The sequence below is a fragment of the Podarcis filfolensis genome (genome assembly GCF_964270895.1).
Source record: "Podarcis filfolensis genome assembly, chromosome: W".
NCBI classification, from domain to species: Eukaryota; Metazoa; Chordata; class Lepidosauria; order Squamata; family Lacertidae; genus Podarcis; species Podarcis filfolensis.
In genome coordinates, this window is record NC_139619.1 from 20216176 (window position 1) to 20288264 (window position 72089).

General features: G+C 44.6%; 1 protein-coding gene across 1 annotated transcript; it reads right to left on the bottom strand.

The window, feature by feature from the left end:
* Positions 1-17978: 17978 nt before the first annotated feature.
* LOC310753803 (endoplasmic reticulum chaperone BiP-like) lies at positions 17979-25844 on the bottom strand. The gene is given in 11 exon segments (XM_083595143.1): positions 17979-18392; positions 18396-18853; positions 19131-19298; positions 19479-19716; positions 20561-20686; positions 20690-20951; positions 21041-21153; positions 21715-21852; positions 22422-22653; positions 24437-24599; positions 25741-25844. Coding segments are annotated over 10 exon segments (1959 nt in total). The 5' UTR covers positions 24556-24599; positions 25741-25844; the 3' UTR covers positions 17979-18287.
* Between the last annotated feature and the right edge of the window lie 46245 nt (positions 25845-72089).

The window sequence follows — 72089 nt, forward strand, 5'->3', positions numbered from 1 at the left end:
ACCAAATGAGGGGAAAGCTGAATTTTTTAAGAAGTTGCATGAGGTACTTCTGGACTATATGGACTATAATATAATCCTGATGGGGGATATGAATGGAGTTGTATCTACAAATATGGACAAGGCACAAAAACAGGTAGTCACTAAAGATGGTAGACTACCAAAAACTTTCTTTGAAATGACTGACAATATGGACTTGATTGACATTTGGAGAACTAAGAACCCCCTGGAGAGAGAGGGAACCTTCTTTTCTGAAGCTAAGAGGACATGGACTAGAATTGACCAAATTTGGATTACTAGAGGAATGGCACCAAAGATAAAAAAAGTGGAAATCTGCCCTAAAACTTGCTCTGACCATAATGCCGTAAAGATGGAGATGAAGCAAATAACAACCGGCACCTTTAGATGGAGGATGAATGACGCCCTATTTAGAGATGAAGAAGTACACAGGAAGGCCCAAAAAACTCTGAAAGACTATTTCGAGATAAATATGTCAACAAATGTTGAAAAAAGAGTAATCTGGGATGCAAGTAAAGCTGTGATGAGAGGGTTTTTGATACAACAGAATGCAATAAAGAAGAGAAGTCGAAATGAGAAAAAAGATAAGAAAATAAAAAGAAGGGGAGAAAAAATTGAGAGCAAAGCCAAAGTCGCAGGAGATCTTGAGAGAAATAAAACTTTATCAAGTACAATATATGGAATTGATGAATCAGGAAATAGAATGGAAAATTAAACAATTGAGACAGAAGACATTTGAATCAGCGAACAAATGTGGGAAATTACTGGCTTGGCAACTGAAAAAAAGACAAAAATTAAATACCATCACAAATTTGGAAGTAGAAGGAAAAGATATACATAACCCAAATGAGATTAGAAATTGCTTCCAGAAGTACTTCAAACAACTATATGCACAAGGGCCACAGAATGAAATGGACATTGACTGTTTTTTGAAAACAAATGGATTACAAAAAATCTCACAAGAAAGTAAAATAATGCTGAATTGTAAAATATCAGACCAGGAGATAGAAGGTGCCATTCAAAATATGCAATTAGGCAAGTCTCCAGGACCGGATGGGCTGACTTCCAGATACTATAGATCTCTGAAAGAGTGGCTACTACAACCTTTGAAGGAAGTCTGTAATGAGATTTTGGAGGGGAAAAGGGCACCAGAATCGTGGAAAGAGGCTTATATTACACTAATACCGAAAACGGAAACTGAAAAGACTCAACTTAAGAACTACCGTCCGATATCCTTACTAAATGTGGATTACAAAATTTTTGCTGACATTTTGGCCAAGAGACTGAAAAAAGTACTGATGGAAGAGATTCATAAGGACCAAGCGGGCTTTCTCCCAGGAAGACATTTGTCTGACAACTTGAGGAACGTAATTGATATTTTGGAAAAACTAGAAGTGAACATAAACACTAAAGCAGTTCTGATATTTGTGGACGCGGAGAAAGCCTTTGACAATATTTCTTGGAGTTTTATGAAAAAGAACTTACAGGGTATGGGGGTAGGCCAAGGTTTTGAGAATGGTATTGGTGCAATATATTCTGAACAAAAGGCTAAACTAATTGTAAATAATGTGGTTACGGAACAATTTAAGATAGAGAAAGGGACACAACAGGGATGCCCAATTTCCCCACTGCTCTTCATTTCGGTCCTGGAGGTCCTGCTGAACATGATTAGAAGGGACCGGTTGGTTAAAGGTATACAGGTTGGAGCTAAACAGTATAAATTGAGAGCATTTGCAGATGATCTAGTTTTGACGTTACAGGAGCCAGAATCTAGTACCAAAAGAGTTTTAGAACTAATTCAAGAATTTGGCCAAGTGGCAGGATTTAAATTGAATAAGTCAAAAACTAAGGTTTTAGAGAAAAACTTAACACCGATTGAAAGAGGGAAGTTTCAGAATGAAACAGGTTTAACTATTGTGAAGAAAGTGAAATACCTGGGGATTAATATGACAGCAAAAAATGGGAACTTGTTCAAATCAAATCCATTTATTGTGAGGACCATGCCTGTGCACAAACACCAACACTACAATAGTTAAAAATATTAAAATTCATTACATACTATGCCAACAAAACCTTCTTCCCACAGAATAGAAAAGGAGGGAAAACGAGCATCGAGTTAAACAGACGATGAAGGGGTCTTTACATTGTCGTCCATAAATCTTTCCCTGGCTTTCATGGCCTTCATCACAAAAACCGCTACCACATGGGTAATGCGTGGGTTTGCATCAACTAACAAAAATTTTACTCTATCTTCAGGACTGGTTATAGAATTGGGTATAATTTGCAGCAATGCGTCTCTAAAGCCCGAGTAAATGGGGCAATAGAGGAGGTAATGTGTAAGATCCTCTTTAATTTTCATAAGGCAAGGACATAAACGGTGTTCTACTGGGGTTTTTGTGTATCTACCGGTCAAATAAGCAGTTGGCAATGTTTGGAACCGTGCCATAGTAAAAGCTCTCCGAAGGGTGGGATCAGTGATCTCCGCCAAGTAGTTGGCACAGATTTTGACTGCTTTTACTCGAGGGAACCAGTAGGAAAACCCAGAGTTTTTTTATCTTAGTGGAGTCCAAAAAGGCGTCTTTTTCAAAGATCCATTCCCGAACTTTATCAGGGCTCCACAATTTGAGAGTATTAAACTCAGGTAGGTTGTATCTAGATAAAATGTCTAGTAGATTTTTATGCCAAGTGGTATTATTTTGTAATGATACAAAGGCTTGTTTAGCCAATAAGGTGTTCGAGGCATCTATGAGGTTGGTGAAAAAACGCAGGAATCTTAAGTGGGCCCTGGCAGACACAGAGGGTAATCCTACTTCCACTCTTAGGAAAGCTGCCGGAGTGCTCTGAGGGAGGCCTAGAATTCTTCTGAGATAAAAATTTTGGGAGATTTCAAGCCGTTCTAACAGCTTCTGATTCCATCCCCAGAGTTCTACTCCGTATAACATCTGGGGAATCACTTTTCCAACAAAAGTTTTTAGTGCCGGGGTCACCAGTTGCCCTCCCCTTGAATAAAAAATGCTGAGCAGAGCACCAATTGTCCTACGTGCTAGAAGGGCTACAGTCTTGAAGTGGGCAAGCCAGCTAGATGTAGCTTGGAAAGTGATACCAAGATATTTAAAGAGAAGACATTGTTCAATTTTGTGTTCATCTAAAGACCATCTGAATGTGTGGCGAGCTCTAGTAAATACCACAATTTTTGTTTTATCATAATTTATCTTTAGAGAGTTTTGGGAACAATAAACTACGAGCCCCTCCAGCATGCTATGTAGGCCCCTTCGAGTGAGTGCCATGACCGCCATGTCATCAGCATATAGCAGTATATTCAGGTGTTTGCCTTCCAGGGCAGGAGCTGATGACTTATACTTTGCCATATGTTGAACAATGTCGTTTATATAGAAATTAAAGAGGAACGGCGCTAACAAACAGCCCTGTTTAACCCCTTTCCCCAGTGGCAGTGGGTCAGTATAGTTGCCTGACATCCCAGTTCTAATTTTAACTGTGATGTCTGTATGTAACTCTCTAAGTATTTTGAAAAGTCGTCCATCTATATCTGTGTCATATAATTTTTGCCATAATTTGTCCCTACAGATTGAGTCAAAAGCGGATGTAAGATCTACAAAAGCCACAAAAAGTTTGCTCTTATGTGTCTTTGTATACTTATCTATCATTATCTGTAATACCAAACAATGGCCTATTGTACTATGGCCCTTTCTAAACCCTGCCTGTTCCGGATTAAGCAAGTTAGAGTGGTCAGCCCAGTCAACCAATTTATTTAACAGGTGGCGAGTATAAAGTTTATACACAATGTCCAGGAGACTTATGGGGCGATAGTTTGAGGGGTCTTGGGGGTCGCCCTTCTTATAGATGGGGGCTACCAGGCTCAGTTTCCAATTTTCTGGGATTTTGCATGTTTCATTTATTACCGTAAAAAGTTGGGCCAAAAAAGCAGCCCACCACTGGGCATTTAGTTTAAGCACCTCAGGAGGAATCATATCTTCACTGGGAGCTTTGCCATTCTTGAGTGTTTTAATTAGCTGTAAACATTCTAATTCGGTAACAGGATCCCAGCCCATTAATAGATCGTTTTTAAGAGGAGGAAACTGGCTCGGTTTAGGGTTAGGGTTAGGGTTATATAGCCGGGGAAAATGTTGGTACCATAAGTTAGATGAAATACTGTTGGTTACAGTTATCCCTTTGGGTGAAATTCCCTGAGCAATTATTTCCCAGAACTTGTTTAAAGATAACTATGAAAAATGTTGGGCGGAAGTGAAAAAAGATTTAGAAATTTGGACAAATTTGAAGCTTTCCTTGCTGGGTCGAATTGCAGCTATAAAGATGAATGTATTGCCTAGAATGTTGTTTTTGTTTCAAACATTGCAGATCGTGGACAAGATGGATTGTTTCAAGAAGTGGCAGAAAGACATTTCTAATTTTGTCTGGCAGGGCAAGAAGCCAAGAATAAAATTTAAGATATTAACTGATGCAAAAGAAAGGGGTGGATTTGCCCTGCCAGACTTTAAACTTTATTATGAATCAGCAGCATTCTGTTGGTTGAAAGATTGGCTACTTCTTGAGAACACAGACATTTTCGATTTAGAAGGTTTTAACAATGTTTTTGGGTGGCATGCATATCTGTGGTATGACAAGGTTAAAGCTCATAAAGCATTTAAAAACCATATTGTCAGAAGAGCATTGTTTAATGTCTGGACAAGATATAAGGATTTACTTGAAAATAAAACCCTAAGGTGGTTATCACCGATGGAAGCGAAGGCTCAGAAAAAGCTCAATATGGAGGCCAAAATATTGGGAGATTTTGGAACAAGAAGGTGACAAATTGAAATTGCAGAGTTTTGAGAAACTAAAAGATAAAGTGCGAGACTGGCTTCATTATTTTCAGATAATGGAGGCTTATAATTTGGACAAGAAAATTGGCTTCCAGGTGGAAAAATCTAAACTAGAAACAGAACTGTTAGAACCCAAAACTAAGATACTATCAAGAATGTATAACTTGCTGTTGAAATGGAATACTCAGGATGAAACGGTTAAATCTGCTATGATTAAATGGGCACAAGATGTTGGACATAACATTATGTTTGCTGACTGGGAACAGTTGTGGACCACAGGTATGAAATTTACGGCATGTAATGCCTTAAGAGAAAATATTATGAAAATGATATATAGGTGGTACATGACCCCAGTCAAGCTTGCAAAAATTTACCATCTGCCCGATAATAAATGTTGGAAATGTAAAGAAAATGAAGGTACATTTTTTCACCTTTGGTGGACGTGCCCTAAGATTAAGGCTTTCTGGGAAATGATTTATAATGAATTGAAAAAGGTATTTAAATATACCTTTGTGAAGAAACCAGAGGCCTTTCTCTTGGGCATGGTCGGCCAATTGGTGTTAAAAAAGGATAGAACTTTCTTTATGTATGCTACAACAGCAGCAAGAATACTCATCGCAAAGTATTGGAAGACGCAAGATCTACCCACTCTGGAAGAATGGCAGGCGAAGTTGATTGACTTTATGGGACTGGCAGAATTGACTGGCAGAATCCGTGACCAGGGAGAAGAATCGGCAGAAGAAGAATGGAAGAAATTCAAAGACTATTTGCAAAAATACTGTAATATTAAGGAATATTGAGTGATGTTGGCTTGAAATTAAAGGGACTTCCGGTCGGCGCCAGCGCCTAATGGCCGCCTCCTGCTGAGCTCCGCTCAGGGAGGCTACTTCACGAGTTCGGGTCTGACCGCTACGGCGAAGCGGGGACCCCTAAAATCTCAGGCGCGGAAGCCTGAGAGCAAGGAGGCTCGGTGGGCACCTTACTGCAAAGGAGTCTTTTTAAAGGCTCCGGAGCGGCATCGGGGAGCGCGGTGCTGAGAGCTGCTACCCAGCCCGTGGAGTGAAGCCGCGTCGCCATTGACGGAGAGCGCCGATTCCTTCCTGACATTTGGAATTTAAATTGGACTACCGTGAGTAAGACTGAACAACAACTTTAAAAGGAAACAATTAGAAATTGGCTGAAAACGGAGAAGGCAAAAAATAAGGAAGTCTGCCTTCCTCGGACTGCATGTAATCAAAGCAACGAAACAGGAAGCTGCAATTTGACAGAAAGCAGCTTTAAAATTGACGGACTCAGACATCGGACTCAAATCCCCCCCCTTAGCAGGCAGGGGCAGGGGGGGGAAGATTTGTGATCTGTTTTACCTGCATGAAAGAAGCATAGAAGGGGAAAGTTCTGCCATTTTAAACCCTTGGGGAGGACTGCTTGGAAAGTGAGTCACCGGGACTGAGAACTGTCATCAGAGATTTGCTACAAAGTTGGTGCTTTGCCTTGGATAATAACTAAAGACCCTACTTGCTACAAGTTTGGCACTTTGGAAAGATACAATTTGATATTTTGGAAAATATTGGACAATTGGTTGCTACTTTTGTTTACCTCTGAAGGGAACTTTTGTTTCTTTGTATTTGGAACTTTGAGCTGCTCCCTCTAGAGGCTGCAGGAAAATAGCCATTATTTTTTACTGTAAGGAACAGGCTTGTGGAATTCCCCAGCTGAAAGTAATTCTCGTGGGAACGACCTTGGGATATGAGTGGCCCAACAGAGGAGAGATTAACAAGGGCTAAGAGCAAAGTTGAACAGAAAAGAAGAGGCTCAATTGTAAATCCAACTGCAGCTGCTTCAACTCCCTCCATGGATACAGTGACAATAACAAAGGCATTAGTCAAAATAAATGAAACTCTGGAAGTGCTCACAAAGCAGAGCACTGAAAATTCCAAACAGTTGAATGAATTATCAACAAAATTGGACTTGAATACAGAGACTATAAATAAATTAGTTCAAGAAAATGAGATAACTAGAAAGATCGCAGAGGAGGCCAAAACTTCGGCAGAGGAGGCAAAAATTTCTGCAGGAAACACACAGGAAAAGATAGTACCAGTCTGTAAAAAGCTGGAAGAACATGATGCGGCCCTGTCTTTATTGGAACTACAGAGGAAAAGTAGAAATTTGAGATTAAGATTGAATCCAGAAAATGAAAAGGACAATTTGATAGACTATCTTACAAAAGAATTTCTGGATTTTTGGCAGGACAGCTTGAAAGAGGAGGAATTCAAGATAACAACTGCTTTCAGACTGGGAAGGAGACAGAACAGAAAGAGCCCAAGAGATTGCCTGATAACTCTGAGATCTCAGGAGGAGAGAGACAAGATATTGAATTTACATTTTCAAATAGCCCTTGAGATTGAAGATTCTCGTGTGCAGATCTTTAAAGATATCCCTAAATATATTTTGGAAGTGAGGACCTATTACAAGGATTTGGTCACCCTATTGAGAAAGAACAACATACTATTCAGATGGGAGTTCCCACAAGGCCTGTCTTTCAATTACAAAGGAAAGAAAATTAAGATAAAAACAGTGCAAGATAAAGAACAGTTTCTGACAAGGAACGAGGAGGACCTTTCGAAGGAAACGGTGGAACCTACGGACCTAGAAGATTTACCAGACATTTCAAATCTATCCTTTGGGGCTAAAAAACCAACAGAAGAAGATTTGCTTGGAGCTGCTGGAGGGGTAACTAAATAAATAACAAGATGTCTCTGCAAATTCTAAGTTGGAATTGTAATGGTCTCAATCTTCCTAGAAAGAGACGAGAGGTTTTTCATATCTTAAAAAAAGAACAATTGGACTTGATTTGTTTACAAGAAACCCATGTGACTAGAGTACACCGAAAATTACTTATTAACAAAAGATTAGGACAAGAATTCATTTCATTGGACAAAGTGAAGAAAAGAGGAGTGGTGATTTATGCAAAGGAAAAGTTGGCCCCTAAATTAATATTTAAAGATGAACAAGGAAGATATTTGGCAATTGAAATTCAAGTTCAAGGAGAAAAATTATTGATAATAGGAGTTTATGCACCGAATGAAGGGAAGTCAGAATTTTTTAAGAAATTGCATGAGACATTAATGGACTTTTTGGATTACAATGTAATTTTAATGGGAGACATGAATGGAGTGGTTTCTACAAATATGGACAAAGCACAAAAACAGGTGATCTCCAAGGATGGGAGATTACCTAAGACCTTTTTTGAAATGACTGACAATATGAACCTGATTGACATCTGGAGAACAAGGAACCCTCTTGAGAGAGGGGGAACTTTCTTTTCTGAAGCAAAAATGACATGGACTAGAATTGACCAAATATGGGTCACTACTGGGATGGCATCAAAGATTAAGAAAGTGGAAATCTGCCCAAAGACTTGCTCCGACCATAATGCTGTAAAGATGGAGATGAACCCAACAACAGCTGGTTCCTTTAGATGGAGGATGAATGACTCCCTATTCAGAGACGAAGAGGTCTATAAAAAGGCCCAGAAAGTGGTAAAGGACTACTTTGAGATAAATCTGAGAACAGAAGTGGAAAAAAGAGTAATTTGGGACGCAAGTAAAGCCGTCATGCGAGGTTTTTTAATACAACAGAATGCCATAAAAAGGAAGAGACAGAATGAGAAGAAGGACAAGATCTTGGAAAAGATAAAAGAAGGAGAAAAAAGATTGAGATCCAAACCAAAGTCACATGAAATCTTGAGAGAAATTAAGTTCTACCAGAGACAATATATGGAACTGATGAATCAAGAGATAGAATGGAAAATAAAACAAATGAGACAAAAGACATTTGAATCGGCAGATAAATGTGGGAAACTTTTGGCATGGCAATTGAAGAAGAGACAAAAACAGAATACGGTTACAAATTTAGAAGTGGAAGGAAAGAACATTTATAAACCAAATGAGATTAGAAACTGTTTTCAGAGTTATTTCAGGAGACTTTATGCACAAGGGCCGGTGAATGAAAAAGAAATAGAAGAATTTCTTAAAAAATATGGATTACAAAAAATTTCTGAACAAAGTAAAGTGATTTTGAACCAGAAGATAACTGATCAAGAAATTGAGGGAGCCATTCAAAATATGCAATTGGGAAAATCTCCAGGACCTGATGGACTGACCTCCAGATACTATAAAGCTTTGAAAGAATGGCTTATACAACCGTTGAAGGAGGTCTGTAATGAAATCTTAGAGGGGAAGAAGGCATCTGAATCGGGGAAAGAAGCATATATTACACTTATACCAAAGTCAGAGACTGAGAAGAACCAGGTTAAGAACTACCGCCCTATATCATTACTCAATGTGGATTACAAAATTTTTGCAGACATTTTGGCAAAAAGATTGAAGAGAGTTTTGGTGGGGGAGATTCATAAAGACCAAGCGGGCTTTCTTCCAGGAAGACATTTGTCAGACAATGTGAGAAACATAATAGATATTATGGAGTTGCTGGAAGTTAATATTAATACTAAGGCAGTATTAATATTTGTGGATGCGGAGAAAGCCTTTGACAATATTTCTTGGAGTTTTATGAAAAAAAATCTCCAAGGGATGGGGGTAGGCCAAGGTTTTGAGAATGGTATAGGTGCAATTTACTCTGAACAAAAAGCAAAACTGATTGTAAATAATGTAGTAACAGAAGAATTTGCTATTGAAAAAGGGACACGACAGGGGTGCCCAATATCCCCATTACTCTTTATATCTGTCTTGGAGGTTTTATTAAACATGATCAGAGGGGACCAGCTGGTTAAAGGGATTCAGGTCGGAGCTAAACAATATAAACTGAGAGCGTTTGCAGATGATCTAGTACTAACTTTACAAGAGCCAGACATTAGTACGAGAAGAGTTTTAGAGCTAATACAAGTATTTGGTCAAGTAGCAGGATTTAAGTTGAATAAACAGAAAACGAAAGTATTGGATAAAAATCTAACAGTGGTTGAAAGAGAGAGGTTTCAGAGTGAAACTGGTTTAATGGTAGCAAAGAAGGTGAAATACCTGGGGATTAATTTGACATCTAAGAATGTGAATTTATTTAAAGATAACTATGAGAAATGTTGGTCAGAAGTTAATAAAGATTTAGAAGTATGGTCAAATTTGAGACTTTCCTTGTTAGGCCGAATTGCTGTTATTAAGATGAATGTCTTGCCGAGAATGCTGTTTTTGTTTCAAACATTGCAGATTTTGGATAAAATGGATTGTTTCAAGAGGTGGCAAAAAGATATATCTAGATTTGTCTGGCAGGGCAAAAAGCCCAGAATAAAATTTAAGATACTAACTGATGCAAAAGAAAGAGGGGGGTTTGCCCTGCCGGACTTAAAGTTGTATTATGAATCAGCGGCTTTCTGCTGGCTGAAAAGTTGGCTGCTTCTTGAAAACACAGACATTTTGGATTTGGAAGGGTTCAATAACAGATTTGGCTGGCATGCATATATATGGTATGACAAGGTTAAAACTCATCAAGGTTTCAAAAACCATATTGTTAGGAAAGCATTATATAATGTCTGGATTCGGTACAAAGATTTGTTGGAAAACAAAACCCCCAGGTGGTTGTCACCAATGGAAGCTAAGGAAGTGAAAAAACTTAATATGGAATCCAAATGGCCAAAATATTGGGAAATTATAGAACATGAGGAGGGAAAAGTGAAATTGCAGAGCTATGAGAAATTGAAGTCAAAAGTAAGAGACTGGCTTCATTACTATCAGATAAATGAAGTTTTTAAATTGGACAGGAAAATTGGCTTCCAGGTGGAGAGGTCGAAATTAGAAACAGAGCTTTTGGAACCCAGTACTAAGATTTTGTCAAGAATGTATAATTTGCTGTTGAAATGGAATACACAGGATGAGACGGTTAAATCAGCTATGATTAAATGGGCACAAGACATTGGACATGATATTATGTTTGCTGACTGGGAACAGTTATGGACCACCGGTATAAAGTTCACGGCATGTAATGCCTTAAGAGAGAACATCATGAAAATGATATATAGGTGGTACATGACCCCAGTCAAGCTGGCAAAAATTTACCATACGCCCAATAACAAATGTTGGAAATGTAAGGAAACTGAAGGTACCTTTTACCACCTTTAGTGGACGTGCCCTAGGATTAAGGTCTTCTGGGAAATGATTTATAATGAAATGAAAAAGGTGCTTAAATGCACTTTCGTGAAGAAACCAGAAGCTTTTCTCCTGGGCATGGTAGGTCAATTGGTGTCAAGGAAAGATAGGACGTTTTTTATGTATGCTACAACAGCAGCAAGAGTACTCTTAGCAAAGTATTGGAAGACACAAGAACTACCCACACTGGAAGAATGGCAGACCAAGGTGATCGACTACATGGGACTGGCGGAGATGACTGGCAGAATCCGTGACCAAGGGAAAGAGACGGTGGAAGAAGATTGGAAGAAATTTAAAGTTTATCTTAAGAATTGTTGTAAAATTAATGAATGTTAAAATGTCTTGGGTAATGCAAAATAGAATTGCAGTGACAAACAATTGGATATGAGAAAAAAGATTTAAAGAAAGTGCTATAAGAAATTGAAATTAGGGGTTGCTGGAATGATTTAAAACAGGGATGCAGAAAGGGGAGGTATGGGGAAGTCGCTGAAAGAAGGTTTAAGGAAAGAAAGGTCAATAAATTATACGTGTTTATATGTTTGTTTGTTTGTTTATGTATTGTGTTGTATTGTCTTTTAATATGTGTTGAAAAACCAATAAAAAATTTATAAAAAAAAAATGAAATTAAGGGGTTATTAGCTGTAATGGTACAAAAGAATATGAAAAAATAGTTCTTTTTTTGTATATAAGTAAAAGTATAAGTTACAATAATTTAAGAAGATGGATAGAAAATAAGGTTTTTAGCTGTAATTCTATGAGATAAGGATTTGCTGGATGAACAATTTGAACTGGAATACAAGAAGGGGAGGCATGAGGAGGTCAGGGAAATATGTTATTGAAAAATAAGTTATGAAATTTATGTGTTTTTAATATTTTTTCTTTTCTACTTTTTTCTTTTTTTTTTTTTGTTTGTATAAAATGGAAAACCCTAATAAATATCTTTTTTTTTTAAAAAAAAAAAGAGATTTACAGGATGCATGGCTTTAAAGGAAAACTTGCTAAAAATGATGTATAGATGGCATTTGATGCCAGTAAAATTAGCTAAAATGTATAGGAAAAAAGATAGAAAATGTTGGAAATGTAAAAAGGCAGACGGCGACTATTTCCATATGTGGTGGACCTGCGATAAGGTAAAAAAAAATTGGGAATCAATTTATAATGAACTCAAAAAAATATTTAGATATACTTTCCCCAAAAGACTGGAAGCGTGTCTATTAGGCTTAATAGGAACAGAAATTAAAATAGAAGATCAAAATTTGTTCATGTATGCTACAGCTGCCGCGAGGACCCTTCTGGCCCAAAGATGGAAAGTACAAGATATACCAACTACTCAGGAGTGGCAGGCGAAGTTGACAGAATATGCAGAACTTGCCAAACTGTCAGGGAGGATCCGGGACCAGGGAGATCAAAGATACCAAAATAACTGGAGTAAATTTATTGAATATTTAAAGAAGAATTGTAAAGAGGTCAAGACACTAGCAGGATTGACATAATACCTCCAATGTATAATAGTACTAATATGAGAATGATGTGCGTGATGGAAAGAGGATAAATATACCAGTTGTGGGGAGGGAGGGGGGTCGCGACTCGGCAGAGTCAAAGGGAATGTATGGTGCTATTACAATTTGTTGGGAAAGAATATGTAAGGAAAACAATAAAAATTCACTTGGGGAAAAAAAAGGAAAGTGTCTTCCAATGAGGACAGCAACGGGAAGGAAGGAGCTGGAGGCTCTAATGGAGACAATCTATCTCAAGGCTGCCCAGATGAACACTTATGCTTAGTGTTTGGTGGAATGGATATTAAAGGGTAAATCTACAAAGACAGTACTGTAACTCTTCTTAAGTAAAATGTTTTAACTAAATGTAGCTGTTTAATAATCTATATCTGCCACCCTCCATGTAATGCAAGACAATCCACATTTTGTGCCGGAGGACTACAAATGAAGTGTGTGTGCATATTTCTGCCTCTTTAAAGTTTCAGTGTGTCCAATGGCTGGGAACGGAAGGGAAGTGTTTAATAAAATACCAGTGAGTTGGCCTCCTTTAATGTAATCATTTTCTTAAATCAAATTTGGGTGGTTGACTGTTTCGTAGTACCATGGAAGTAAAATAAGACCCTCAGAAAATGAAATGTGTAGTTTCTACAGGTACTGAACCCCAAATGGTGCTCTCCTGCCAACAATGGGATGAATCAGGATGTGTTAGATGAAGCTAATAAGAATTAGTGCTGGAGGGTTCAGGATTGGACAATTTCTCATATAACAGATTTACTGCACTGAAACAGTTCAGTACAGATAGGAAAGTACCATTAACTCCTAAGGGCACACAGCTTTTGCCAACAATGGGCAGCAGATTGTAATTAAAACAGGTTATTGGCCAAGTGGTTTCATTGCATTAACTTATGTTGACAAAAGAGCCAGACAGCTTGAATACTAAATAAGCAACACATCATGGGTCTGTTAGTTATGGTTAACTAAAATAGTAGATGGGCTGCTTCTTGTGTGATCAAGCAAACAAACTGCAGAGTTGAGCAGCTGATAAAGTTAGGGATTAAGTTATCCAAAATCATCTCCCTTGTGTGCTTGATCCAGCCCTTAGCTTCTCTCTTGTATATTTCTGGGCCTGAAATTACTTAAATTATTCAGAGATCCAGCTTGAGGTATTCTGACCTGGCACAATAATGCATACTTACTCTGAGCTCATTTACACATTTCTCATCTAGAAACAAAACATGTAAACATTAAGGACCACTAGATGACCCTGAGGGTGTGGAGTTTGGAGTTTACAGGGTTAAAACTCCTTGGTGTCCTGTATCTGGGGAGTGGCCTGACGCAGGGCCGTACGTCACAGGCTTTGTCCGTCTTTGTCTGTGAGAGTTGGTTTCACTTTAGACTGAAAGAAGCAGCAGAGAGACTGTGTGTGTTTTTAGCACGGAGAGATGCCGGAAAGTTCTGATGGATTTATTGCTGTGTAAATAAACACTTTTAGAGATAGCAACGAACTGTCTCTGGACTTGATTTATCCCTCTATCTCACACGGATGGCAGGACCGCTGCAACTCTGTTTTCCTGCCCAGGTCAGCCCCAAGCAGAGCTGCGCAGGGGAAGCGCTGACTGGATGACAGGATTTATTGCCAAAGGTTATGGCTCTTCCGTGTTTCCTGCCAAGTGTGAGGAGGGAAGAAGGCTGCCAGCTTTGAGCTGCTTTGAGCTCCTGCCAGGAAGGGCAGTGGGAGACGCTGGTGGAGAGTGGAGCCAAGAGAAGGCTGCTTCGGAGGACCAGCTAGCTGGCAACGCATGAGTACGCTTAAGCCCCGGGGGGAGGAAGATGGCTGCTCAACCACAGCAAGGCCATGAGAGCTACCCCGGTGAAAGATTGAATGGGGCCAATTGGGAAGCCTGGTCAAAGCGCATGTACTACTGGCTGGAAGAAAAACAGCTTTGGGAATGTACGCAGGCCGATCTAGTTCTTGCCCAGCCCAGTGCTGCAGCTGCAGAGGTTGAGAAGTCTGCAGGAGCAGTGGAAGCTTGTGACGCAGACGTGGCTGATGCTCTAGAAAGAGAGCAAAGGGTGCTAGCCATTTTAAGGGCCAGCGTTGATGCTTGGCTGTTGCCAAAGCTGCGAGGGAAGAAGCCCTGGGTCGCGTGGCAGGCACTGAAGACGGCATGTCAGGCCGCAGTGGGAGCCAGACCAGAGGGGGCTAGAGGATACCCAGAGAGAGCACCAAGCCCAGAGGGGGCTGGGACTGTTCCAGGAAGCTGTTTCTATGCTTCGACACGTCTGTGTGATGGTCCGGGAGAGAGGCTGAGAGCTGGGAAGAGGAAGGCAGTAGCAGTCCATTCCTCAGACAGCTGGGCACCCAGGAGTGGGGGTGCAGGCCGATCCAAGAGCTCTGGGAAAGCCAAAGTCTCCAAGAGTTGTTTGTGCTCTGAGGCGAAGCCCAACAGTGAAGGGCATTGTTCTGCAGAGGCTCTGGAATGCAAGGTCAGCCACCTGCTAAGGCAGATAAGCGACGGTTCTCAGACGGCGAAGCGTGAGAACACCGGCAGAAGCCTTGCAGCAACCATGGCAACCAGGAGGGACACTGGCAGAGGCCCCAGTGGGGGTGCGAGCGTCGCCATGGCAACCTTGGAAAACAGCCAGAGAGCCACTTTATCTCTTGTTGTCGATACGGGAGCGACCCACAGCCTGGTGCCATCTGGTGGGCTCCTGAGAAATTGCAAGAAGGTTAAAACTGGACGTTTTGTCACGATGGCAGATGGTTCTAAGACACAGTTAACTGAGACTGGTTTTTTATACTGTCCCTTTATAGATCATGAGGTGCAAGCTTTTGTGGTGCCCGAGCTTGCTCATTCTCTTTTAAGCGTATCAGCTCTTATGGCTGATGGTTTTGATGTGGTGTTTACTAACAATATGTGTTATTTCTACAGGGATGGGAAGAAGCTCCACAGTGTTGAGGGGAAGGGCAGGCTCTTTCTGGTGCAGATGCCTGTCACTGATGCTACTGTTGCAGAGTCGCCTGAAGAAGCACAAGTGCAGTGTGCAAATGTACCACCACACCATGATTGTTTACATTTGTGGCATCGCAGATTTGGGCATGCAGGGTGGTCATATGTTAAGAAAGCCGCAGAGAACACAATTGGGTGTGGGTTCAAGGCATGTGATAAATACTTATCGATTGTCAAGCTTGTAAGCAATCGAAGGTCACGACATGCACATATCCCAGGTCAGAAAGGAGGACCAGCAAACCCTTTGAGCTGGTTCATGCAGATTTATCTGGGCCGATGCAGGTAGCTTCTTTAAGTGGATCGAAGCATGTTTTGGTTCTGATTGATGATTTTTCGAAACACACCTGGCTGTTTACACTTAAATACAAGTGGGAGGCGGCTGCACTGATCAGGGATTGGATCACAGCGGTAGAGCTGCGTTTCTCCGCCAGGGTGGTTTCCTTTCAATCTGATCGGGGGGGCGGAGTTCACAGGTTCTGCGCTGCAATCTTTCTTCAGGCAGAAAGGTATCAGTCATCGATTGACTGCCCCCTACAGTTCGCAACAGAACGGGGTTGCGGATAGAAAACATTGCACCCTACAGGAAGCAGCGAATGCTATGCTGGCAGACTCGGGTCTGCCACAGCGCTTTTGGGCCGAGAGTTATAAGACGGCATGCTTTGTTCAGAACAGGGTGTTCAATTCAAGTGTGGGAGACACGCCGTACTTTCTGCTGCATGGGAAGAAACCCAAAGTGGATTTCTTGCGTGTGTTTGGCTGTGAGGCTTGGGTCCTCATTCCAAAGGCCACTCGCAGAAAGGGTGAACCAAGATCTAGGAAAATGATCTTTGTAGGCTATGAGCCGGGCTCAAAGGCGTGGCGTTTCGCATACCCTACTGGCAACCAGTCTAAGCTGCTTATTAGCGGCAGTACTGAGTTTTGCGAGCAGAGTGGGTGGAAACGTCTTCACAGGAACCCGGATGTTCTGTTTGACTCAGACGAGGAAGAGGAGGAGGACAAAGCTGAACCTGTTGCTGAGGTGCACAGTCCACAGCCACAGAGTCCAGAACCGGGATCTCCAAGGCAGAGGCTCCGAACCTCTCCAAAGGGGAGTCCCAAGACCCCTCCACAGGTCTCTGTCAAGTCTGAGCCAAAGAGTGAGCCATCCTCACCAACAGGCCCAGCTGTGAGGCCTAAAAAGCACAGCAGGTCAGAGGGGGAGGTTTCTGACACAGGGGATGGTGTGGCTGGCCCAAGTGAATCAGGCGCAGTTCCAGAGTTCACGCTGAGGAGGTCAGCAAGGTCAACCAAGGGAAAGCCACCAGAAAGGTACGAAGCCACTAGCGTCTGGGTAGGTGTGGCTAGATGTGAACCTGAATCCTTTGAGGATGTTCAGAAGTTTCCTCAGGAAGAAGCTAGCAAATAGCGTGAGGCGATGCAGAAGGAGATGAACTCAATGGAGTCTCTTGGTGTGTTCTCACTCACACAGTTGCCGGCTGAGTTCAGTGCACTATCTGAGGTTTGCAGAGAGCTGGAGTTCTATGCGTGTTTGGTCCAGGAACTCTGTGGGAAACATTGTCTGCCCATCGTGGTGCACAAAGACAATCAACCGTGTTTCAAATTGGCCGAGACGGGGCAATTCAAGGCCAGGACCAAACATCTGGACATACGTTTTCAGAATGTGTGTCAGAGCGTTCGTGAGGGGCTAGTTGCTCTAAAATACTGTCCCTCAACCAAGAACCTCGCTGATGGCTTCATGAAGCCATTATCCTTCCAGAAGCACGAGGAGTTCTGTGAAGGTCTGTGTTTGGGGTGAGCATTGTTGCTTATTTCCCCAGATGCAGGGCAAGAGGGGGTGTGGATACATCCTTCAATTGTATCTTTCAATTGTACAATTCTGATTCTAATGTTACAGTGGCTTGTCAAGTCATCACCCAATGGCCTGCTACCACCTAGCAGACATAGGTAAAGGGACCCCTGACCATTAGGTCCAGTCGTGACCGACTCTGGGGTTGCGGCACTCATCTCGCTTTATTGGCTGAGGGAGCCGGCGTACAGCTTCTGGGCCATGTGGCTAGCATGACTAAGCTGCTTTTGGCAAACCAGAGCAGTGCACGGAAACACCGTTTACCTTCCCGCCAGAGCGATACCTATTTATCTACTTGCACTTTGACGTGCTTTTGAACTGCTAGGTTGGCAGGAGCAGGGACCGAGCAACGGGAGCTCAAACCCCGTCGCGGGGATTTGAACCGCCGACCTTCTGATCGGCAAGTCCTAGGCTCTGTGGTTTAACCCACAGCGCCTCCCGCATCTCCCTAGCAGACATACATGGGAATAATTCGTTGTACAATTGTATTCTGCTCTGAGGAAGGTGGTTTCTGAGGGGGTCAGACCAAGAAACATGCAGACAAAACCATAGCTCTGGTCCTGGTGTGTTCTTAGTTCCTATAAGCATTTGTGTTACAAAGATCAAATAGACCCAGATCCAGTGTAAGTAACAAATTTATTGTTGTCACTTGGAGGGTAGAAAAGTTCTCCACATAACACACACAACCCAACTTGTTAAATAGAATGGTTTCAATACTTCACCCGCTCCCCTTGTCAGGTTGCCCACCCCCCTGCTGGACATTTATCAACTGCTAATGAAAAGCAGTATACAGCCACTTTTGGGCTAGCATTTCCAACTCCACTCAATGTGAAGATTCTGGTCACATTCCAAATCTAGAGTTCAAATAGTTTAAACAAAAGTTCAAAGTCCAATATTTACAGCACCAACATCTAGGAAACTGAGGTCTACAATTCATCCTTATCTCCTCCTGCTGTTTCTTCCTCGGTAGGGGGTGGGCCTGCACTACCATACAACCTGCCCACAATTGGTTGCACCACCTCTTCCAGTTCCTACTTTTGGGCTTCGAATTCCTCGATATCACTATCTTGGTGACTCTCTAGCCACTCAAACTTTTCCTCTACAGCCTTCTCTATTGTTTCTTTGTCTTCAGATGACAACTTGCCACCGAGCTTCTCCTTATCTCCAATCTGGTTTTTCAGTGAGTAGGCATAACTTTCCAGCTCATTCCTAGCATCGATCCGCTCTTTCAGCTTTTGGTCTTCCTCAGCAAACTTCTCTGCATCATTGACCATCCTCTCAATTTCTTCTGGAGTAAGACGATTCTGGTCATTGGTGATAGTGATCTTATTTTTGTTGCCTGTGCCCTTGTCCTCAGCCGTAACACGAAGGATTCCGTTCACATCTATTTCAAAGGTAACTTCAATCTGAGGGACGCCACGGGGAGCAGGAGGGATTCCAGTCAGATTGAAAGTTCCCAAGAGATGATTGTCCTTTGTAAGAGGACGTTCTCCTACGGGGGTGGGGGGGGATTTCATTTCACATGAAATCACTCAGATTATACTCTGGTAATCATGCAAGTACAAGGTTATTTTTTAAAAGGCATCTCACTTGTGTTTCTATTAATAATCAACAGCTAGTGATACTCAAAGCATGTTAAGGAACCTCACAAATGTGGAAACATGCATTGCAAAATTAAGCCGTGTTGGATTCACCTTTTACTCTTTAATGCCCAGAAGACAAAATACTCTAAAAGTTTCCAAGCCAAATGATGTTGGTCGGCAACTTACCTTCATAAACCTTAATTGTCACAGTTGGCTGGTTATCTGAAGCTGTGGAGAAGATCTGTGATTTCTTGGTGGGGACAACAGTGTTCCTTGGGATAAGTTTGGTCATTACTCCACCAACAGTCTCAATGCCTAAGGTCAGAGGACACACATCAAGCAGCACCAGATCCCCTAAGAATGAAAAGGAGGTTTTAAGTGATGAAGCATCACCATAATTTATCTAGCTGTAGTGACAAACTTGACAGCCAGCAAAGACCATTCCAAACAGTTATGAGGCTGACTGGAAGCTTTTCACTTGTACAGGCTACTCTGCCCAACACCTCATGCAGCATTTAAGTCACTCAGACTTACCAGTATCTTGATCCCCAGAGAGTACGCCAGCCTGCACAGCAGCACCATAAGCTACAGCTTCATCAGGGTTGATTCCATGAGAGGGTTCCTTGCCATTGAAAAATTCTTTCACAAGCTGCTGTATCTTGGGGATGCGAGTAGAGCCACCAACAAGCACAATTTCATCAATGTCAGACTTCTTTAGGTCTGCATCCTCTAGGACTTTCTGGACAGGTTTCATGGTGGAACGGAAGAGTTCCTACGAGCAGAATTTAAAATCCCTTAATTGATGTGGAAAGGCAATCACAGAACAAGGCCACAAGATGATACAGTCACCAAATTATCAGATACATCCTGCCCCCAAGATGCCCATGTGTGATGCTATTTGAGATCAGATGGGCCTACTCGTAACATCTCATTTGTCTTTAACAGGAGAATCCACAAAGATCAGTCATTGCTATCTTTTAGAGGACAAGCAATTTTGACTCAAGCCATTAGGGAACCAATTTATTCTCTGCTGTTGGTGCAGTTTGACCAGCATAGTGTCTTGGGAGCGGGATAACATTTCACACAGGAGGGCACCACTTTATTTTTCCCATGACACGCATGTACTACATGTTACTATAATTGGCCCAGTATACCTGAAGGAGCGTCTCCACCCCCATCATTCTGCCCGGATGCTGAGGTCCAGCGCCGAGGGCCTTCTGGAGGTTCCCTCATTGTGAGAAGCCAAGCTACAGGGAACCAGGCAGAGGGTCTTCTCGGTAGTGGCGCCCACCCTGTGGGACACCCTCCCGTCAGATGTCAAAGAGATAAACAACTACCTAACATTTAGAAGACATCTAAACTTCCCTGTTCAGGGAAGTTTTTAATGTGCAACATTTGAATGTATTTTTAATCTTTGTTGGAAGCCACCCAGAGTGGCTGGGGAAACCCAGCCAGATGGGCAGGGTACAAATAATAAATTAATTTATTATTATTATTATTATTATTATTATTATTATTATTATTATTTATTATTATTATTATTACTTCTCTCCCACTTTTATGTTTTGTGTACAGCAATTACTGCAATTACCCATTTTGAAATTCAAGATACCTACCATGTTCAGTTCTTCAAATTTTGCTCTTGTCAAGGTTTCAGAGAAGTCTTCTCCTTCAAAGAAAGATTCAATCTCAATTCTAGATTGGTGTTGAGAAGAAAGCGCTCTTTTGGCTTTTTCAACTTCTCAACGAAGCTTCTGAACAGCTCTGTTGTCCTTCTGAACATCCTTTCCAGTTTTCTTCTTGTAGAGCTTAATGAAATGTTCCATTACACGCTGGTCAAAGTCTTCCCCACCCAGGTGAGTGTCTCCATTGGTTGCCACAACTTCAAAGACACCATTATCAATTGTGAGGAGGGAGACATCAAAAGTTCCACCACCCAAGTCAAAGACAAGGATGTTCTTCTCGCCCTCCCTCTTGTCTAGGCCATAAGCAATAGCAGCAGCAGTCCTGTAAGAGCAACTCGTTAGTTTGGTAAATGTGAGAAAAGCCCACATAAATCCCAAATACTGGCAGAAGACTATTAAAACCCTACTTACGGCTCATTGATTATTCTCATGACATTCAGCCCTGCAATAGTACCAGCATCCTTTGTAGCCTGACGCTGGGCATCGTTGAAGTAAGCTGGCACAGTGACAACAGCATGGGTGACCTGGAGAAGAATGAGAATAATTTGGATTGCTGTTTCCAAATTAACATCTAATACAGTTTTTGGGGGGGAGGGGGAGGGAGCCCGATTGTCTAGAATGCACCTTTCAAGACTACGTAGAGTGGATTGCCTGTTGACCTCTAGATGCTGCTGGGCTCTCATCAACCCCATCCAGCATTGTCAACTGTCAGGGATATTGGAAATTGGAATTCAAACAGATCCAGAAGGCTACAGATTGGCTGCCTCAGCTTGGAGAACAGTTCTACCACCCCCATCCATTTTATGTCCCAGGGAACCCAGAAGGCATGGACTCCTCATGTACAAGCAGCCAGGCCTGTTAGGAGGCATTAAAGCTCAGTGGTAGAACACTTAAACTGCATGCAGAATAGTACATGTTCAATCCAGTTTAGAATCAGAAAGGCATCTGAGACCTGCTGCTAAGTAGAGTAAGCAGTAAAGGATTAGACCAGCCACTGGCCAGTCTCCATACATGGTAGATTCACAAAGGCTCCCCTCAGTGCCTATTCTTTTTGCTTGTGTGCTTCAGCTGAAACAACATCTTACCTTCTTTCCCAAGTAGGCCTCAGCAGTCTCCTTCATTTTAGTCAGAACCATTGCTGAAATTTCTTCTGGGGCAAAGGTCTTCATTTGGCCACCTCCAATATCAACCTGAATATGGGGCTTGGACTTCTTTTCAGTGACCTGTAAAGACAGGTACAAGTGGACATGGTTAAAAACCAAAAGCACCACATCTACAATATTAATCTTGTGGTGGACTTAAAGAGGTTCCATTGAGGATGCAGCAGGACCAAACAACCTGCCCATCAGGTTGCCAGATGCAGAATAACCCATGCTTTGATGCTGGTATCTTGAGCAGAGTGAAAGCAGAGCCATAAGTTGTGTGGACTGGAAAAACACTTCATACATAGCTTAGTAACCTAGTGTCTCTAGGAAAGTGCTAGGGCTGGGGACAGGCTGGGTTCAAATTTCACACCAAAAGGTGTTCAATGTACTTTATATATACAGTGGTACCTCAGGTTAAGTACTTAATTCATTCCTGAAGTCTGTACTTAACCTGAAGCACCACTTTAGCTAATGGGGCCTCCTGCTGCCGCCAGAGCACGATTTCTGTTCTCATCCTGAAGCAAAGTTCTTAACCTGAAGCACTATTTCTGGGTTAGCAGAGTCTGTAACCTGAAGTGTATGTAACCTGAAGAGTATGTAACCCGAGGTACCACTGTACCATAACATAAAAGGCACAAAATGAGTACCTTGAAAGGTAGGTATTTTATATCCTGCTGCACAGAAGGATCATTCCATGTTCTACCAATGAGGCGCTTGGCATCAAATACAGTATTCTCAGGGTTTGAAGTCAGCTGGTTCTTTGCTGCATCACCTATAAGACGTTCCCCCTCTGGTGTGAAGGCCACATAGGAGGGTGTGATTCTGTTACCCTGGTCATTAGCAATGTTCTCCACACGCCCATTCTTGAAAACACCAACACTGTAAAAGAGAATGGAAGTTACTTTTTAAAATATATGTATTATTTAAAGGCTTCTTTAAATAGTAAAAGCAAAACTAAAGAAATGCCATGGTCAGATCACTTCCTGGTGAAACTGGACTTCTCCGCGACCCTTCCCCTCTGCAGGGAGGTGGGACCGATTTGGATGGTCTGCCCCCACCACTTAATAGATCAAAATGGTTTCCAGAGAGTGGTAGGGGATGCTTTATCCCATGCTGATGGCCTTTCAGCCGATTCCCTGGTGGCCCGCTGGAATGTGGCGTTAACCAGGGCTATCAAATGTCTGGCTCCGAAGCGCACTCTCCGACTGCATGGAGCCTGGACAACCCCGTGGTTTTCCACAGATCTGAGGGCAATGAAACAATTGCTGACACGGCTAGAGCGCCGGTGGCGTATAACTCATTCTGAAACTGACCGGACATGGGTTAGAGCTCAATGTCGAGTCTACCAAGTGGTGGTAGCAATGGCGAAGAAGACTTTCTTCACCACCTCTATTGCATCTGCAGAAAACAGCAGCAGGAGGCTCTTTAAGGCGGTTCGCAATTTAGCAGAACCACCTGCTACATCGGGGACCAGTACGGGCCACATGATCTCCTGCAATGATTTTGCAAAGTTTTTTGCAGATAAAGTCGCTCAGATTCGGGAAGAGGTAGACTCACAGTTGTCCATGGAGGTGCAGGTCAATTCTGTGTCCAGGGCAACTGTCTACCAGCTCAATCTGGTACACAGGCTGAGACCCCACCTGCCCGCAGACTGTCTCGCCAGAGTGGTACATGCTCTAGTTATCTCTCGCTTGGACTACTGCAATGTGCTCTACGTGGGGCTACTTTTGAAGGTGACCCGGAAACTACAACTAATCCAGAATGTGGCAGCTAGACTGGTGACTGGGAGCGGCCAAGACCACATAACACCGACCTTGAAAGACCTACATTGGCTCCCATTACATTTCCGAGCACAATTCAAAGTGTTGGTGCTGACCTTTAAACATCTAAATGGCCTCGGCCCAGTATACCTGAAGGAGCGTCTCCACCCCCATCGTTCTGCCTGGATGCTGAAGTCTAGCGCCAAGGGCCTTCTGGCGGTTCCCTCGCTGCAAGAAGCCAAGTTACAGGGAACCAGGCATAGGGCCTTCTCGGTAGTGGCACCCACCCTGTGAAACGCTCGCCCACCAGATGTCAAAGAGAAAAACAATTACCAGACTTTTAGAAGACATCTGAAGGCAGCCCTGTTTAGGGAAGCTTTTAATGTTTAATAGATTATTGTATTTTAATATTCTGTTGGAAGCCGCTCATTATTATATTATTATTATTCTGGGTGGTTCACAAAATATAATACACCTAAAATACAGTACATTAATATGCATTAACACAACCAAGGAAAAATGACCACCACCAACAAAAACAGAATTCACACAAAACCAACAGTAAACAGGAGAAAATCAAGCACATCAAGAAAAAAATCTGATCCCTATGATGAGGTGCAGCAAGCAAGCTAGTTGTATCCTCTGGGCAGCCTAATACTAATGTTTCTGGCCAGTACTCAAGCTTTTAGTTGTAAGACTACACTAAAACAAAATAGTTTGAGTTGAATAAATATTGTATTATTACTCCCTTGACTTGTACCAAGTGCATTAAAATAGTAATACAGTACAATTCGTTTGCATACACTAGTGCAGAATCTTGGCCATATTTTGGTGCAGTGGCCATAAGCTATTCAAGACACCCAGAAGCCAGTCAATCAAATAGGCACCCTTCTTTTACTTACCAGGAATATGTGGTTCCCAGATCAATGCCAACCACAGTCCCCACATCCTCCCTTTTGTTGTCGTCATCAGCAGCAAATACACTGCCAATGAGCAACAGGCAGACATGGGCATACTTCATTCTGCCCTTGTACTAAATATTCACAATCAGAGAGAGAAAAAAACCTGTAATAAGTAAAATCAACCATCAGTGGCAATACTATGAGCAAAAAGACAATACCATGATGCCCGTTTAACGGAAATGGGGGCAGATTTACAGAGTAAGTATTACTGGTCCCACACATCCTTAGCAAAGGCTGGGAGGGCCAATCAGGACTAGAGGCTACCAAGACACACAGCCTGCAAACATGCAGGCAGCTCAAAGAAAACACCCCACCCCAAATCCTATACAAAGGAGGCCCAGGAAACTTTTCTGTTCAAGGAAAAGGCAGCAAAGGGGTTAAGAAAATATGTAGCTCTCCTGATACTTAAACATGAATGTGAACCCACACACACTGCTAAATTCTACAGGCATCCATTGAGAAAAATAATGTGGAAAGGCAGTATGTAAAAGCTGCAAAACCTAACATCAAAAGAAAGGCTACCAACCTCTTAACTTTAGTTCAGACAACCCCAACATTAAAGGCAAAGAGTAAGTATGTAATCCAGTGCCAAAGATAGGCTGCTCCCCCCTCCCATTTTTTTGGTATATGGAGTCACTGTAAAACGAGTAGCCTCAAATCAAATAATTAACGTTGTTCACTGCAACCACAGCTGTTTTGCCTTCACCATTCTCATAAGGTGAAGTGGGAGAAGGGAGTAGTCGCTGTCCCCATCACCAGAAACCCAGCTATTACCATTTACCCCAAACCGGTAAAGGTTATCAATATACAAAACCAACACCATATAGAAACATCTAGCAAGTTCTGCTTTTTGCAAAAAATCCCCTCTCCCAGGTAAGGAGCAAGGGGGAACGAAAAAGAATACCCCACACAAACATCTGTTCCTATTCTGCGATATAAACCCCTTTTATTCATGCATGCATACCAAATACTGTAATCACTGCAATCACCACCCAACCACCACCACCAAGGGAGAATATGGATCTGGCAGGAAATGCGAATAAAAATGGCGCGCGCTTTGGACCGAGAGCCGCAATAGGATTTTTCTCAATGGGAACCTGGGTAAATGAGAACGAAGTGGCATTATGAGGGCAAGGGGGACCCCGCAAGGCCCAATAGATTTGGAGAAGCCGCCCTCCCCTTCTCGTTAGGCCCCGGCCCCCGCCTCTTCCTCCGCTCAAGCACTAGGCCACCCCAAGCCTTACCTGTATTAAGTAACAGGACCTCGCGGTCACCTCACGCACTATCCTACAAACGCAACAATCCGAATTGTGATTTTCTCACTCAAAGCTCACCGGTTTGGCCCATATGTCCCCCTCGGCTCTTATATACCTTCCCGTGGCCTTGCGTGCACTATTGGCCCATTTTCTCTCGCTGGAGCCTCCCGATTGGTCGCTTGCCACTAAGCTGGCCGGAGCCGATAGGTCCGCTCCGTCCCTGACGTTAGGCCCCGTCGTGCACCGCTCCGTCGGCCTTGGTTGTGTCGCTTTCCTTCCCCTGCCCTTCTCTTTCCTCTCGGCTGTCCTCGAGCCTCATTGGGCCGTCCTACCGGTGTCGCGGTCCAATCAAGGGCTGCTGCATGAGCCAAGCGGAACGAGCTCATTAGCTGGAATTGGGCGTCGTGTTGAAAAATCTATAGGCAGGGAGTGTTGGCACTTTCTGAAAGTTTCTATGGTTACAAGGCCTAGCTGCCTGTTATAGGCGGTGGCAGAAGAAGGAATAGGTTGCTGTGACAATGGCTGCCACAATGTCTCCGTAGGCAGTACTGAAGGCTGCTTTGCACCCTCCAGAAAACAAAACAAAAACCCACCCCCAACGACCGCAATACACAGACATTTCACGCACCCTTTAAACTCCAAGGAAAAGAAAATGCGGAACATAAAACCCTTTCTCTTAACTCACCGGCCGGTTTCTGACAGAACGGACGCGTCAACCACTCAGTTGGACCCAGAAACACAGTCACCACCGGCTGGCAGAAGTGACGTGACAGAAAGGGACTAGGGACGCATGCTCAAAGAGAGGTGCTTTTGTTTTGTTGTTTAGTCGTTTAGTCATGTCCGACTCTTCGTGACCCCATGGACCAGAGCACGCCAGGCACTCCTGTCTTCCACTGCCTCCCGCAGTTTGGTCAGACTCATGTTTGTAGCTTCGAAAACACTGTCCAACCATCTCGTCCTCTGTCGTCCCCTTCTTCTTGTGCCCTCCATCTTTCCCAACATCAGGGTCTTTTCCAGGGAGTCTTCTCATGAGGTGGCCAAAGTATTGGAGCCTCAGCTTCACAGTCTGTCCTTCCAGTGAGCACTCAGGGCTGATTTCCTTAAGAATGGATAGGTTTGATCTTCTTGCAGTCCATGGGACTCTCAAGAGTCTCCTCCAGCACCATAATTCAAAAGCATCAATTCTTCAGCGATCAGCCTTCTTTATGGTCCAGCTCTCACTCCCATACATCACTACTGGGAAAACCATGGCTTTAACTATACGGACCTTTGTTGGTAAGGTGATGTCTCTGCTTTTTAAGATGCTGTCTAGGTTTGCCATTGCCTTTCTCCCAAGGAGCAGGCGTCTTTTAATTTCATGACTGCTGTCACCATCTGCAGTGATCATGGAGCCCAAGAAGGTAAAATCTCTCACTGCCTCCATTTCTTCCCCTTCTATTTGCCAGGAGGTGATGGGCCCAGTGGGCATGATCTTCGTTTTTTTGATGTTGAGCTTCAGACCATATTTTGCGCTCTCCTCTTTCACCCTCATTAAAAGGTTCTTTAATTCCTCCTCACTTTCTGCCATCAAGGTTGTGTCATCTGCATATCTGAGGTTGTTGATATTTCTTCCGGCAATCTTAATTCCAGCTTGGGATTCATCCAGCCCTGCCTTTCGCATGATGAATTCTGCATATAAGTTAAATAACCAGGGAGACAATATACAGCCTTGCCGTACTCCTTTCCCAATTTTGAACCAGTCAGTTGTTCCATATCCAGTTCTAACTGTAGCTTCTTGTCCCACATAGAGATTTCTCAGGAGACAGATGAGGTGATCAGGCACTCCCATTTCTTTAAGAACTTGCCATAGTTTGCTGTGGTCGACACAGTCAAAGGCTTTTGCATAGTCAATGAAGCAGAAGTAGATGTATTTCTGGAACTCTCTAGCTTTCTCCATAATCCAGCACATGTTTACAATTTGGTCTCTGGTTCCTCTGCCCCTTTGAAATCCAGCTTGCACTTCTGGGGGTTCTCGGTCCACATACTGCTTAAGCCTTCCTTGTAGAATTTTAAGCATAACCTTGCTAGCGTGTGAAATGAGTGCAATTGTGCGGTAGTTGGAGCATTCTTTGGAACTGCCCTTCTTTGGGATTGGGATGTAGACTGATCTTCTCCAATCCTCTGGCCACTGCTGAGTTTTCCAAACTTGCTGGCATATTGAGTGTAGCACCTTAACAGCATCATCTTTTAAAATTTTAAATAGTTCAGCTGGAATATCATCACTTCCACTGGCCTTGTATTTTTATAAAGGATATTTTCTTCAGTCAAAGGTGCTCTTTAAATGTCCACATTTCAGATAAACAGGGTGTGTTTTATAATCTGATGCTTTATGCATCTGCCTCCAGCTGTTCAGTTGCAGAAATGCAAGCTCCAGAGCTGGGTTTTAGCAACCTCATCAGGATCTCAGGCACTCATCAACTTGATTTCCAGCTCCTTTTGCTGGCTGAGCTGCTTTTTATAGATCAGCAGTTGCAAAAGTCTCGTGTCTCCTTCCCCTCTCCCACCACCACCTCCAAGCTTTCTAAAATGCCTCTTTTGTGCTGGTTCATGGGATGTTTTGCCTTACATATTAATCTTCTATTCAGTGGCAGAGTCAATTTGCCTGCTTTAAAAAAAAAACACAGAAGGGGCGTTTCTTATGAAACCATTGGCAAAGATCCATAGCCATACTTGTTACAATTGCTCACCAGAATATCCTTGCAGATGGATAATTATATATTTTGTGATTTTGTGTTCTAGTTTTGTTCTGTGAGCTGCCCTGAAACCTCTGGGGATAGGGTGGAATATAAATAAAATAAAATACACAAGATCTACCCACCTTGGAAGAATGGCAGATGAAAGTGATAGACTATATGGAATTGGCGGAAATGACTGGCAGAATCTGCGACCAGGGAGAAGAGTTGGTGGAAGAAAATTGGAAGAAATTTAAAGACTATCTGCAGAAACACTGTAAAATTAATGAATGTTAATATGATGCAGGATTGAAATGAGATGGTTTTAGTAACAAAATTAAAAGAATATATCAAAGGATTGATAATTAGATGAAAATATGATGTTTAACATGTCAAGATTTATAATTAGGATAAAAACAAAGAGGGAAAGGATTTGCTGAATTAACTATGTGAACTGGAATACAAAAAAGGGAGGTGTGAGGAGGTCAGGAAACGAGTAATTGAAATATAAGACATGAAAAGTTTGATTTGTTTTTAATTTTTTTAATTTTTTTTTACATATTTTGTATTTTTTTCTGTATTTTTGTATCTTTTTTCTTTGTCTTTTTTCTTTTTCTTTTTCTTTTCTTATATTGTAATTTTCTTTGTTTGTAAAATCTCAATAAATATCATATATATATATATATATATATATATATATATATATATATATATTAAAATAAATAAATAAATAAATAACAAAACATTTCTCTCATAACACCAGAACTCTTACTCATGCAGCACATAGTTAAACCTGTGGAGCTCACTGCCACAGGAGGCAGTGATGGCCACCAACTTGGAGAGCTTCCAACTTCTCCTGATTGAAGTGCAGAGAGTTTGAGGACCAGGACATTTGCAGGGAAACAAAAATGCTGGTGTATAAAGCTGTTGTACTACCAACCTTACTGTATGCTTGTGAAACATGGACCACTTATAAATGCCATCTCCAACTCCTTGAAAGATTCCATCAACAGTGTGTCTGAAAAAAATTACATCTCACTTGGGAAGACAGGCGAATTAATTCCAGTGTACTGGAAGAAGCAAAGATCACCAGTGCCGAAGCAATGATTCTTCAACATCAACTTCGTTGGAATGGTCATGTTGTATGGATGCCTGATTATTGTCTTCCAAAGCAACTACTCTATTCTGAATTTAAAAATAGAAAGCATAATACTGGTGCTCAACAAAAGAGGTTTAAAGACTCTCTCAAGGCAAATCTAAAAAAAGTCGTATAAACACCAACAACTGGGAAACACTGGCCTGCGAGCGCTCCAGTTGGGGAACAGCCTTTACCAAAGGTGTCATAGTCTTTGAAGATGCTCAAACTCAGCACGAAAGGGAGAAACGTGCTAAGAGGAAGGAACATTTGGCAAATCCTCACCGTGATAAACTCCTGCCTGGAAAACTATGTCCCCACTGTGGAAGGACATGTGGGTCCAGAATTGGCCTCCATAGTCACTTATGGACTCACTGTTAAGACCATATTCATGGAAGAATCTTACTTGGCTACGAGTGATCGCCAAAGAAGAAGGTGGGGACCCCAGGACTATGTCAGAGACAATGTGCTGGGGAGGAGTCTCAAGGAAGAGTTCTCAACCAAGCATCTCTTTTTCTTTTATTTATTTTTTTAAAAAATCTTATTTATTGATTTTTTTACAAAAAAACTTTTAAAATGTTAACATAAAGTGTAAGTTACAGTACTTTATGCATTTTCTTCCTGTCCTCCCCTTCCATGGTTTCCATATTTACCCTTTTTCAATAAAAAAAAATTGATGAAAGAATTCCAATTATAAATAATAATAATAATAATAATAATAATAAATAATTTAGTTATATCCCGCCCTCCCCAGCTGATGCCTGGCTCAGAGCAGCTAACAACAATAAAAGTAACACAGTTTACATAAAATCACAATCAATTCATTGAAATGCATTCTAAAATCAATTCATTCTAAAATCAATTCAAAATCAAATTAATGGCAACCATTGGGCTAGAGTTCTGTGAGGATTACCGAAGGAGGGGGTCAGACTGTGCTTTGGCCAAAGGCCTGGTGGAACAGCTCTGTCTTGCAGGCCCTGCGGAAAGATGTCAAGTCCCGCAGGGCCCTGGTCACTTGTGACACAGCGTTCCACCAGATCGGGGCCACGGTCGAAAAAGCCCTGGCTCTGGTTGAGGCCAGCCTAGCCTCCCTGTGGCCTGGGATCTCTGAGATGTTTTTATTTGAAGACCGTAAGGTCCTCCGTAGGACATATCAGGAGAGGCGGTCCCATAGGTATGAGGGTCCTAGGCCGTATAGGACTTTAAAGGTTAAAACCAGTACCTTGAACCTGATCCTGTACTCCACCAGGAGCCACTGCAGCCGGTATAGCACCAGGTGAATGTAAGGAGTCTCGCTGCAGCATTCTGCACCCGCTGGAGTTTCTGGGTCAGTCTCAAGGGCAGCCCCACATAGAGTGAGTTACAATAATCAAGTCTGAAGGTGACCGTCGCATGGATCACAGTGGCTAGGTCAGGGCAAGAGAGGTAAGGAGCCAACTGCTTAGCTTGGCGGAGATGGAAAAATGCCGCCTTTGTTATAGCTGCAATCTGCACCTCCCTGGAAAGGGAGGTGTCGAAGATTACACCCAAACTCTTAACGGACGGTGCTGGGACAAATTGTGCCCCTGCAAGAGATAGGAGTTGCCCCCCCCCCAATCCTATATCATCCTAACCCAGCCAAAGGACCTCTGTCTTCGAAGGATTTAACTTCAACCGGCTCCCATGTAACCATCCAGACACAGCTTCCAAACATCTGATCAGTGTGTCTGAGGCCGAGTCAGGATGGCTGTCCATCAACAGATAGAGTTGGGTGTCATCAGCATACTGATGACAGCCCAAACCAAAACTGCAGACAAGCTGGGCGAGGGGGCGCATAAAGATGTTGAAAAGCATTGGGGAGAGTATCGCACCCTGCGGCACTCCACACACCAAGGAGTGGCGCGATGACAGTTCCCCCCAAGCGCCACACTCTGTCCCCGACCAGAGAGAAACGAGCACAGCCATTGAAGGACTGTGCCCTGGATCTCCACGTTGGTGAGGCGGTGGTCCAGGAGTTCGTGGTCGACCATGTCGAAGGCTGCTGACAGGTCTAAAAGAATCAGCAGCCCCGACCCGCCTCAATCCAGCTGCCTGCGGAGATCATCTGTTAGGGCGACCAGAGCCATCTCAGTCCCATGACCAGAGCGGAAGCCGGATTGGAATGGATCCAGAGCCGATGTTTCATCCAGAAACCCACCAAGCTGTTCAGCAACCGCTCTCTCAATCACCCAAGATTCGAAACCGGGCGGTAATTGGATAGATCTAAAGGATCTAATGATGTTTTCTTTAAGAGCGGGTGCACCACTGCCTCCTTCAGTTCCCCTGGGAATGTCCCGGTGCCAAGGGACAAATTGATGATATCCCCTAGGGGGCCCCGCACCTCGTCTGGACACGCTCTAATCAGCCAGAACGGGCACGGGTCAAGAGGACAAGTGGTGGGGTTTCCAGCTTGGATGAGTCTGTCCACATCGGCTGGGGATATCCAGTCAAAGCGGTCCAATACTGGACCCGAGGACAGTCAAGGGGCCTCCAGTTCCGTTATTGTATCCAAATTGGCAGGGAGGTCATGGCGGAGCAACAGGACCTTCTCCGTAAAAAAGCTCACAAATGACTCACAAAGTGTCAAATTGTTATTTAAATTTGGCTGTCCCTCAAGGGACATTAAAGACCTGATTATACTAAAAAGCTGCGCCGGGCGAGAGCTAGCAGATGCAATGGAGGCCGAGAAGTAAGACTTCTTAGCGGCCTTCACTGCCATCTCATAGGTTTTCATAAAAAATGTATAAGATGTTCTTGAAGCTCCATCGCAGGCATCCTGCCATACTCGCTCTAGCCATCTGAGGTCCCGCTTCATTTTCCGGAGCTCCTCGGTAAACCAGGGAGCCCGGTTTCTGCGGGGTCGCAGAGGGCGCTTAGATGCGACTGCTGCTGCTGCCACTGTGAGTTCTGGGGAAGGCCGCTCCCTCCTGCAGGCCCACTTCACCAGGCCCAGGGGGCGGGGCCCAGACTCACCTCCACCACAGTAAATAAAGGAACTGGAGGCCCCTCGACTGTCCTCGGGTCCAGTATTGGACCACTTTGACCGGATATTCCCAGCCGATGTGGACAGACTCCTCCGAGCTGGAAAGCCCATCACCTGTCCTCTTGATCCATGCCCGTCTTGGCTGATTAGAGCGTGTCCAGACGAGGTGCGGGCCCCCCTGTGGGATATTATCAATTTGTCCCTTGGCACCGGGATATTCCCAGGGGAACTGAAGGAGGCAGTGGTGCGCCCGCTCTTAAAGAAAACATCATTAGATCCTTTAGATCTATCCAATTACCAACCAGTTTCGAACCTTCCATTCCTGGGTAAGGTGATTGAGAGAGCGGTTGCTGAACAGCTTGGTGGGTTTCTGGATGAAACATCGGCCCTGGATCCATTCCAGTCCGGCTTCCGCACTGGTCATGGGACCGAGACGGCTCTGGTCGCCCTAACAGATGCTCTCCGCAGGAAGCTGGATCGAGGCAGGTCGGGGCTGCTGATTCTTCTAGATCTGTCAGCAGCTTTTGACATGGTCGACCACAAACTCCTGGACCACCGCCTTGCCGATGTGGGGATCCAGGTCACAGTCCTTCAATGGCTGCGCTCGTTTCTCTCTGGTCGGGGACAGAGGGTGGTGCTTGGGGGGGAACTGTCATCGCGCCACTCATTGGTGTGTGGAGTGCCTCAGGGTGCAATACTCTCCCCGATGCTTTTCAACATCTTTATGCGCCCCCTTGCCCAGCTTGTCTGGAGTTTTGGTTTGGGCTGTCATCAGTATGCCGATGACACCCAACTCTATCTGTTGATGGATGGCCATCCTGACTCGGTCCCAGACACACTGATCAGATGTCTGGAAGCTGTGTCTGCATGGTTACGTGGGAGCCGGTTGAAGTTAAATCCTTCGAAGACAGAGGTCCTTTGGCTGGGAAGGGACGATATGGGATTGGGGGGGCAACTCCCATCTCTTGCGGGGGTGCAATTAGTGCCAGCACCGTCCGTTAAGAGTGTAATCTTCGACACCTCCCTTTCCATGGAGGTGCAGATTGCAGCTACAACAAAGGCGGCATTTTTTCATCTCCGCCAAGCTAAGCAGTTGGCTCCTTACCTCTCTCGCCCTGACCTAGCCACTGTGATCCACGCGACGGTCACCTCCAGACTGGATTATTATAACTCGCTCTACGTGGGGCTGCCCTTGAGACTGACCCAGAAACTCCAGCGGGTGCAGAATGCCGCGTCGAGACTCCTTACGGGGTCCTTGCTGCAAGATCACATTCACCCAGTGCTATACCAGCTGCACTGGCTCCCGGTGGGGTACAGGATCAGGTTTAAGGTGCTGGTTTTAACCTTTAAAGCCCTATACGGCCTAGGACCCTCGTGCCTACGGGACCGCCTCTCCTGGTATGTCCCACGGAGGAACTTACGATCTTCAAACAAAAACATCTTGGAGGTCCCAGGCCACAGAGAGGTTAGGCTGGCCTCAACCAGAGCCAGGGCTTTTTCAGCTGTGGCTCCGACCTGGTGGAACGCTCTGCCACAAGAGACTAGGGCCCTGCAGGACTTGGCATCTTTCCGCATTTCCATTTTCTGTCACACTTCGCTTCAGTTCTTTAAACACTCTGTCACAAGAAACTAGGGCCCTGCGGGACTTGGCATCTTTCCGCAGGGCCTGCAAGACGGAGCTGTTCTGCCAGGCCTTTGGTCGGGGTTCAGTCTGACTCCCTCTCCCCTTTCATAAGAACTTGCATGAAAGTGGCCTCCCAATTTTTCTCACAGGCCCATATAAGTTCAGCACAAACAGTTGGGCCTGGTGAGCATTTAAGGTCCCCAACCCTAATCTGCGGGTTGCCATCCGGTTGGATTTTATTCTGATCCTGATCTGATTTGAGGATGTATTTTAATTGATTGTCTGATTTTATGTTAATGTATTATACATTTGATGTTAGCCGCTCTGAGCCCGGCTTTGGCTGGGGAGGGCGGGATATAAATAAATTATTATTATTATTATTATTATTATTATTATTATTATTATTATTATTATTGATGGTCACCAAGAGCCGAGTATTCCAGCCCTCAACAAGCTCAGTCAATGAGTCGTCAGGGGGAGCAAGGTCCCGCAAGGCTTGACGGTATCTATCAGGGTCCATCAGCCTCTGCGGGCGAGCCCAAATTGGCTCGCCACCTAAGCAGGGTGGGGGTGGAAAGTCAATCCTGGCTTTCAGAGTGTAGTGATCAGACCATGGCACCTTCATCGAAGGGAACATGATCATATCTATGCCTGCGCCAAAGATCAAATCTAGTGTGTGGCCTGCTTGATGTCTGGGGCCCGAAACAAACTGGGAGAACTCTAATGTCGCCGTAGAAGACACCAGGTCCAGAGCCTGTGAGGAGGGAGTGGCATCAGCATGGGTGTTGAAGTCCCTCAATACCAATAGGTTAGGGAACTCCAAGGCCCAGCTGGCCACTGCCTCCAGTAGGCCTGACAGGGCGGCTGCTGGTGCGCTAGGTGACCTGTACACCAGCCAGACAGCCAAGCTCTCCTCGGAGCCCCACACTAGGCCAACACATCCAATGCCGGGGATCAATGGCAATGGCAGAGCCCTGAAAAAACAATCTTCCCGGATTAATAATGCCACCCCTCCCCCCCGGCCCACGGTCTGCGACTAGTGGAGGATGGAGAAACCTGGGGGCACCATCTCTCGTAAGGTAACTGTTTCCCCTTCGTGCACCCAGGTCTCCATCACACAAGCCAGGTCGACCCCCTGCGAGGTAAAGAAATCTTGCAGGGTGGCAGTTTTGTTGCCTATAGACCTGGCGTTACACACCATAAAAAAAATAAGTGATACCAAGGAAAACGGTGGGAGTGAGGGGGGAAAGAACAATGATGCATATAAAAAAGAAATAAAACGATATTTAAAAATGCAATATAATATACTCTCATACATTCTTACATAAATTGATAAAGTGTTATTTATCCCTGAATGCGGCATATTTCACCAATACTATTCAATATATCCATTTTAACCTCTCTTTTTAAAGCCTGATAGTACCCTCTCTAAGATCAAGGAGTTCCTTGTATGTGCCCCAGTTCTTGTTCACATTTAATTTCTTGACTAGCCCTGCTTCAATGGGGGATCATGAGGACTTTCTTTCTAGGACATTTTTCAGTTTTGCCCAAAACACTACAACAACAACAATTGTCAGGTTTGCAGGTGATTGCTCGCGAGTAAACAGCCAGGACTCCGACCTGTCTTTTACAGGTTTTATTAAGTGCAAACTATGTACAGTTCAGAGATCCAAAGTTCATGTCTGTCTCAGTCACTTGCAGGTTCCGGGAGTGGCCCCTTTCAGTCCCCCCCCCCAACATAAATACTTGGCCACCCCAAATCTCTGCCTCCCCTCCTTACGTTTGACCCTCTTGCAAAAACTGGGCGACGGAAGCGGCATGTCCGTTTCCCGACCACCCTGGCTGAGCAAGGTGCTTGGGCTCACAGTAATGTCTGTGAGCCTTCGCCTCGCCTCGCCCCTCCTTTCCCCCTCTGCTTCTCTGGAGGCGTGACTCTCTCCACTGCCTGACGAAGTGCTACTTCTCAGCAATGTTGGAGGCTCCCTGTACTCTTCTGCCCCCCTCCCACCTTTCGATGGCAGTCCCCTGACAACAACAACAACAATAATAATTTATTATTATTTGTACCCCGCCCATCTGGCTGGGTTTCCCCAGCCACTCTGGGAGGCTTCCAACAAAAGATTAAAATTACATTAAAATGTCAGACATTAAAAACTTCCCTAAACTATATAAGTTCTTCTGTAGAACATGGTTGAGGAAGCTGTTGCTCATACTTCCAAGTCCTGCTTGCGTTTTCACCTCACTGTAGTAACTCTTTAATCAGCAAAAAGTCTCTAATACCCAATGTCACCATAAGGGTGTGGATCGAGGTTGCAGACGGTGTCTTTGCTGAGCCTCCTTTCTTGGCAGATGACATTATTGTGTGGGTCTTCTTGTTTCCAGAGACCTCCTCCCACGCTCCAGTCGATAGGCCACCATTTTCCAGTGTGGTTTCATTGTTTCATGCAGGAAAGACAGAAAGGATGTTCTGTTAGAAGGGTACTGAGTATCAGTAACATTAGACCCTCTTGTTGCCCCAGAAATTATCACCACTGTTGGTGAATAAATAATAAAAATGAGGCTTTTTATAATGGAGGAATGGAACCAAACTGCTGCTGGGGGGTTGCCTGCTCCCCCCACTCAAGAGGATTGCAGAGAGTCCTGCAAGGACCAGGACCCTGGGCAGGCAGGCAGCATTGGGGACACCTGCTACCCCAGCTAGCCATACATAATTAACCTCTACTGGATTGTTGGGAAGATGAAATGGGATAACCCTGTGCAAAGCTGCAAACAAAGCAAAGTGACCTTACCAGATGCTTAGCTGCCAGGTGGAGTACAAAGTGGAGGCCAAAGCTTTTGGGATGTGCCCGCCACTTGACTTGTGGGGCTAGATGGCAAAGAGCCCTCCTTGTGGCCTCCAGAAGAGAAGAGGGTTAGAAGTCAAGAAGAACTCAGAAATGAGCTCTTCAACAGATTTCACCTTCCATTGGAAGCCCTAGGGTGAAAGTGACCAGCCCCTTCATGTTTCTGCAATTCTCTCAGTTTGCTCCTTATCCTCTTCTCCTGTTCCTTTTTCCTTTGGTTTCACCTCTGTTAGACAGCCAGTAAGCCATTAATTTGGATTGCAAATGCTTGCGAGAAGCTCAGTGAGCCATGCCTGAGAGCCAGAGCTGGACCAACATGTTAGTTGAAAACCTTGCTGCATGATCCAAATCTACCAGAGAGTTATTGGGCAAAAGCGCTCGGCTGTTTTGTTTATACTTATAATCACAGATTATCATCGCCGATTGGTTGTACCCCCTAAGAAAAGATGTTTGGCAAGAAACCATTCATCAAACACATGAGAATTTTTGGTTCTGACATGTGGGTTCACACACCACAAAGCTCCAAGTTAGGCAAACGTGGTTTGCATGGTATCTTTCTAGGATATCAGAAAGGTTCTTACAGAGTAATGATGACTGACACTAACACAGTTAGGCTCACTAGAAGTGTTGAGTACAATGCCAAGTGGGGGGAGAATGTGGGAATTTACCAATGTAGTCCTGATGACAGTGAAGAGTCTGAGGATAAACAGCAGCAAAACCCCACACCCACTGATGAAGGTTCTGATTCTGAATCTGAAACTGAATCAGATGATTCAGAGGATTTCAAGAGTGCTAAGGCCTCTCTGCGACCCTCTGAAGGCTCTGATCAAGAATTGGAGGAACCACTGTTCACTATAGGCCACTTTTCTCCTAAGAAAGAAGAGGAGAGCATTGAAGACTTACGTCTAATTCACAGGTCTGAAAGAGCCATGAAAGGAAGACCTCCAAAGAGATTTGCTGATGAATTTGCTAAAGCAGCAAAAGCTGTAACTGCTGTTAATAGCTCCAAGAAGGTATTTGAACCTTCAAGCTTCCAAGCGATCCAGGCTTTGGATTCAAAGGATGCTGAGCCATTGTTAACTGCCATGAAGGCTGAGCTTGATTCCTTAGAGAGGAACAAAACATGGGAGCTAGTTCCGACAGTTCCAGGGATGAAATTGCTTGACAGCAAATGGGTATTCAAGCAAAGACAGATCAAAATGGCAAGGTAGTCAGACACAAAGCCAGATTGGTAGCCAGAGGTTTTTCACAGGTACCAGGAGACAACTATCATGAGACCTACTCACCCACCATGAGATATGAGAGCATTAGGCTTATGCTCAAACTTGCTGCAGAAGAGAATCTGCACGTTTCTCATCACGATATGAATACAGCATTTTTGTACGGAACCTTAGGTGAATCACTTTATATGCTTCCACCTGATGGCGTACAGGTAAAACAGGGATTTGTTTCTTCTCTGAAAAAGTCCCTATATGGTCTCAAGCAAAGTGCACGATGCTGGCACTCGAAACTCACTGAAGTGTTGTTTTCTCTAGGTTTCCAGCAAGGTAAAGCTGATCCATGTGTATTTGTCAAAGAGGAAGGGCAAAAGAAGCTGTATTGCTTATTTTATGTTGATGATATACTTTACTTTTGGAAGGATGTCAAAATGTACAATAGCGCCCTAGCTCAACTGAAAGAGCACTTTGACATGAAAGATCTTGGTGAGGTAACCAACTACCTATCTCTGGAAATAGAGAGAGACCAAGATAGTAATATTTTAATACACCAGTCACAGAAAATCGCTGATGTCTTAACCAAACTAAACCTGATGGATGCTAACCCTGTAGACACACCGATGACAACAGATTATCAGGTAGATGATACTGAAGAAGCATTTTCTGACATGACACTGTACAGAAGTGTGCTAGGCAAACTAAACTTCATTGCCAGATGTTCAAGACCTGACATTGCAGTTAGCTGTAACTTGCTAAGCAGGCATGTCAACAATCCTACCGTTAAGGATTGGAAAGCTCTGAAACGCATAGCACGCTATTTGAAAGGCACTATGCATTACAGACTGAGATTTAACAATCAGAAGTCTTGCGGTCTTGAGATATTTACTGATGCGAGTTTTGGAAGTGACACTACAGATAGGAAAAGCACGTCTGGAGTTTGCTACATGTACAATCAGGGCCTATTTGATTGGTCGTGCAAGAAGCAAACAACAGTAAGCTTAAGTTCTTGTGAAGCTGAACTGAATGCACTGTCATATTCACTTGTGGATTGTGAATGGTTGTTACAATTGTGTAAAGACATGAGAATTCCTGTAAAGTGTCCAATCCAGGTTTATCAGGACAACAAAGCATGTTTGGCTTTGCTGACTTCTGAAGGTTGTAAGCAAAGCACGAAGCACTTGCAATTGAAGCTGCAACATGCTAGAGAATGTGTTCAGAGAGGACTCGTAACGGTGTCCTACATGCCACAGGTAATGAAATTCCTGCTGATTTATTGTCCAAGGTTGTTCCGAAGGATCAACACTGTACCTATGTACAGAAATTGGGTTTGTACTGAGATTGTACATGACACACTGCCCAGTGGTGTTTACAGAAAGGGGGAGGATGTTAGTTTCTGTTTGCCACTGAGCAGTGCTTTGGAGTCACAAGACTCTGTTTACATTCCTGGGATTCCATACTGTTGGAAGTCTCACGGGAGACAGGAGACGGATGTGACATTAGTGGTTTCCTGTTCCTTTGCTTTGCAGTTGCTCTCTGCTTCCATAGAGAGAGGATGTATTTTTCTTTGCTGTCTGCGTAGTGAGAAATAAAACTCTTTAGCCATGTAGCCATAAATCTCATCATTTCCGTGTGCTGCTTTGATTCTCTGCTGGATGGGAATGTGCCTGAGGCCTTATCAGAGGCTCAGGTCGTTAATTATTGTCGGAGGCGATTCCAAAGGCTTGGCCGGAGGAAAATGAGCTTTATCAGCTTGGCCGAGCGGAGATTCCGACACAACAATCCAAAATGGTTTGGCTGCAAGACGGAAATGGAAAATGGGATGATGGAGGAGGAATGCAGTACAGTGGTACCTTGGGTTACAGACGCTTCAGGTTACAGATGCTTCAAGTTACAGACTCCGCTAACCCAGAAATAGTACCTTGGGTTAAGAACTTTGCTTCAAGATGAGAACAGAAATCATGCTCTGGCGACGTGGTGGCAGCGGGAGGCCCCATTAGCTAAAGTGGTACCTCAGGTTAAGAACAGTTTCAGGTTAAGAACGGACCTCCAGAACAAATTAAGTTCTTAACCCAAGGTACCACTGTACAAATTAGTTGTCCTCCAAAAGCTAGACAATCTCTGAAGCTCCTGAGAACAATCTCTCCCTCCTATTGAGTAAGTTAACCTTGTTGGCCCTCACCTTGGCCACCTCGTCCTCATCTTTGAAGTAAATGACAATGGCCAGTTCTTGAATGGCTCCTGTAGTTGTTCTGGGAAGCAATTGGTCTCTAGCCCTGCCCCGAAACAGCCCCAGATGTTCAGTGGCTGCTGCCTGCCTGGATGAAGTTTTCCTCACACATGCAAAAAGCAAAAGAGATTGTGTCTCTCATCAGAGCTGTTTAATTTCCCCAGCAGAAAAGGTGAGATCAGGGCCCCTGCCCACTGGGGTCTTTTGAGGCTGGCCAGCCCCCTATTCTCCCCCTGGTGCAGCATTGGGGACAAACATGACTCTCCTCCAAGGCGGTGCCTGGGGATCTGTTTTTCATGCAGGCTTCCAAGAGAAGGTGCTCCAGAGGAACTGCCCACATGCCAGAACATCTTCCTTGCATGCCAGTCACAACACCACCCTTCCTTTTCCAAAACAATAAATGGACCCTGAGGAGTCTGGCAAGCCAGATTCACCAGGTCAGGACGGAATTGCAGAAGGCCTTCTGTTGAGGCTGGAAAGGGCTTTTTAATTGTTTTAGCAGAATGGTTTTAATGGTTTCACAGAATTCATATACTGCCTGATGCTAAAGCCAACCCAGCTCTCAGAGCAGTAAACAGTGTCTTGAGACATTGTCATGGAGAACCCCATGAACAGAGGGACTGTTCATCTTTCAGCCAAGTTATTTCGTGGTTTAAAGATCTTATTCTGAATAAAGAATGCCTAGGACCATTTCTCCTTAACAGTGTATTATGTAATGTGCAATCCAGAAAGCAGTTGTTCCATAATACTCACATGGGCAGCCAGACTGCAGTAGCTTACAGCCAGCATCTTCAGGGTACTACACGAAAGAAATACTCTTTTCAAAGATCTGAAAGGCCCAACAGTTTTTCTTTTAGCACAGACTTGTGCTTGGCTGTGATTCGAATCTAAATCCTTCTCGCGCCCTCCCTCTAAGCATCACTTGCCATGTCAGAGTCCAAAAGCAGGGATATCCCTCTGAGTCAGAGCTTCCGGATTTGTAGGTGTTCATGTTGCAGCTAGGTAAGCAGGTGGTCCAGTGCTTCCTTATAGGGATAGACCCGCATATTGTAGATAAGCAGCTCAAGAGACCCAAAGAGAAAGAAACTCTTTGGTGATGAGATGGGATACTTTCCTTGTCCCCACAAAGCACTTTTCTGATGGAGGTTTAGATGGGTTCTCATTTTATCCACCATCTGTAGTCTTACTTACAGATGGAGAGTTGGATCCAACTATGTTCTGTGCTGAGCAAACCCACTGAAATGAATGGACCTAAGTTTATCATGTACATCAAATCCAATTGGTCTACTCTGAAGAGAACTAAAACTGGAGACAATCTGAAGCCTTGACATGAGCCACAGAATATTTAAGGTAAATGATTACTCAGAGTACATAGTAGCGGTGAGGTCCAAATTCCAAAGGATGCATGTTGGGGAACCCCCACTGGGGTTGCCGTCTAAATTGGGGAGGGTGGATGCTATGTATTCAGTGGTCTGTGTTTGCCTGAGCTTGAGTCTGGACTAAGGATTCTGAGCTCCTGTGTTCTGATTCGATACATGAAGTCCAATCACAGAACATTTCAGGATTTGGGCCTCTGCCATTGGCCCTTGAACTCTGAGTTGTGAGTCACAGTTTGGAAGTTTAAACAGCCAATCATGTTGGGAGTGGGAATGACCCAAGCTTTCAGAAATGTATATAAGCAGTTGCTTTGCCCCTGTTTCGCTGTTATGTAGTTCAATAAAGGTTCTTGCTGGTATCACCATGTCTTGCCTCGTGGGAACTCACCTACACTTCACTGGTGACGAAGGTGGGATGTAAGGCTAGGTATGCATCCCTGGCTAGCTTCCACAAGCTGGAACCACTGCTGGAAAACTGTTGCCTCAGCTGAGCTGAAATCACTGACTGCAGCCACAAGGCAGATCACACAGAGCGGATGTCATGGCCACCCAGGGCCACATTGAGGAATTTGACACCACGGTTCCAGGGAAACGGGACTCCTGTGCCACCCGGCTTGAGTTCTTTCCTCGCAACCAATAACGTGACAATAACGCGGGCTACGCTGTTCAGTGTGTGGGGGCCTGCTGCCCAGGCTCCAGTGGCCCCAGCCAAACTGAGCGATACAATGTTCGATGCAATAATGCTGAAGCTGAGGACCCACTTCGCTCCCCAGTCATCAGAGATTGCCTGCCAGCATGCCTTCTACAAATAAGACCAGGCCTCAGGTGAATCCATTGCTGCCTTTGTTGCGGCTTTGTGGCAGACTGCCTGCCACTGCAACTTCAGCGACTGCCATTCGCCCTGAAACCCAAGGTTGATGCAGAGCTAGGTCACCTCATCAAACAAGAGGTCTTGACCCAGTCCTGTATGTTCAGTGGGAGACCCCAATTGTCACTCCCCTTAAGGCAAATGGGGATGTGAGGATCTGCGCTGACTACAAGTGCACCCTCAACAAGGCCCTGCAGCAGCATGCGTATCCTGCTCCAGTTGTGAGTCATCTCCTTGTATCGCTGGCCGGCGGAAAAGTCTTTGCAAAGCTCGACTTGGCCCAGGCATAGCAACAACTTCTGGTCGTTGAGGCTACCTCTGAGGCACAGACAATCGTGACCCACCGCAGGGCTTTCTGTGTCAAGACACTACAGTTTGGTCTCAGTGTGGCCCCAGACCTCTTCCAAAACCTCATGGAAGACGTCCTGAAAGACTTCCTGGGCATCATTCCTTATTTTGATGCTGTCCTCATCACAGGGGAGTCCGAGGCAGAACTTGTGGCCCGTCTTCGAGAAGTCCTGCGCCATTTCCAAGATGCCAGCCTTAAGGTGAAGAAAGAAAAATGCCTGCTGGGGGTGCCCAGGGTTGAGTTCCTTGGGTTCCTGATTGATGCTGACAGCATCCACCCCACACTGGCAAAGGTCAAGGCCATCCAAAGTGCTGCACCACCACGCTTGAAACAAGAGCTGCAATCTTTCCTGGGCCTGCTGATCTACTACCACTCCTTTCTTCCCCATAAGGCAGCAATAGCAGAGTCCCTGCACCGGCTATTGGACAAGAAAGCCCTTTGGAACTGGGGCCATGCTCAGGATGCTGCTTTCAATGCTGTCAAACACCTGCTCTCCTCTGACAGCATCCTTACCCATTCCGATGAGACCAAGCCCGTTGTTCTTGCCTCTATTACTTCCCCGTATGGAATCAGCATGGTCCTCAGCCACCAGTTGCTGGATGGGCGGGAGGCCCCCATTGCATTTTACTCCAGGACCTTGTCATCTATGGAACACAATTTTGCCCAATCTGACTACATCTACAGCCGCCACTTCACGATCGTGACTGACTACAAACCTCTGCTGGGCCTTTTTGCTCCTGATCAGCAAACATCCCAGATCCAGTCCCCAAGGATGCTAAGGTGGTCCATCTTTCTCAATGCATATGACTGCTGCACCACCATCCTGGTAGGAAACTGGGCCACACAGATGCCCTAAGCCGCCTGTCATTGGCAGACATTGACACCGACCCATCCCCAGCCTATGGTGTGATGCTACTGGAGATTCTGCTCCATGCCACAGATGTCACCACGCACTTTGGCAAAGGATTGCACCATCTCCCACATCTTCAACTGGGTGTGGCCAGCAAGTCGCCTTGATGCAGAGTTCTCCCCATTCGTCCCCAGCAACATGAACTGTCAGTCCACAAGGGATGCCTGCTATGGGGAAACTGGGTCATGATCCCTGCTAAGCTGCGGACCAGAGTGCCGGAGGCTTTCCATGTGAGTCATCCAGGCACTGTCTGCATGAAAGCTTTGGCCAGGAGCTACGTCTGGTGGCCAGGCATTGATGCAGCAGTAGAAGAGTGGGTCCAGCACTGCCAGACCTGCCAAGAGTCCCAACCAGCCATGCCCAAGGTCCTGATTCAACAGTGGGAGATGACACATACACTGTGGTCAAGACTCCACATTGATTTCGCTGCCCATTCCAAGGCCAGACGTTCCTGATCATTGTGGACTCTTTCTCAAAGTGACTCGAGGTGATGCCAGTCTCAACAATGACCTCCAGGGACATCATCTGGGCCCTGTGGCAGATCTTCACCACACACGACTTGCCAGACACCATCGTGTCTGACAATGGCCAAAACACCAAGAACCAAACTGGAAAACCACATTTACAAGGCTCCCCCAGAAGTTGATATTTCCAATTAAAAGATAAAGTGCGAGATTGGCTTCACTATTATCAAATAAGGGAGGCTTACAATTTGGACAAAAAAATTGGCTTCCAGGTGGAAAAATCAAAATTGGAAACAGAACTGTTAGATCCCAAAACTAAGATACTTTCAAGAATGTACAACTTGCTGTTGAAATGGAATACTCAGGATGAAATGGTTAAATCTGCTATGATTAAATGGGCACAAGATGTTGGACATAACATTATGTTTGCTGACTGGGAACAGTTGTGGACCACAGGTATGAAATTTACGGCATGTAATGCCTTAAGAGAGAATATTATGAAAATGATATACAGGTGGTACATGACACCAGTCAAGCTTGCAAAAATCTATCATTTGCCCGATAATAAATGTTGGAAATGTAAAGAAAATGAAGGTACATTCTTTCACCTTTGGTGGACGTGCCCAAGGATTAAGGCTTTCTGGGAGATGATATATAATGAACTGAAAAAGGTATTTAAATATACCTTCTTGAAGAAACCAGAGGCCTTTCTCCTGGGCATGGTCGGCCAATTGGTGTCAAAGAAGGATAGAACTTTCTTTATGTACGCTACAACAGCAGCAAGAATACTCATTGCAAAGTATTGGAAGACACAAGATTTACCCACTCTGGAAGAATGGCAGATGAAAGTGATAGACTATATGGAACTGGCGGAAATGACGGGCAGAATCCGAGATCAGGGAGAAGAGTCGGTGGAAGAAGATTGGAAGAAATTTAAAGACTATTTGCAGAAACATTGTAAAATTAATGAATGTTAAAATGATGTTGGACTGAAATCAAGCGGCCTTAGCAACAAAGTTAACAAGAATATGCAAAAATGGATTGATAACAGATGAAAATATAAAGTTATAATATGTTGAGATATAGAATTAAGATAAAAAGAAAGAGGGCAAGGATTTGCTGAATTAACCATGTGATCGGGAATACAAAAAAGGGAGGTGTGAGGAGGTCGGGGAAATAAGTAAATGAAATTGAAGATATGAAAAGATTGATTTGTTTTTAACTATTTTCTATTTATTTATTTTTTGTATGTTGTATCTTTTTTTCTATGTATTTTTGTACTTTTTGTATTTTTCCTTTTTTCTTTTTTATTCTGTAACTTTTTTCTTTCTGTAAAACCCTAATAAAAATCTTTTTTAAAAAAAAAAAAACAGAAGTTGATATTTCCAGAAACTATGAATTATGCAGATCTGCCTTCACATGCAAATAGAATGGAATTCCTTCCTCATCCTTTCTCCCTAGTAGCCGCCTGAAGGATAGTCTCCCTTGGAAAACCAAGCTGGACCAGAAAACCCCAGAGGCTGAAGGAAAATGGACTCCATTTGTCCCTTTGTGAGCCACAGAGAGAGAAAATGGCTTGGTCTTCCCTGGTCTCCTGCACTCCAGAAGGATCCCTCAGTGATCTGGATCAGCCCCTCTGTGCTGCTGCATCTCTGCAGATGGCAAAAAGAGAGGGGAAACCTGCACCAATCTCACCCCTTGCTGCCTCCTCTAGAGGACAGAGGCCTGTCCCTGCCTTCTCGGCTTCTGCTCTGTTGCTCTTCCTGTTAAAGGACCTAACCTGGCTATGGTACCACAGTGGGAGCCCTCCAAATCCTCTGTCTGTTGCCATGAGGCAGCAAATCAGCTGGGAATCCAGATGGAGGAAGAGATTTGGAGTCTGGCTGCTGACACTGTGGGGACCGGGTTCTCCAGCTGCCTGGCCTCCCCCCTTGGGGAGAGAGTTACTTTCTGAGCAAGCCCTGCAGATTCCCAACATCTCCCTTAGGCTGGTAGAAGCTTGAGTGCCCCATACACGAAAGGAAATTGGAGGAGGTATTCAACCACTTTCTCCACGTGATGATAAGCTAAGATGGCCACTTCTCTGCTCTCCATTGTAGACCCCGGAGTGATCTTATGGGAGGCCTCCAGCAGACCTCCACCTGTCAGAGATGAAGGAGAGGGTCACTCAGATAGTACCAGGAAGTGGGGCTGTCTCAGGACCCTTGGGCTGAGGTTCTTATTCTTACATTGTGAGGCCCTTCCCAACAAACACATGTCATGGCCACTCAATGGCATGAGGTGGACTCCCCTACTTCAAGGCGGAGATTCTTCTCTCCTACCCTGGCAGCATCCTACCTCCACTGCTTTGCTGCTGAACTCTTGCAGCAAGTGGGAGATGTCCAAGGGCTCGAAGGTGCTCTCAACAGCAAGGTCACTGGCCAGGAAGCACTTGGCCTCCAAAAGCTGCTCCGCAGGAAGGAAGGTGACCTGAAACAAGAGATGAAAGTCAGAGATGCCCACAGGGAGAACTCGTTTGTTTGTTCGTTTCGTTCATTCATTCAGAGCATTTGTACTCCTCTTCTCAGTCAAAAAGGCTCCCAGAGAGGCTTATACAAAATCAAAACCAAGACACTCCCTAGTCACAGGCTTACATTTGAATAAACAAACCAACGAACACAAACAGAAGCTTCCTTTGACCTTTGATAGCTCTTTGCCAAACTTGGTGATGCTATTATTCTACGTCCTAAAGCTAAGTCCCCTGGAAATGCCAACTTTCACTTACCTCCAGGAGTCTTTGAGATGCCATATTCTAATCCAAATAAGCAAGGGTCACTACAGCAAACCTCTGCCAACTTCTCCACACTGAGGATGCCAGAACCTCAGTTCATATAGTCACAGCCTCTGTTGCTTGGTGACATGGAACGCACGGCCACGATGCCAAGGTTCCAGGAGAGTCCATGTGGCCTAGTGGTTAGAGTGCTGGGCTTGGACCTGGGAGAGCAGGGCTCAATTTCCCGCCCAGCCATGAGACGCACTGGGTGATGTTGGGCTAGCTACTCCCTCTCAGCCTAACTGGCTCCTGAGTCTGTTGCAGCACCCTCATGCTCAAAGCCTTGTGTTAGCACTTCAAAAGACTAACAAACATTTGCAACTTCAAATGGGGTTAATTAAAAAGCTCAAGACACTTATTCGCAACACCAGCCCAACAGTGATTATGCAATGGCCAGTCTTTTAAAGACCCACAAAATGTAGAATCATAGAAACGTAGAGTTGGAAGGTGCCCTGGGGGTCATCTAGTCCAACCCCCTGAAATGCACAAAGAGCTGCAGTTCTGCAGCAAGCAGGGAAACCAGAAACCAAATCCCCACTCAGCCATAGTGGTCACTAAGAGATCTTGGGCCACTCACTCACTCTCAGACGAGCCTCCTTCACAGGCTTGCTGGAAGGATAACAGGGCAGGAGGAAGTAGAGGGCCCCCTGAGTTCCTTGGAGTTCAAGGAGGAGAACAGGAATTTGCAGTGTTCTGCAGTGTTTGCAGCAAACATGAAAGCAGCACAAAAAGGAGATGAATATGGTGCCATGGATCAAACTTGGGACTTTCTGCATGCAAAGCAGGTGTTCTGCCATCAAGCTTTGCTCTTTCTTCAAATACACGGAGTTTTGCATTTTGGTTGGAAGCGACCCAGAGTGTCATCTAGTCCAATCCCCTGCAATGCAAGCTTCAATGTATTCAATACTGTATGTGTTTCTTAAATATGTATATTTTAACTGCTGATTTTATTAATGTTTTGATTATTTTATGTCTATTTACAATATAAATACTGTACAACTAACTAAAATAAAAGAGAAATGTACACAGTAGTACAGTTTGTCAAACTCATTAGCTTTTTTAAAATTTGTAATCCACTGTTAATACTTTTAAAAAGTGCTGATCTGTACAAAGAAAGAAAATCACCTCCCTCCCCACCCCAAGTCTAACATATGATGTAACAGGGGTAACTCTCTCTTTCTCTTATGAGTTAGCATCCCTTCCAAATCAGCCCCCAAGTTTCAAGCTCTTCAAGAAGGGCTGGGGCAGAGGTCCCGCCAACTAAGGGCTCAGGGGCAGTTACACAGGCAGAAGGTCCCAGCCAGGGTCCAATCCATACATAACCTTTTTAGACCCAGTCTCTCTGCAAAGCTGCTAAATATTCTTCCAAAAGTTGGTGTTGGAATCCGTCTGCTTCGGGAGACAATACTGAATCTTGATGTTTTACTGTCATTTCAAAGCACCGCTAGGCAGCGCTGTCATTGTGCTGGGAGCCTGTCTCCACGTGCAGGGGAAAAACGTCCCTGTAGCATCATTATGGTGCCTTATGTCACAATCGGCCCCTCCTTTGTTATCCCCCACCCCGCCTGAGTAAGTGGGAGCTGAAGCCTTGATGTCGATGTGCCCCAGGCTGAAAGGCGCTGACTTCCAAGCAGGCAGGCGGGCAGGCAAGCTGAGCACAAGGCTGAAGCCCGCAGAGAAAGCTCGCTCGCAACTCGGGAGCAGGAGACGCCCCTGCAGATCATCGCTTCCCTGCAAAGCCGCTTGCCACCCTCGGCTGGATCCCACGGTTAGATCAGGCCGCCGGGAAACAGCAGGTGAAGAAGGCGGTGTGGATGCAGCTGCCCCCCACCGCTTGGCTCCTTCCTCCCTTCCTGCTGCCGGGCAAGGGCGCCCCGCCGGGATGCAATGGTACTTCTGCCCCGCTGTTCCCCGCCCCTGCTCCACCCACCACCATCTCCCTCATCTGCTCTAGTGCAGCGGTCTCCGCCTCGGCCGCCCTCCTTCCTCGTCGCCCGCCCCCCAGCCAAGGCAGCCCCTCCGAGACCCCCCCCCGCCCCCCGCCTCCCCACAGCAGGATGGTAGACATGAACGGCATGGAGCTGAGGATGCCGGACTCCGCCCGCAACGGGGCGCTGCTCATCGCCGGCCAAGAGCGCAGCTTCGAGCCCGGCCCCTTTTTGAAAGGTTCCCCCCGCCCGCCGCTCGCGGAAACTGCAGCATTGAAGCCCTTCCGCCGCACTAGGCAAGGGCAGGGCGGCGGCATTTGCCCGCGCACTTTGGAAAGCGGCGGCGGCTCTTCGTCTCCTTGCCAGCTAAGCGAAAGCGGGACATTCCCGGATCTGTGAATTCGCGATGTCCTGGGACATTGAGGCACTTGAGGGGTCGGCTGTTGTCTACCCCGGGATGGCAGGAACACTGGGCCCTCCAAATGTTGCTCAACTCCAACGCCCATCAGCCCCAGCCGGCAGGGCCGATAGTCAAGGTTGTGAACCGATCTGAAAACTGCCTGGAGAAAGAGAGAATGAAATGTGACTCTGGTCCCAAGATGGCCATGCAAGAAGAAAATGCATTTCTGCTGGTAGTGGGTGGGGCGGTGTTGATTCCCCACCCCCACCCCCCAAAAGCCTTTTTGATTGCTTCCCTCATATAGTTTCATGTTTAGCCCACTTTTCGGTAGAAATTTCCAGGCTATTTTCATTTCTAGAACCAAATTTAAGATATCTGCTGTCATTGACCAGTATGTGACATCACAGGAAGAAAAAACAGCACAATGTACTGCTAATGCAGGTGGGTTCTTCGGTCTCTAATCCAAGGCTTTAAAAAAATCCACCAAGCCTGGGATTTCCTATTTTTCACAAGAATTGCCTTGATTTTCAATAGCCATAATTACTATATATTGGTAGTATGCCCCCCAAAACCAGTTTCTGGGGAACAGGAGGAGAGAGTTTTAGTTCATATGTTCTGTTTATGGATGTTCCATAGGCATATTGTTAGCCACTGTGAGAACAGAATGCTAGACTATATGTAGGCTTTGAGTTTGATCCAGCAGGGTTCTTACTACATTCTGGCTTTAAAGAAAGAAAATATGAGATTTTCATGAAAACTGAAAGCGGGAAGAGTGCCTGTGTAAGAGGGCCTTCCTGCTCTTAAAGATGATTGAAAATAACATTATTATTCATCACTGTGGTTGATAATTATAATGATAAACAGTAAGGATTGAGTTTCATTCATTTAAATGTGTAGCCCACCTATTCCTGAAGGATGAAATGCACACTTTTAAGCAAATATGTTTATTGTATATTGGTAGTACATATAATTTGAGTGGGTCTCAGATACAAAATTCATGTACAATAATTCACAACCAATGAGTGTATTCACATTTCAAGCAAACATTAACCAACGTGAAAGCCGTAAAATACACTGACAGCAAAACCCCAGAAATGTCATATCCTTGTTACTTAAACACAACATAAAAAGCATTTTTTACAGCATTTTGTTCCCTTGATGCTATGTTAGGTCTGTAGAGAGTCACAGTTTTAGACTGCAAATTTTATTTAGTGGAATTGTCTTCCCCCATTGAACCCTTGTACAAAACCACAGCACGGATTATAAATATCAGGCAACAAAGAAATGTCAGGTGGGACGAGAAAGGAAAACATCCATGGCTGGGCGTATGGCTTGGTAATTCAGATGCATTAGACACACACAGGCCCTTGCAGAGCCAGGCAGAGGCCCGGGCCAGGTAGATAATGTGCCCCCCTTTTTTTTACCCTGGGGATAACTGAAGTCTTATAAATAAGTAAGTATATAAATAATTTTCACACAAGTTACGCTGACAAATAAATTTATTTCAAGGCTTGAACCGTATCTGCATATAAAGACAAAATGGAAACTATAGATATACAATAGTGCTTTTTAAAAATACATAGGGAATGTATGCTGACCGAGGCCCCTGTTGGAATCAAAGGCCCGGGCCAAGTGGCCCATATGCCTGCCCCCCCCCCCCCCCGTCTGGGCCTGGACACACAAGCTTTGTACGAGAAAAGGGAGAGAGAGAGAGAGAGAGAGAAAGAAAGAAAGAAAGAAAGAAAGAAAGAAAGAAAGAAAGAAAGAAAGAGAAAAAGAAAAAGATTGGGTTTCCACACTGATGGGGTGTGTGTAATGGTGTGTTAACTCTTGGCAAAGCGGGGTGGGGTGGGGGAGCCATTCAGAACCTTGTAAACAAGAATGACCCCTGATCTTCTCAGCATCAGAAAACAAAAGCATCACATCACACTGGTCAGATCAGGAATGTTGTAAAAATCTCAAGTCATAACATAGATAGACTGGCACCAAAGACTTGGTTATGTAATAAATGTAACAGTGGCTTTGTGAACCGTTACAGGGGTTCCCCTACAGCAGCATCACATGCACTATGGGCTAGCAGCACTGAGAACAGGTTAGGTACATGTAAAACGCTTGTGCTTCAATCCCTTTGAGAAAGAGATTCTAAGAGATACAGCTCTATATTCCCTACAACTGGCATCACAGTTCAATAAACATTTCAACCACAGACAAGCATTTGCCACAGATTAAAAATTTATCTTGTTTTTACCACTAAGAAGGCATGTTATTAGTTTCCAAATGAAGTGGTTTTTTAAAAAAAAGTTTAAAAAGTAGACATGTTATTTTCTGTTGTTGTTGTTGTTTAGTCGTTTAGTCATGTCCAACTCTTCGTGACCCCATGGACCAGAGCACGCCAGGCACTTCTGTCTTCCACTGCCTCCTGCAGTTTGGTCAAACTCATGCTGGTAGCTTCGAGAACGCTGTCCAACCATCTCGTCCTCTGTCGTCCCCTTCTCCTTGTGCCCTCCATCTTTCCCAACATCAGGGTCTTTTCCAGGGAGTCTTCTCTTCTCATGAGGTGGCCAAAGTATTGGAGTCTCAGCTTCAGGATCTGTCCTTCCAGGGAGCACTCAGGGCTGATTTCCTTCAGAATGGATAGGTTTGATCTTCTTGCAGTCCATGGGACTCTCAAGAGTCTCCTCCAGCACCATAATTCAAAAGCATCAATTCTTCGGCGATCAGCCTTCTTTATGGTCTAGCTCTCACTTCCATACATCACTACTGGGAAAACCATAGCTTTTACTATACGGACCTTTGTTGGCAAGGTGATGTGTCTAGTACAGGCTTATTTATTTGGTGTGTTTTTTAATTGCAAGTTTGTTAGCAATGTGGGGAATGTGCCATTCTAGGTAAAATGTTACACCACATTGCTTGACTTCAATTTAATGTTTGCTAGAATTTCAGCAGGGATCCCATCTCACTAAGACTAGCACTGGAGTCTGAAACTTTATTTCTGTGTATTCATAGCCCTTCCCAATTTAAAAGCTGTTGGTGTTGTCGAATATTTTATTTTATTTTTAAAAAAGCTTGCTGATGCATAATAGTTTAATCCTTTCCTTCAATTGTGCGACAAGGTTCAGTGCTATTCTTAATTTATTTACATATGCTTCCTGCTGCATTATCCAAAACATGCCTGCATGAGCAAAAGATGAGCAGAATCACCATAGCAGAGAACATACTACCATTTTTCTATAGTCAAACCGAGCATCTGCAGATCTAGAAGCTTACAAGGCACACATAAGCAAACGAAAGATGCATCAACATGCAAAAATGACACAGAAATCGGAGGCTTAAAGATCCACAATAGAATCAGTAATCAGGCCTTAGTGGTATTTAAAATTCAAAAGCCAACAGTTAAAAAAAATATAGAATCTGACATCTAATTTCAATGCATTGTTCAAGGAATCATAGCTTGTAGCATCATTACAAGATGTCCAACTTTTGCTTGCTCATCACTGTCAGCTCAGCCAGAAAAAACTGAAATAGTAAGCAGTTCCTAGCCTAAAACCAGCCTGCTGATTACAGATGCATTTACCTAAAAGGCACACTTCCTCCTAAGTAATCTTTCAGTTTTTCCAGAGAAATGCAAAAATGTGCTCTATTCTTAGAGGAAGCAGTGGAATGATTATTGTTTTTAATTATCGCCTTATCCCCTTACTCATCCTCATTTGGCTGCGCAACAGGACAAGATGGTGGAGGAAGGAGAGTTGGTTGTTGTGCTTTAGGCTATGGCATAGTCGGGGGGGGGGGGGACTTCTTGTGGCCCTCCAGATCTTGTTGGGCTCAAACTCCCATCAGCCACAGGCAGCATAGCCAGTGGTCAGCAGTGATGGAAGATGGGAATCCGGCAATATGTGAAGGAACACAGCTTAGCTGATCCTGGCCTAGATATGAACAATTCTATCTAAGGAAGGTTAGTCCATGTTCTGCTTCAGCTGCCCAGCTTAAGCATGGCTTTAACAACAATGATAAAGGGCTAAAGAAGCCTGTACTTTGAATGCTGGGAGCTTCTCACTTGGCAGCAGATGCATATTTTCTACTTATTGTATATCTCACATTTACTTCTTGCATATGCTCTACTGTTTTATTGGAATTTGCTTCCAAGGAAACATAGACTGCAACTTTAGGCTTGGCTAAATACAAAGTAGATTCTAAATGAGAAACCACTCAGATTCCAGAACAAACTTTGTTTCTGAAACTTCAGAATGAAGTGCTGGCTAGGTTACCCTTGTAAGAAAACAAAGAAGACCCACTTTAAATGCAAGAACTATTCTAACAAATTGTTGGTTTCTGCTTTCTTCACTGTGCAGCAAAATGCTTGCCACAAGACAATTGTTTACATTCCACAGTCAGAGTTACTGTTGGGTTCCCACGGGAAATGGGAGACTGGATGTGACGTACACTGGTTTCCTGTTTTTCACTGTTCTCTCGGTGTTCTTTGTTTCCGAGATGAGTTGCTTCTCTGCTCTCACAGAGGCAGGATGCATGTTTGTATTCTCTCAGCATAGAGTGTAAATAAAGTTAAGAATGTAGGCACATACTGCTTATCCTTCTGCTGTGTGGACTACTCTGCTTGGGCTCAAGATAAGACGAGCCTGTATCAGCTTCAGATGGGCCGAAGCTGGTCAAAATCTTACACAAATAAGATTAAATAGGTACCTTAGTTCATTACATTTACATATCATTGGGTGCTAGCACAGCAGAGCAGAAAGAGTGAATGAAAGTCAGCCTTATTCTCAAAGCATTCGTTCAGGATTCTCTTTAACACAGGAAGTCTAGAGATTTGTATTCCAGAAGATCACAAGGCAAGGCTGAAAGGTAACTTTATCTGATAGATAAGACGATCAGCAAGTGGTAGATTTAAAATTGATTAGAGTTAAATGAGCTGTATCTTGAAGTTCCTGAACCACCAGCGTATTCAGCAACACCAACAGCAATAAGCACTTAAGTTGATTGCATGCTGTGGTCACAAGTCACTGGTCCAGTTTGGGTTTCCAGAGCACTTAGCCTCATCCTTCATTGTAGAGATTTTGCTACCAGCAATAGCTTTGCAAACGGTCAAGGGACTGCCAGTGGGCCTCAGCATCCCACCTACACCTCCCCCACCACCAGTAATGCAGTAGCCTTTTGGTTAGACACTGGCAATAATAATAAAGTAACAATACTTTTATTAATATGAAATATACTCAGAGTCGAGAGTGGATTTCATGCTCTTTATTCAGCTCATAGTAGTGAGGAGGAAAATGGAAGTTCCCCCAGAATGTCTGCTTTATATACATTATTTACACAATGGGCCCCATGTGATTGGCTAATTCCAGGATTCTCCTGTAGGCCAATCAGGTCGTGGATTCACTTCCACCTGGAGCTGGATTGGGTGGCTCCTGTGGACCAATCAGACTGCTGCATTCTGGAGCCTATTGTTCTAGGACCAATCAGACTGCTGCATTTTGGATCCTATTCAACTCAGTACATAACATAATACAAATGTAATAAGTTGGGATTAGAGAGGAAAGGAGAGAGAGAGAGAGAATATGTTAAAGCAGGAAGTGAATATAAAATCTTCAGGAAGATGGAAGATGATATGTTAATTCAGAAATCTTCAGACAGCAAATGTCACTGTGGATCCAGACAAAGCCCATCCTAGGCTCCTCTTGTCCAAGAAAAGTGTGAGGAGACAAACCTCAAGCCCTGCCCAAAATCCAGAGAGATTCAACCATGAAGGCAGCCATTTCTGGGAAGTCATGTGGGAAGCAGGGGGAGGGGAGAGTGTGTATTTTGGACTAGCGGGATCACCAGGAAGACTGTGGGGAGAAAGGGCCACTTTGCCTTAAGTCCTGAGGAGTGGGGATGTACTGGCAAGTACTGGGCCTGCATATCCAGCATTTACTTGCCTGATTTTTCCCCTCTGTTACTGTGTGAGGAGCCCAACAGGCCATGCAGAAGTTTTTCTCCAGACCAGAATGACTTATTTTACACCATCAAGAGATGGTTTGGGCAGCTCATTAAAAGGTAAAGGGACCCCTGTGAAGTGAAGGCCCAAGACAGGTGTTGATCATCATGTGAGCTGCGCACAGGTGGTCTGAAGCGAGCGAGCTACCACCATTCCTGTGGAGCCTCCTTTTATTGAGACAAACATGCAAGCCAGGCAAATACATTTTTGGGCTGTGACCGTTACACATCTTCCGTCCCGAAATCGTGGGGTGGTACGAAGTTATTTTGGCACCTGTTCCACAGCGTCATTTTCCCCTTGCACAATGTATGACGAATGGAGACAAAAGGTCTCAAAGGAAAACGGTTACAGACAGGACACCACAAACTGCTGAGATCGCGAAAGGTCAGGCAGAGGTGGAACGATGTACAGACAGCTGGGGCTTGTCTGGGCGGGGGTTTGCCCTGCACCACAAGGTCACGCGTGCATGCAGACTGTGGCTGCCTGCTGGCGGGGAAGTGTGCTCCCTCCGGACCCCACTCCCCGCTCCGCGATATCCCTACACCTCCCCTTTTCTGTCTATCAAAGAGTAGGTCCTGAGTCCACCCATGCCGTGTGTGTAAAGTTGGGCATACTCCAAATTGGAGGAGTTTATAATGCCGGGAGTAAGGTGTTAAGCCGAATTTGAATCAGGAGCAGAGAGTGCCATGACGCCGGGACCAGAGCGAACTTTGCAGAGCTGTAAAATAGTGGGAAAACATTGCATACATCAATAGTAGCAAGTAAGGCAGGTTGGAAACATTACAGCATAGGTGAAGATGTGTTTGAGTCATAGAGGATCAGGAGGTCAGCTAGTGAGCTAGTTCTACAGATAGTGAAAGCCTTCATTGGCAAAGGTAGGCATGGCATGAAAAGAAACAGCATAGAGTCATCGGCAAGTTGGGCAAATATATGGCAGCAAGTCTGTGAGGAAATGTCTCTGGTTGTTCAGGCTAGTAGGCAGCAAGTTGGGCAATTATATGGCAGCAGTCAGTTAGGAAATGTCTATGGTTGTTCAGGCTCGAGAGAGCTGATATTGTCCAGCAGGAACAGGGACTTGATGTCACCCAAGTGACTGAAGCGACTTCTTCCCGGTCTGCACTCGATGGTACTGCATCTCACTTGGGCGGTGCGTTACTGGCATCTCCCATAGGAAGCTGGAAGCTTGGAGCTCGGACTGGAGCCGGACTGGTCAGGCCATGATGCCAGACCATGCTGGAGAGCGAATCGCATACACCGAACTGGAACTCACAAGAGACCTGTAGGGGTAGAAATAAAACATAGCCCCACCCCCAGGTGGTCAGGGGCCACAAGGCCATGCCACCTCAGGTTCACTGCAGATCCGGTAGCTGTTGATATAAAAAGTTTGTTAGCTCGAGGTCCTTGGACTTGTGGAGATGTCTGTCTGCTGGTGCAAACCTGTCTGAATCAAAAGCAAGATGGTTAAATGAAAAACCACAAAGTGTTACATTTACACTGGATGTTGCCTAGGGCCTACACTTCTCCCCCTTTCCTAATGTTTCCCAAAAGTGTCTTCAGGGAGCAATTGGCCCATTCCACACTTGTTTAACCTGTGGAATTACAGGGACTATTGTGGGTAAGAGACATTCCCCACTGGATGCAGGATTGCTGTAAAAGATGGAAGCAATAAACAGATAACAAAAAGCAGGACTGTTAAGCGTTTGGGCTTGGCCCATAACAGCATACAAGCAATCATTTGCTGCGCAACCTTTTGAGTTGTTATGAACCCTGAAAAGGTTTCAAGTGCAACATGGACTGTGGAATATGACTTAAAATGCACAGTCTCTTGGCCACAAGTGCAATGTTTCTGTGTCGCTAGGAGTCACAGCATGTGGAAATGCTTGAGATTATGAAACAATGTGAGCAAGCCTTGAGATTTAAAGGTCTCATGCTCTACCAACTGAGCTAGCCGGGCTCTGGCTGGCAGTAAAAGTAAAAGAAATTGTTCAGCTAACGGTTTTTCTGATAGCTGAAAAAAAACAAACATCATAACTTCTACCAGGTCTGAACAAAGCTTTGGTTGCCAAGTTACGCAGAGGTGCATTCGCCCTCTCATTTCCTGCCGAGAGCGAGCTATGCAGGTTACGTGCATGGATGTGGTTTACCACAAAAAACTTACAGCATGCTAGCTGATTAGGCACAGCAAAAAAAGAGAAAAGACTCAATTAAGATTTTAATCTATTAGATGCACGATTTGAGCTATAGGCAATCGATGAATCATTTGATAGGCACATTGTGAGTCCAGCACCAATTTGAAGGGTGTGGCTGAAAAGTTTAGAAAACTAAAATCAAAGCAGCAATTTCTGCTTGTTGGGGTAAAGGAAGCAGGTTGAGGTGGAACAAATTTAAATACATCACTCTTGAGTTCCAGGAAGTTGACACACACCAGCACCCCCCTCCCCCATGCTCTGTCAGTAGATTACTTGGGGGATGGGTGCTGAGCAGCAGAGCTGTGAGAGGAATGCGTAGGTGACAGGCAGGCAAACATCTTGGGTAAGTTGAAATATTTAATTCTCTTACAAACTGCGAGAGCAATTTGCCAAGGAAGAGAATATTGCAACCAAGTGACCACATCGGCTTGGTGAAAGGGCAGTGCAATAAGCACAAGGTCAAAGCCACAGAGCTGTAAGGCTCGGGCTCACCCCTTCCTAGTGAGGTCTGCCACTGCTTCAATGTAGGAGCATTTTGGGATGAATGGTGGCAAAGTACAGCCATCCTATAATGTAGGCTGCTTTTGTGTTCGTGGGACGTAAAGCACGTCTGCTGTGGGAATGTGTGTGGTAACTAAGATCGCTAAACGCAAAGTCTAACAGCGTCTGATCCATCTACAAGATGCTGTGCCAGTGAGGCATTTTGTTCAGTAAGAACATGTGCAGTTGCTAGCATTTATGGAAATACCCTCTGAAGGGGCTTTTGCTTCTCTTTGCAACTCAGCAGAGGCTGAAATTGTGCAGTGGGTAACTTATAAAGGTTTGGGAAATTCTAATTGGGGCAAGCAGAAGGAGATTTCAGGACCTAGTCCGAACTTCAAGTTGCTCTGCTACCAGGGCATATAAAGCATTTAATTTTTGCCCTAAGATTGGTCATTGATCCATCCAAATAGGCTCTTGCTTCAGCCACTTTAAGGGCAACGCTGAGACAAAATCAGACATGATTTCAAGGTTGAATTTGGCTTCTGTAAAGCACAACCAAAGAAGAAGCTGGAAGGGTGGAAACCCCCCTTCTCAGTGAGCTGTCTGCAGCTGCAAGTGGAGAAAAAAGAAATTACCTGTGCAAACAGACTCCCCTTAGCAGAGTCTGTGGCCACGCTTGCGTTCTGAAAAAAGCCTATGTAGACAGAATCAGTTGTCCCTTTTGCAGAGATTACGTGGGACTAGTGGAGGATCAAACTCACAGTTCCAGGGAAAAGAGAGCCCCCTGAACTGAAATGGGAATGAGATGAACCTCCCCAGGCAAATGAAAAAATGATGTCTTCCTGCATAATTAAATTCAGTAAATTCATAAGTAAATTCAGCCCCGCACTGCCGTTGGTGGCAGGTTTTTCAAAGATGTTACTGGCTGTGGGGCTATCTGAACAGGAAAACATTCCCCCTTTTTTGGTCCTGGGTCAGAGGGTGACCCGATTACTGGCTGTTCCCTGAGTAATGCAAAGCACCTGCAAGCGCACCAGCTTTATGAGCTTTAAAGGCATGTAAGGCGCATGCAGAAATCACAGGAACTTGTTTCTGGAGCAGTTGATTTTGCAGGTTCACAACGACTTTCATAAATGCCTGCAAAGTGCATGCAGCAATTAAGGGAAAACTTTCTTGAGGCGGCTGATTTTGCCTGCTAAACTGCCGTTCTCCTGCCAAAAGTTCAAAGAGGAGGCTTCGGGCAGCCTGCACACGGGCTTGATGCTCTGCAGCTTGGTGAACTTCACTAAGCCAAATGACAAACTGGCTAGGATTCAAGAGCATTTTCATTACAGATTTCCAATCATCAGGAATCAATACAGAGTTTGAGGACCTCTCCTCCTCCAGTCCATGTGAATAGGTACTGGTCAAGTCCAATTCATCATCGGCTTTTTCCACCTTTCTGATAACAGAATAAGGCAGAGGGTTCCAACAGCTAACTTGTTGGTCCTGAGCATCCGGTGCCCTTGCGGCCGGACTCAGCATGTTTAGGTCAGCAAGCCCTTCCACAGTTAGGTGAGAAGATGCTTTTGCCTCCTTAACCATTTGCTCTTCAGCTGCAAGATTCTGAGCCTTTACCGACTCAGAAAGCACTGCTGGATCTGCCAAGCCAGGCAGACTTGAGGGCTGAAATGAAGTATCAGAAGAAAGTTTTTTGGGTTGAGATACAAGAGGGGATTGCTGAGAACCCTGATAAACCACAGCTGCAGCTATTGGTTTCTCAGGCACTGGCTGCTTAAAAGCCAGGCTCAGTGGAACTGCGACCACCACCCTCGTCAGGGTGGGAGCAACAGATAGAGGGGTGATAAGAGAAAGAACAGGCTGAACTTCTGCAGGGCCAAACCGCTGAACCGCATCTCTACAGAAGTGCCAGGTTTGAAGCACTTGCACTGGCGATCGTGGCGCCGAGTGCAGGGTCTGCACTATTTGCTCCCAGTCCCTGAGCCGGAGAGACCCTCCCTCTGGATAGCAGGGACACCGGGCATCAATTTCCTTCAAGAGAGCATTAAGTTCCTTGGAGGAACAGGGATGCCGTGCTTTTGAGAGCAAATATTGGAGATCTTTACGATGTTGTAATCTTTGGGCAGAAATGTAACCCCCCATCTTCCTTCCTTCGTATACTCACCGGGATCCTTATAGAGGATGCGTGGACGCGTCTGTAGCTCAAGCCTAGTGAAGTGAGTAGTCTAGCCCCAAAGACGTTGGGCGCAAGATGAAGTGAAGGCCCAAGACAGGTGTTGATCATCATGTGAGCTGCGCACAGGTGGTCTGAAGCGAGCGAGCTACCACCATTCTTGTGGAGCCTCCTTTTATTGAGACAAACATGCAAGCCAGGCAAATACATTTTTGGGCTGTGACCGTTACACATCTTCCGTCCCGAAATCGTGGGGTGGTACGAAGTTATTTTGGCACCTGTTCCACAGCGTCATTTTCCCCTTCCACAATGTATGACGAATGGAGACAAAAGGTCTCAAAGGAAAACGGTTACAGACAGGACACCGCAAACTGCTGAGATCGTGAAAGGTCAGGCAGAGGTGGAACGATGTACAGACAGCTGTGGCTTGTCTGGGGGGGTTGCCCTGCACCCCAAGGTCACGCATGCATGCAGACTGTGGCTGCCTGCTGGCGGGGAAGTGTGCTCCCTCCGGACCCCACTCCCCGCTCCGCGATATCCCTACACCCCTGACCGTTAGGTCCAGTCAAGGACGACTCTGAGGTTGTGGCGCTCATCTCACTTTATTGGCCGAGGGAGCCGGCGTACAGCTTCCGGGTCATGTGGCCAGCATGACTAAGCTCCTTCTGGCAAACCAGAGCAGTGCACAGAAACGCCGTTTACCTTCCCGCCGGAGCGGTACCTATTTATCTACTTGCACTTTGACATGCTTTCGAACTGCTAGGTTGGCAGGAGCAGGGACCGAGCAACGGGAGCACACCCCACCGCGGGATTCGAACCGCCGACCTTCCAATCGGCAAGCCCTAGGCTCTGTAGTTTAGACTACAGCGCCACCCACATGGGCAGCTTTTTAGGGGCCCTTTAAGGGATTTCATCCCCTTCATGGATCACTGCCTTGCTGTGGAGAAGGGGCTTGAATAACTCAGAGAAGCTATGAGCTATGCCGTGCAGGGCCACCCAAGATGGACAGGTCATAGTGGAGAGTTTTGACCAAACGTGATCCACCTGGAGCAGGAACCGGCAAGCCACTCCAGTATCCCTGCCAAGAAAACTCCATGGACAAAGACAACAGGCATATAAAAGTTATGACGTTGGAAGATGAGCCCCTCAGGTTGGAAGGCGTCCAACATGCTACTGAGGAAGAGCGGAGGACAAGTACAAGTAGATTCAGAGCTGATGAAGCGGCTGGGCCAAAGCCGAAAGGTCGCTCAGTTGCGGAAATGCCTGGAAGCGAAAGGGAAGCCCAATGCTGTAAAGAAAAATATTGCATAGGAACCTGGAATGTAAGAAGCATGAACCTGGGTAAGTTGGATGTGGTCAAAAATGAGATGGCAAGAATATTGACATCCTGGGCATCAGTGAACTAAAATGGACAGAAATGGGCGAATTCAGTTCGGATGACCATCATATCTACTACTGTGGGCAAGAATCCCGTAAAAGAAATGGAGTGGACCTCATAGTCAACAAAAGAGTGGTGAAAGCTGTACTGGGATGCAATCTCAAAAATGATAGAATGATCTCGATACGAATCCAAGGCAGACCTTTTAACATCACAGTAATCCAAGTTTATGCACCAACTACTGGTGCTGAAGAAACTGAAATTGACCAATTCTATGAAGACTTACAACACCTTATAGAAATGACACCAAAGAAGGATGTTCTTCTCATTATAGGGGTTTGGAATGGTAAAGTAGGGAGTCAAGAGATAAAAGGAACAACTGGCAAGTTTGGCCTTGGAGTTCAAGGCCTTGGAGTTCAAAACAAAGCAGGGCAAAGGCTAATAGAGTTCTGCCAAGAGAACAAGCTGGTCATCACAAACACTCTTTTCCAACAACACAAGAGACGACTCTACACATGGACATCACCAGGTGGGCACCATCGAAATCAGATTGATTATATTCTCTGCAGCCAAAGATGGAGAAGCTCTATATAGTCAGCAAAAACAAGACCTGGAGCTGACTGTGGCTCAGATCATCAGCTTATTATAGCAAAATTCAAGCTTAAACTGAAGAAAGTAGGAAAAACCACTGGGCCGGTAAGATACAATCTAAGCCAAATCCCTTATGAATACACAGCGGAAGTGAGGAACAGGTTTAAGGATTTAGATTTGGTGGACAGAGTGCCTGAAGAACTATGGATGGAGGCTCGCAACATTATACAGGAGGCAGCAATGAAAACCACCCCAATGAAAAGCAAATGCAAGAAAGCAAAGTGGCTGTCCAACAAGGCCTTACAAATAGCGGGGGAGAGAAGGCAAGCAAAATGCGAGGGAGATAGAGAAAGATACAGGAAATTGAATGCAGATTTCCAAAAAATAGCAAGCAGAGACAAGAAGGCCTTCTTAAACGAGCAATGCAAAGAAATAGAGGAAAACAACAGAATGGGGAAAACCAGAGATCTGTTCAAGAAAACTGGAGATATGAAAGGAACATTTCGTACAAAGATAATAATAATAATAATTTATTATTTGTACCCCGCCCATCTGGCTGGGTTTCCCCAGCCACTCTGGGCGGCTTCCACAGAAACAAAAAATACAGTAAAATCATGCATTAAAAACTTCCCTGAACAGGGCTGCCTTAAGCTGTCTTCTGAATGTCAGGTAGTTGTTTATCGCTTTGACATATGATGGGAGGGCGTTCCACAGGGCGGGTGCCGCTACCGAGAAGGCCCTCTGCTTGGTTCCCTGTAGCTTTGCTTCTCGCAATGAGGGAACCGCCAGAAGGCCCTCAGTGCTGGATCTCAGCGTCCGGGCAGAACGATGGGGGTGGAGATGCTCCTTCAGGTATACTGGGCTGAGGCCGTTTAGGGCTTTAAAGGTCAACACCAGCACTTTGAATTGTGCTTGGAAACGTACTGGGAGCCAATGTAGGTCTTTCAAGACCGGTGTTATGTGGTCTCGGCGGCCGCCCTCAGTCACCAGTCTAGCTGCCGCATTCTGGATTAGTTGTAGTTTCCGGGTCACCTTCAAAGGTAGCCCCACGTAGAGCGCATTGCAGTAGTCCAAGCGGAAGATAACTAGAACATGCACCACTCTGGCGAGACAGTCTGCGGGCAGGTAGGGTCTCAGTCTGCGTACCAGATGGAGCTGGTAAACAGCTGCCCTGGATACAGAATTGACCTGCGCCTCCATGGACAGCTGTGAGTCCAAAATGACTCCCAGGCTGCGCACCTGGTCCTTCAGGGGCACAGTTACCCTATTCAGGACCAGGGAGTCCTCCACACCAGCCCACCCCCTGTCCCCCCCAAAACAGTACTTCTGTCTTGTCAGGATTCAACTTCAATCCATTAGCCGCCATCCATCCTCCAACCACCTCCAGGCACTCACACAGGACCTTCACCGCCTTCACTGGTTCTGATTTGAAAGAGAGGTAGAGCTGGGTATCATCTGCATATTGATGGACACCCAGTCCAAACCCCCTGATGATCTCTCCCAGCGGCTTCATATAGATGTTAAAAAGCATGGGGGAGAGGACAGAACCCTGAGGCACCCCACAAGTGAGGGTCCAGGGGTCTGAACACTCATCCCCTACCACCACTTTCTGAACACGGCCCAGGAGGAAGGAGCAAAACCACTGTATAACAGTGCCCCCAGCTCCCAGCCCCTCTAGACGGTCCAGAAGGATGTTATGGTCGATTGTATCAAAGGCCACTGAGAGATCCAGCAGAACTAGGAAACAGCTCTCACCTTTGTTTGGAGATCATCAACCAGCGCAACCAAGGCAGTTTCAGTCCCATGATGAGGCCTGAATCCCGATTGGAAGGGATCCAAATGGTCCGCATCCTCCAGGCGTGCCTGGAGTTGTTCAGCAACCACTCGCTCAATCACCTTGCCCAAGAATGGAAGATTTGAGACTGGGCGATAGTTGGCCATACTGGCCGGGTCTAAAAATGTTTTTTTAAGAAGCGGTTTAATGACCGCCTCTTTCAGCGGATCTGGGAATGTTCCCTCCCAGAGGGAAGCATTCACCACCCCGCAGAGCCCATCACCCAGCCCTTCCTGGCTTGCTTTTATTAGCCCGGATGGGCAAGGACCAAGGAGACAGGTGGTTGGTTTCACGCGTCCAAGCAGCCTGTCCACATCCTCGGGGGGTAATGGATTGAAATTGAGTATAAAAGATTACCATAATAAAAGACAAAAGTGGAAAGGACCTAACAGAAGCAGAAGACATCAAGAAGAGGTGGCAAGAATACACAGAGGAATTATACCAGAAAGATATGCATGTCTCGTACACCCTAGGTAGTGTGGTTGCTGACCTTGAGCCAGACATCTTGGAGAGTGAAGTCAAATGGGCCTTAGAAAACACTGCTAATAACAAGGCCAGTGGAAGTGATGATATTCCAGCTGAACTATTTAAAATTTTAAACGATGATGCTGTTAAGGTGCTACACTCAATATGCCAGCAAATTTGGAAAACTCAGAAGTGGCCAGAGGATTGGAGAAGATCAGTCTACATCCCAATCCCAAAGAAGGGCAGTTCCAAAGAATGCTCCAACTACCGCACAATTGCACTCATTTCACACACTAGCAAGGTTATGCTTAAAATTCTACAAGGAAGGCTTAAGCAGTATGTGGACCGAGAACTCCCAGAAGTGCAAGCTGGATTTCGAAGGGGCAGAGGAACCAGAGACCAAATTGCAAACATGTGCTGGATTATGGAGAAAGCTAGAGAGTTCCAGAAAGACATCTACTTCTGCTTCATTGACTATGCAAAAGCTTTTGACTGTGTCGACCACAGCAAATTATGGCAAGTTCTTAAAGAAATGGGAGTGCCTGATCACCTCATCTGTCTCCTGAGAAATCTTTATGTGGGACAAGAAGCTACAGTTAGAACTGGATATGGAACAACTGACTGGTTCAAAATTGGGAAAGGAGTACGGCAAGGCTGTATATTGTCTCCCTGCTTACTTAACTTATATGCAGAATTCATCATGCGAAAGGCTGGGCTGGATGAATCCCAAGCTGGAATTAAGATTGCCGGAAGAAATATCAACAACCTCAGATATGCAGATGACACAACCTTGATGGCAGAAAGTGAGGAGGAATTAAAGAACCCTTTAATGAGGGTGAAAGAGGAGGTCTGAAGCTCAACATCAAAAAAACGAAGATCATGGCCACTGGGCCCATCACCTCCTGGCAAATAGAAGGGGAAGAAATCAAGGCAGTGAGAGATTTTACTTTCTTGGGCTCCATGATCACTGCAGATGGTGACAGCAGTCACGAAATTAAAAGACGCCTGCTTCTTGGGAGAAAAGCAATGACAAACCTAGACAGCATCTTAAAAAGTAGAGACATCACCTTGCCAACAAAGGTCCGTATAGTTAAAGCTATGGTTTTCCCAGTAGTGATGTATGGAAGTGAGAGCTGGACCATAAAGAAGGCTGATCGCCGAAGAATTGATGCTTTTGAATTATGGTGCTGGAGGAGACTCTTGAGAGTCCCATGGACTGCAAGAAGATCAAACCGATCCATTCTGAAGGAAATCAGCCCTGAGTGCTCTCTGGAAGGACAGACCGTGAAGCTGAGGCTCCAATACTTTGGCCACCTCATGAGAAGAGAAGACTCCCTGGAAAAGACCCTGATGTTGGGAAAGATTGAGGGCACAAGGAGAAGGGGACGACAGAGGACGAGATGGTTGGATAGTGTTCTCGAAGTTACCAGCATGTGTTTGACCAAACTGCGGGAGGCAGAGGAAGACAGGAGTGCCTGGTGTGCTCTGGTCCATGGGGGTCACGAAAGTCGGACACGACTAAACAACAACAGCAACAAGGGATTTCATTTCTGTCACAATTGGCAGACACAACAAAACAAACAAAAATGGTGGGTCCCCCCCCCCCCGATTTCCTAGAATTCCCTCTGCAACTGAGTTCTTAAAGAGACAGTAACTCTTTTACCAGTCCCAATAAATTCCTCCAAAAGAAAAGAAAAGGAACCTGACAGAAGCAGGGCAGGATTGGAGGGTGAGATGGTCTTTCCCTCTGGAAGAGGAGGCAAAAGACTTGAAAGACTTGAAATGCCTTGGAGCTATCCTATTAACTGAATGCCCTCCACTCCTCTCTGGACTATTGTTGGGATTTTGAATACGTGCAGCTTCACACATAGTCAATTAGGAGTTGGCCAACAGCCAAGGCAATGTAAAGAAGTAAAATCTGCCTGGTGATACAGAGGCATGAAGACAGCTCAATGATTGGTCAAGCTCTCCCACGGGAATAATGATTTATGGCCTACTGACTGGAATGTGTTAGTTGTTGGAGGAGTTGGAGGTTGAGAGTTGTGAGTCGTGTAAGAGAGAGCTAGTTAAAGATCCGTGTTCTGTTCTGTTCCTGTAAATAGTCCACTGTATATAATAAACACCTACAAGTACAAGTTACTGGTTCCTGCTTCGTCCATCCTGTCTGTAGCCGACTGTTTTCGTGAACTCTGCGTATACTTTGCTAGGTCTGGCTAAGGTCCTGCAACAAGTCAGAAAGTTGCGAAACACCAATAACTATGGCACTGTAGGAGATGCAACACAGAAAGGCTGCCTGTGTCTGGTGATCAAATTACATTACAAGGGTTCACCCAGCTGCAGAAATTTATGTGGCTAGACCACTGAGTATTATATGATGAAAAGACCTAAGAGGAAAAAGCAGACTTTGAAACAGCATGCACAAGAGAGTATGCTTTGGGAACATTAGCTGATGGTGCCGAGGGAGGCAGCTTCATCCTGACCTCTGGTCTTTTTAGTTTGTTTTATGTTATGCCAATTTTATCTTTTTTAAACTTTTAAAGCTAAAATAATTATCTGGGCTGACATAATCTTTATTGGCTACATATCAGCTATAGTAGCTGTTTTAATCTCCTGCCAACAAACATTTGGAAGGTCGCCGAGATCTTCCAGCCTCGACGTTCATCAGCAATTAGTGGTCGCAGCTCCTGATACGAGTATAAATTAATAATAGGGGATTGGATGAGTCCAGCATTCTAAGGAGACGAGGGCCTCAGGATTAAAATCCTGCTGCGCTGCTTTGCTGGAGCCCCAGCTGGCGCCATTCCGCGAAGGTGGGCGTCACCTTGCCTACCCTGAGGACCAAGGACACCCAGGGTGTGAAAGAAGGGCTTTGGAGATTACACTTGGAGGTTTGAGTTTTGGATGAGGGAAGCCTCGAGCTGAGATATGGGAGGAAAGAAGCGTAGAAGGAGATTTTCTGAAAACTCACCCAGCTCTGCCAAGAAACAATTGAAAATTAGCACTTTCCTAGCTGATGTGGACCTTATTGAAACTCTTAAAGGCATACCAACAGTGAATAAATTTGAGAACTTAGATGTGAGTTCAACCTAAACCCCCTTGCCGGTAAAATACAGAGGTTCTGGCCATGCCTTGGAATGCCCGGATACGTTGCAAGACTCACAATCTTTTTTATCGTGCTGTTCGCAGGGAGAAGTATGAAACTCCACTGCTCATCCCAGTGCTAAGAACCTTCCATCTAACTCAGCTGATGGAATAATTTTACTGGCCCAGCAAACTGAATTAATGTATAGAACAATATCTAATCTGTACAAGCAATTGAATACAGTCCAGATTAAATTGGAAGAAGTTCTTAAACCTGTCTCCTCCCCAAATGGACGAAATGCAAATGCCACTAGTGGGAGCTCCAAGACGAATGTGCCCACTCAACAGGTTTCTTTTGCTTATGCAAATAAAAATATTTGCCACTCTTCACCACAAAAGGCAATGAATAAGCAAACTTTAAACAAAACCTATAAATCTCCTAAATCAAATTTGATATTTCAGGATCAAAAAGTGGTAGTTTTAGTTGGAAATAATATGGACAATGTTAACAGGTGGGATAGTAAATGGGAAATAATGCACGCACTATCACAAATTCTGCATCGCAATATTTCACCCTCTGAACTGGCAGAAATCACCTGGCTATCAAGGGGCATCTTTTTGAAATGGATAATTCTTACCTTCAGCTCCCCTACTCTTCCCTCACTTTTAATTCAAAGGAACTTTTATATGAGAAGATGGAATATCACTTTGAAAAGACACTTTAAAGACAGTAACATCAGCCCTCTTATTACTCCCATAAAGAGTGCCAGGGCTTCTAGACTTGAGCTGGAAAGTACAGCACAGGAGCGTGCTCTACCAAAACAATTAACAACAGATAATACACGGAGAGATTTTCCAGCCCAGCATTCTAACTGTGGCTCTCTGATTGATCTTCATTCTTCTTTTACGCAAATGACTAAAGGGACATCAGCTGACGATAACACCAAGTTGCCCAAAACAGACGACAATTCCCAGCTGTTAAAGACCCAGAAAGTTGATGAAGTTCTCACAATGACATGGTCTTCTTTGCCTGAACTGGAATGCTCTTCTGATATTAATCCTTCTGGTGAAGTAAACAAATTAAGTGGAAATTGAGGCATTCCCAAAGTAAAGTAAGGATTGAACTCTGATTAATAAGAATCCACACAGAAGCTTGAACCAGCAAGACTCTGGGAAGGGTGTGTATAATAATCTGTCTCTCTACTCCCTGACCCAGGTCGTTTTATTCACAAAAGAACTTTTTACAGAGTGTTTGTAAGAAGCAATCAGATTTCTTCTGAGCATTTCAACAAATCCCACATGGGGACAAAGTTAAACTACAAAAACTAATTAAGCAGGCATACTTCTGGGGTAAATAAAACAGAACTACAAAGGAGTACGTTTGGCAACCCCTGAGGTCATAAGCAAGCGATACACATGATAAGAAGGATGGCCAGGAGGATAGGGATCTTTATCACCTTCCTGTGAAACTATTTCCAGGCCCTAAGATCAACATCCTGAGATTAACATATCAGAAAAGCTACATCAAAGAAGCTGTCCACTATCTTTCACAGCCCAGGATGCATGCCTGGTGAAGCAACTGGCAGCTGGGCTGTGTACATGACTTGTCAAGCAAGAGAGAAATGGACAGTAGAGAAAAGGGCCAGAGATGCACAGGGTTGTGGGATTTGATCAGAAATTATCGTCAGTACATCAAACCCAGCCAACACAATGCATTTATCGTGGACACAATGGCTTGATGTATATTTTATAATTCCTCATGGTAATCCCATCTGATCACTACAGGAAATGTCCTCCCTTTATCGGATTGACCATTAGTATCTGTAAATCATAGATCTCTGCAAACGCTTTCTATCATGTCCTGGAATGTAGCTGGACTATCATGTAAAATAGCTGACCCAGATTTTATAAATTTTATAAATTTTCTTGATTCTCATGATATAATCCTTTTGCAGGAAACTTGGTCTCTTAAACCTTTAGATATTCCTAATTTTATTACTTATAATTTACCCGCTACTAAAATGTCAGGAAAAGGATGCCCCAAAGCCGGTTTGATCTGTGGTATTAAACAGTCTTCTAACCTTAACATTAATTGCATTAGAAATATTGGACAGTATGCACAATTGATATCATTTTCCAATGTTCACAAGGAAATTCTTCTTTTAAATATATATATTCCCTCCCAGAGAGTCAGAAGCCAGACCAGATTGTTGTTGGAATATAGTTTCAGAAGAGCTGTACTTAATACGCAGTGAATTTCCAAATATCCCCCTGATTTTGTTGCAAGGGTATATAGAATACCTGTGGCCCACTCAAGTTGTGTCCAAGAATTGACAGACGCAGCAGTGGAGAAAAAGAAAGTTATGTTTATTGCTCGAGCAATAATGACCCAGTGGAATCGTTTCCAGAGCCTGGGCACCGAAACCCTAGTGCAGTAGGGTTTTATACCTGAGTACATACAGCCTAAAACATGACATAATTGCATATGGCAGCAAAAAAATCAAACCAATAAGCGTGCGCACAAGCTTTTCCCCTGACGATGTAAAGAATACTTCTTACTTCTGCTTTTCTCAGATGGTACATCAACCTGCCCTTTCCCCTAATTTACAGTAATAAAGAGGAAAAGAAACCTATTTGACTGTTGTAACATGGATAACCCTCCCACACACCATCTGCTACTGACTAGAACATTGTGGTTAGCTATTTTTTCCTGTTCCCTCCTCAGCCACTGAGGAGCTTGTCTGGAGTGGAGGAAAGTGCCGGCACATCAGATTTATGATTTCCTCCAAGCGCAGTAGCAAGGCAGTGGGGAAGAAGTAGGACAGAGGTCATCTTTGGATTTCTAAAATCTAAGCATTTAGCTCTGCAGAAGCCTTTATGGTTCAAACATTCTTCGTATACATGGATATATAAAAATCATCATCAAGATATATGGCCAGATATATTGCCAGGGTGGCTATCTAAAGAACTTTTAACTGAGTTAAGATTAAAAAAGGATGTGTACAAAAAATGGAAAAGGGGGGAAACCACCAAAGAGGAATTCAAACAAATAGCCAGCACGTGTAGACACAAAGTCAGAAAAGCTAAAGCACAGAATGAACTCAGGCTTGCTAGAGAGGTTAAAAGCAACAAAAAAGGCTTTTATGGGTATGTTCGTAGCAAAAGGAAGAACAAAGAAACAGTGGGGTCACTCAGAGGAGAAGATGGTGAAATGCAAACAGGGGACACAGAAAGGGCTGAACTCCTCAATGCCTTCTTTGCCTCAGTCTTCTCCGATAAAGAAAACAATGCCCGACCTGAAGAATTTGGAGCAAATGATTCAGCAGAGGAAACACAGCCCAGAATAACTAAGGAGATAGTACAAGAATACTTGGCTAGTCTAGATGTATTCAAGTCTCCAGGGCCAGATGAACTGCATCCAAGAGTATTAAAAGAACTGGCAGATGTGATCTCAGAACCACTGGCAGTCATCTTTGTTTTTGTTTTTTTAAGAAGATATTTATTAAGATTTTCCATTTTATACAAAGAAAAATTTAAATAGAAAAAATAATAAAAACACATAAAGTTCATGACTTATTTTTCAATAACATATTTCCCTGACCTCCTCATGCCTCCCCTTCTTGTATTCCAGTTCAGATTGTTTATCCAGCAAATCCTTATCTCATAGCATTACAGTTAAAAAACCCCTTATTTTCTATCCATCTTCTTAAATTATTGTAGCTTAAACTTTTACTTATATACAAAGAAAAAAGAACTATTTTTTCATATTCTTTTGTACCATTACAGCTAGAAACCACTTAATTTCAATCCAACATCACTCAACATTCATTAATATTACAGTATTTTTGTAAATAGTCCTTGAATTTCTTCCATTCTTCTTCTGCCGACTCTTCTCCCTGGTCACGGATTCTGCCAGTCAATTCTGCCAATCCCATAAAGTCAATCAACTTCGTCTGCCATTCTTCCAGAGTGGGTAGATCTTGTGTCTTCCAATACTTTGCGATGAGTATTCTTGCTGCTGTTGTAGCATATATAAAGAAAGTTCTATCCTTTTTTAACACCAATTGGCCGACCATGCCCAAGAGAAAGGCCTCTGGTTTCTTCACGAAGGTATATTTAAATACCTTTTTCAATTCATTATAAATCATTTCCCAGAAAGCCTTAATCCTAGGGCACGTCCACCAAAGGTGAAAAAATGTACCTTCATTTTCTTTACATTTCCAACATTTATTATCGGGCAAATGGTAAATTTTTGCAAGCTTGACTGGGGTCATGTACCACCTATATAT